Genomic DNA, 72,089 nt, shown 5'->3' with positions numbered 1-72,089 from the left:
AGAGTGATTGATATTTAGTTTACTCAGCTTTTTGTTGTTGTTGTTATTATATGTAATTTTTAGCAAATATTCTATAGCTAGTTTTTATGTCCATACAAGGATTCAATGAATGTCCAGACAAAGATTTTGAGCATTTCTTCAAGCTTCATTTAATGAGTTCCTGACTCACTTTTCATCACAATCCTTTTTTCATAATTGTTCAATTCTTTCCTAAACACATATGCCCATTGCCAAGCTACTTTTTCACTTAGAATGCAGAATCTTCAAATAGCTGCATAGACCTTTTTTGACAGTGCTGCCCTTTAAAAGCTGTTTTATAAAACCAATGTCAATGTGGCAGTGGAGGACGTTTTTACTGTGCTAAGCCTATCATGACAAAAAAGTTAGATCTATATGTTATTTTTCTTGTTTAACTTACTAAAAAAAAAAAAAAACAAATTGTGAAACATGAAATTAAGACCCAGTACAATTAAGTATACTTGTAAGGATTTCAGGAAGAGATTGTGCACTACCTAAACATATTGTCATAGAAGCATCAATGAATTTAGTCTGGCTATCTGAAGGACTGAGATCATTAATGAATTCTATCATAGCAGTCATGAAGAAATTGAGTCATACTCAATTTCCATATATATTTGGGTCAATTTCTGAATATTTTACTTCATTCTATTGTTTTTTCTATTCATCTCCCGCCACTGCATGTTATTTATTTATTTATTTATTTTTATTTTTGGCTGTGTTGGGTCTTCATTGCCGTGCACAGGCTTTCTCTAGTTAGGGTGAGCTTTCTCTAACTAGGCTTTCTCTAGTTAGGGGCTACTCTTCGCTGTGGTGCACAGACTTCTCATTGCGGTGGCTTCTCTTGTCACAGAGCACAGGCTCTAGGCATGCAGGCTCAGTAGTTGTGGCTCTTGGGCTCTAGAGCGCAGGCTCAGTAGTTGTGGCACATGGGCTTAGCTGCTCCGCGGCATATGGGGTCTTCCAGGCCAGGTATCGGACCCGTGTCCCTTGCATTGGCAGGCGGATTCTTAACCACTGTGCCATCAGGGAAGCCCACTACTGCATGTCTTAATCATTAAAACTTTAATTTTGGTTAGAGTTAGTCCCACCTGTTATTATTATGAGACTTCTTGGTGATTCTTATTTATTTTTCCAGATAGATTTTAATATTTCTATGTCTAGATCTCCAAATATAACATCAAAACCATATTGTTGCATTTATTTATATTGCATAAAATTTATTAATTTATACACATTTTATATCTTTTTGATGTTGAATCTTTATTTTTATTAATTAAACTTTATTGGAGTATGGCTGATTTACAATGTTATGTTAGCCTCCACTACACAACAAATGAATCAGCCATACACATACAGGTATCTCCTCCCTTTCGGACTTCCCTCCCTTTTAGGTTATGAGAGTACATTAGGTGGAGTTCCCTGTGCTATACAGTATGTTCCCATTGGTTGTCTCTTTTATACACAGTATAAATGTGTATTGTGTATATATGTCAAGCCCAGTCTCCCAATTCCTCCCACCCCACCCCTTTCCCCCTTGGTATCCATACATTTGCTCTCTATGTCTGTGTTGCTATTTCTGCTTTGCAAAGAAGATAATCTATATCATTTTTCTATATTGCACATATATGTGTTATTATACTATTTTTGCTTTTCTCTTTCTGACTTACTTCACTCTGTGTGACACTTTCTAGGTCCATCCACGTCTCTACAAATGACCCAATGTCATTCCTTTTAATGGCTGAGTAATATTCCATTGTATATATATACTATATCTTCTTCATCCCTTCCTCTGTTGATGGACATTAAGTTGCTTCCATGTTCTGGCTGTTGTAAATAGTGCTGCTATGAACATTGGGGTGCATGTGTTTCTTGAATTATGGTTTTCTCTGGTTATATGCCCAGTAGAGGGATTGTTGAGTCATATGGTAGTTCTATTTTTAGTTTTTAAAAGAACCTCCATACGGTTTTCCATAGTGGCTAAATCAATTTACATTCCCACCAACAATGTAGGAGGGTCCCCTTTTCTGCACACCCTCCCCAGCATTTATTGTTTGTAGATTATTTGATGATGCCCATTCCGACTTGTGAGAGGTGATACCTCATTGCAGTTTTGATTTGCATTTCTCTAATGATTAGTGATGTTGAGCATCCTTTCATGTGTTTATTGGCAATATGTATATCTTCTTTGGAGAAATGTCTATTTAGGTCTTCTGCCCGTTTTTGGATTGGGTTTTTTTTTTTTTTTTTTTTGATATTGAGCTCCATGAGCTGCTTATATATATTGGAGATTAATCCTTTGTCAGTTGCTTCATTTGAAAATATTTTCACCCATTCTGAGGGTTTTCTTTTTGTCTTGTTTATCCTTTGCTGTACAAAAGCTTTTAAGTTATTTAGGTCTCATTTGTTTATTTTTGTTTTAACTTTCATTACTCTAAGAGGTGGATCAAAAAAGATCTTGCTGCAATTTATGTCAAAGAGTGTTCTGCCTATGTTTTCCTCTGAGAGTTTTATAGTGTCTGGCCTTACATTTAGGTCTTTATTCCATTTTGAGTTTATTTTTATGTATGGTGTTAGGGAGTGTTCCACTTTCATTCTTTTACATGTAACTGTACAGTTTTCCTAGCACCACTTATTGAGGAGTCTGTTTTTTCTCCATTGTATATTTTTGCCCCCTTTGGCAGAGATTAGGTGACTATAGGTGCATTGGTTTATCTCTGGGCTTTCTATCCTGTTCCATTGATCTATACATCTGTTTTTGTGCCAGTACTATACTGTCTTCCTTACTATAGCTTTGTAGTATAGTCTGAAGGCAGAGAGCCTGATTCCTTCAGCTCTGTTTTTCTTTCTCAAGATTTCTTTAGATATTCAAGGTCTTTTGGGTTTCCATACATATTGCAATATTTTTTGTTCTGGTTCTGTGAATACTGCCAGTGGTAATTTGATAGGGATTGCATTGAATCTGTAGATTGCTTTGGGCAGTATAGACATTTTCACTGTATTGATTCTTCCAATCCATGAACATGGTATATCTCTCCATCTGTTTGTGTCATTTTTGATTCTTTTCAAGAGTGTCTTACAGTTTCCTGAATACAGGTCTTTTGCCTCCTTTGGTAGGTTTATTCCTAGGTATTTTATTCTTTTTGTTGCAATTGTAAATAGGATTGTTCCTTTAATTTCTCTTTCTGCCCTTTTGTTGTTAGCGTATACGAATGAAAGGGATTTCTGTGTACTAATTTTGTATCCTGCAACTTTACCAAAATCATTGATTAGCTCTACTAATTTTCTGGGGGCATCTTTAGGATTTTCTAGGTATAATATCGTGTCATCTGCAAATAGTGACAGTTTTATTTCTTCTTTACCAATTTGGATTCCTTTTAATTATTTTTCTTCTCTGATTGCCATGGCTAGGACTTCCAAAACTATGTTGAATAATAGTGGTGAGAGCGGACACCCTTGTCTTGTTCCTGATCTTAAAGGAAATGCTTTCACTTTTTCACCATTGAGAATGATGTTTGCTGTGGGTTTGTCATATATGGCCTTTATTATATTGAGATATGTTCCCACTAGTCCCACTTTCTGGAGAGTTTTTATCGCAAATGTCTGTTGAATTTTGTCAAAAGGTTTTTCTGCATCTATTGAGATGATCATATGGTTTTTATTCTTTAATTTATTAACATGGTGTATCACATGGATTGATTTGTGTATATTGAAGAATCCTTGCATCCCTGGAATAAATCCCACTTGAGCATGGTGTATGATCCTTTTAATGTGTTGTTGGATTCTGTTTGCTAGTATTTTGTTTAAGATTTTTGTGTCTATGTTCATCAGTCATATTGACCTGTAATTTTCTTTTTTGTAACATCTTTGCCTGGTTTTGGTATCAGGGTGATGGTAACCTCATAGAATGTGTTTGGGAGTATTCCACCATCTGCAATTTTTTGGAAGAGTTTGAGAAGCATAGGTGTTAACCTCTTCTCTAAATGTTTGACAAAATTCACCTGTGAAGGCTTCTGGTCCTGGACTTTTATTTGTTGGAATATTTTTAATCACAGTTTCAATTTCATTACTTGTGATTGGTCAGTTCATATTTTCTATTTCTTCCTGGTTCAGTCTTGGAAGTTTGTACTTTTCTATTAATTTGTCTATTTCATCCAAATTGTCTATTTTATTGGCATATAGTTGCTTTTGGTACTCTCTTATGATCCTCTGTCTTTCTATGGTATCAGTTGTTACTTCTTTTTCATTTCTAATTTTACCGATTTCAGTCCTCTCCATTTTTTCCTTGATGAGTTTGGTTAACAGTTTATCAATATTGTTTATCTTCTCAAAGAACCAGCTTTTAGTTTTATTGATCTTTGCTATTGTTTTCTTTTTTTCTATTTCATTTATTTCTGCTCTGATCTTTATGATTCCTTTCCTTCTACTAACTTTAGGTTTTGTTTATTCTTTTCTCTAATTGCTTTAGGTGTAAGGTTAGGTTCTTTATTTCAGATTTTTCATGTTTCTTGAGGTAGGATTGTATTGCTATAAACTTCCCTCTTAGAACTGCTTTTGCTGTATCCCATAGGTTTTGGATCGTTGTGTTTTCATTGTCATTTGTTTCTAGTTATTTTTTGATTTCCTCTTTGATTTCTTCTGTGATCTCTTGGTCATTTAGTAGCATATTGTTTAGCCTCCATGTGTTTGTATTTTTTACAGGTTTTTTTTTCCTGTAATTGATATCTAGTCTCATAGCATTGTTGTCAGAAAAGATGCTTAATATAATTTCAATTTTCTTAAATTTACTGAGGCTTGATTTGTGACCCAAGCTGTGATTTATCCTGGAAAATGTTCCGTGTGCTCTTGAGAAGAATGTCTATTCTGCCACTTTTTGGTGGAATGCCCTATAAACATCATTTAAGTCTTTTTGTCTATTGTGTCATTTAAAGCTTGTGTTTCCTTTTTTATTTTATGTTTGGATGATCTGTCCATTGGTGTGAGTGGGGAGTTAAAGTCCCCCACTATTATTGTGTTACTGTCATTTTCTCCTTTTATGGCTATTAGCATTTGTCATATATATTGTGGTGTTCCTTTGTTGAGTGCATAAATACTTACAATTCTTAAATTTTCTCCTTAGATTGACCCTTTGATCATTATGTAGTGTCCTTCCTGGTCTCTTGTAATAGTCTTTATTTCAAATTCTATAGTGTCTGATATGAGTATTGCCATTCCAGCTTCCTTTGTTTCCCATTTGCATGGAATATCTTTTTCCATCCCCTCAATTTCAGTCTGTATATGTCCCTAGGTCTGAAGTGGGGACTCTTCTAGATAGTATATATACAGATCTTGTTTTTGTATTCATTTAGCTAGTCTGTGTCATTTCGTCGGGGCATTTAATCCATTTACATTTAATGTAATTTTATATATATATATATATATATATATATATATATATATATATATATATATATATATATATCCTTATTACCATTTTCTTATTTTTGGGGGGTTTGTTCTTGTAAGTCTTTTTCTTTTCTTGTGCTTCCCACCCTCAGAAATTTCTTTAGTATCTGTTGTAATGCTGGTTTGCTCGTGCTGATTTGTCTTAGCTTTTGCTTATCTGTAAAGCTTTTTATTTCTCCTTAGATTCTAAATGAGATCCTCTCTGGATAGAGTAACCTTGGTTGTAGCTTTTCCCTTTCATCACTTTAAATATATCCTGCCATTACCTTCTCGTCTGCAAAGTTTCTGCTGAAAAATCAGCTGATAACCTTATGGGGATTCCCTTGTATGTTTTTTTTTTTTTTTTGCTTTTCCCTTGCTGCTTTTAATATTTTTTTCTTTGTATTTAATTTTTGTTAGTTTGATTAATTTGTGTCAGTGTGTTTCTCCTTGGGTGTATCCTATATGGAACTCTCTGCACTTCTTTGTCTTGATTGACTATTTATTTTCCCATGTTAGGGAAGTTTTCAACTATAATCTCTTCAAATATTTTCTCAGGCCCTTTCCCTTTCTCTTCTTCTGGGACCCCTATAAATCGAATGTCAGTGCATTTGATGTTGTCCCAGTTATCTCTGATATTGTCTTCAATTCTTTTCATTTTTTTTTCTTTATTCTGTTCCTCAGCAGTTATTTCCACCATTCTATCCTCCAGCTCACGTATTCATTCTTCTGCCTCAGTTATTCTGCTGTTGATTCCTTCTTGTGTATTTTTCATTTCAGTTATTGTGTTGTTCATTATTCTGATTGTTTGTTCTTTAACTCTTCTAGGTCCTTTTTAAATGTTTCTTGTATTTTCTCCATTCTATTTCCTAGATCTTGGGTCATCTTCATTATCATTACTCTGAAATCTGTTTCAGATAGCTTGCCTATTTCTTCTTCTTTTATTTTGTCTTGTGGGATTTTACCTTGCTCCCTTGTCTACAGCATATTTCTCTGTCATTTAGTTTTTCTAACCTACTGTGTTTATGGTCTTCTTTCCGCAGGTGGCATGCTCGTAGTTACTCTTGTTTCTGTTGACTGCCCCCTGCTGAGTGAGTTTGGTCCAGGGCCTTGTGCAGGCTTCCTGGTGAGAGGACCTAGTGCCTGCATTCTGTTGGGTGGATTTGAATATTTTCCCTCTGATGGGCAGGGCTGCGTAAGGTGGTGTGTTTTGGGATATCTGTGAGATTAGTATGACTTTAGGTAGCCTGTATACAGATGGGTGGGGCTCTGGTCCTGTTTTGCTGGTTATTTGCTGTGAGGTGTTTAGCACTGGAGCCAACAGGCAGTTGCGTGGGGCTGGGTCTTGGTGTTGATATGAATACCTTCAGGATGCACATCCTGATAAATATTCCCTGGGCCCGGGAAATCTCTAGTGTTCCAGCGTCCTGGACTATGTTCCCATCCCAGAGACCCAGGCCTGCCCCTTGGTTAGGGAACCAAGAGTCTGCAAGCTGCACAGTGTAACCCAATAAAATAATGGAGGGAAGAAAAGAAAGAAGCAAAAAAAGAAAAACAAAGGAAAACAAAACAAACAAACAAGAAAACAGACAAACAAATTCAGAGGAAATAGCAAGAACAGCAGTAAACAAATAGCAGCAACAGCAACACAACACACCGTTACACACACCCACACCCACACACACAAACACACAGAGAAAAGAAAAAGAAAAGAAGGGAATAGACAACCAAACAAGAGAATTTTATATGAGAACAGTTGATAGGGATTATAATAATGAAAACAAAGAATGAAATATTAAGCAGAAACAGTGACAAGAAACAACATCAACTGCAACAACAAAAAAGCTAACAGAACATAGAATATACACCTAAAAATAATTTAAAAAAAAGAAAAAAGAAAGCGAAATATAAAATGAAGAACAAAAACAAGACAAAAGCCACAAAGCAACAAAAAAGTAAAGGAAAAATATAAAAATAAAAACTTTATATATATTAAGAAAATAACAATATAAAAATTAAAAGTAGAAAATAAAAAATAAAAGATAAAAATAATAAAAGCAACAGCACCAACTGAACAAAATGAAACAAACCAACAAAGAATAATAGTAATAAGAATATTTTCCTGGGACTGCCTCCTCAAGAGGCCTTCCAGTACATCTAGGTAGGTCTCTGGACCTGCTATGGACACTGTGTGGTCAGCTCAGACTCTGATCTGGCCCAATTCCCATGTGTATTTGCCCACAAAGTCCAGTGCTGCAAAGGCTAGACTGGTCTCAGATGTTGAAACACTCGTTGTTTATTCAGGTATTCCACAAACACAGGATTTACCCAGCCAATATTGGGTATTTAATTCATGTGCTGTTGCATGGAAAGATTTGCATTTCTCTTCCCTAGTTGCACTGCCCCTTGGGCTCAGTTTTGGTTTTAACTCGACCTCAGAGTGTGTGCCACCCTCAGGCATCTGATCCTTGCCTAGGTGAGAGGGAGCAAAAGCAGTGGCTGCTTGGAGTACACCTGGGTACTCCCAGTACCTGCAGCAGCAGGAGCTGGCCTATGGGAGAAGTATCAGTCCCGCCTCACACTTGCCTCTCAACAATGGCACCTTGCTTTCCAGGAAGACACTGCTTCCTCTAGGGGCATTCCCTGCCGTGTGTCCCTTCACTCCCCTCGGCCCTTCTTTGGATCCACACAGCCAACTGTGTTTCTCTCCCCAGGTGTGTTCTTCCAACACCATACTTTAGCCTTCCAACCCTGCCAGCTTTGGCAGACTCTTGTCTCAGGCAGGGGCACCCAGGGCTTATTCCCAAGGAGGTTTTGGGGTGGGCAGTGCTCAGGCCTCTGGAGCCTACACTAGTGGAGATGACCCCACCCCAAGGGGTTGGTGGGCCTGCTCAGGTGGGAGCCCCTCCCAATGCCCACAGAGGCTGAAGAAGCTGGCAGATGGGGAAGGGGTTTATAATAGTAGCTACATCCCTTGCATGATGCTGGACAATGACGCCTTGCTATAGTGTCTCAGGCTTTTTCCATAGACTTTCCCGTTTGTGGCACCCCTTGCTCCTGTCCCTTCAGGCTGTCTTTTCACAGCCAAGAGCTCTCCTCTCCCTGGGTCTGTACTCCAAACCCCTCCTTCCAACACCCAGCGCCCCTTCGCAACAGGAGACTCACGATTCATGCTGGAATGTGCAGAGCTGTGGTGTAGATCATTGATGCAGTTCTTACTTTGTCCTGCCTTCCACAGACCGTATGCTACATTCTCCTTTGATCCCCCAAAGTTCCTTTTCTGTCCCAGCTGATTTCCCCTCTGTGAGGGAGTATTTCTTAATGTGGGGATCTCTCCTTATCTTCAGCTTCCCTCAAGGGTTGCTGGTCTCTTTTTTATTCCTCTTTTCTTTTTTCTTCTTTCTTTAGTTCTTTTATGTGTCTGAAGTCTACCGCTAATGTTTAGCAAATGCTCTGTGGGAACTGTTCCATTTGTAGATGTGTTTTTGATGAACTTGTGAGGAGTGACAAATTCTGTGTCCTCTTATTCTGCCATCTTGACCCCTCCTCTGATGGTGAATCTTTAAAATCTAATTATTTTAAAATATTTTTCATATAGATTTGCACATTTATTCTTATTCTATTCTTAGGTATTTTATCTTTATTGCTATTGCAAATAAAGTCTTTTCTTACGTTATATTTTCTAAATGAATGCTAGTGTTATATATAAAAGCTATTGACTTCTACATGTTAATTTTATACTCCATTACCCTGCTGAACTCTTACATTTATTCTTGTAGTCTACCTGTTATTTTCTCCTACATGTACCAGTTATAAAATCATATTATCTGCAAATAACAATGGATCTGTTCTTCTTTGCAATTCTGTTATGTTAATATATAATGGATTTCTCTTCTTGTTTAACATGCTGACTAATAATTAAAGACAGCGATAAATAATTCAGGTAATGATGGGCACACTTGTCCTGTATCTAACATAAATTTGAATATTTTTGTGTTAATAAAGTATTCATTTCTCTTATTTTATTTAAGGTATGATTAAAATAAGAATGGTTTGCAAAGGCCTCACTGCAGAAATAATAAAATTTTATTACACACATAGTAAATAATATTAATATATTTCCTAATGTTCATTATTGGGTTTCTGGAGTAAGCTTTATTGGCAATGTTGTGTAATCCTTTAATATATTGTTATATTTCCAGTGTTTTACTAAGAGTTTTGTGTTAATATTCATAAGGAATGTTGGTCTGCAATTTTCAATTTTTGTTCAGTCTTTGTGGTCTTTCACTAACAATGAGAAGCTTGCTTCAAAGAAAGAACTAAAAACAATCTTTCTTTATTTAACTCTGAAACATCATAAATATCACTGAGATAAACAGCTGCTTAAAGCTTTGGTTTAAATTCTCTATGATATAATTTTAGCCTGTTGGATTGTTTTGGCAAAAGATAAAATTTTCAATATTCTTATTCTACAGAAATTAATTTCTTTAGGTGTTTCACCACTTCTGGAGAAAGATTGAGCAAATATGTTCTCCTAAAGAAAGTAGATTTATGTAAGTTATTTTTCTGTGTGTATTCGGTTTCTGTATTGCTGTGGTTATTTCCCTCTTATCACTTCATGTTTGCTATATTCATGCTTTCTCTTTTAATGTTATATAAATTATTAGATTTTTCACAGAATGTGCTTTGTATTTACTTACTAGATATACAAATTTCTTTCCAATTTATTTATGTAATTTATATGTAATAATTTCCTAACTTTCTTTCCCTTCAATATGTTTTATTCCATTTCAAATTTCTAATATTGCATACTTTATGCTTTTGATTTTATTGTGAATGAATATATTTATTTGATGTTAAGTACTTTCTTCTTAACACTGTCTAGCTCTTTTATAGTTTCTCATTCTCATTATTTGTGAGATATATGCAGTTTCTGCCTTATTTCCACTTTGAGGTAAAAGGTCATTAAGAGAGAATTATTATTTAATTTCAGAAAGGGTTATTTTCAAATTTTTTTTCAAAATTTTGGTCAGTATGGAAGTTCCATGGGCGCGTGATAAGAATGCGTATTGTCTATTTTCAAAATGCAGAGATAGAAATATATGACTTAGCATAAACTTTGCAATTATATTTTTTCAATTTCCTATAACTATACTTCATCTTTCATATTTGATCTGTGAGACTCAGAAAATTGGAATGGAAGTATATTAATATTTGTGTGTTTATCTCTATTTCTCCTTGCATATCCTGTAGGATTTGCTTTATGACTGTTGATACTATGTTCTTTTATGGATAGCTATTCATATGTTTTTTTTTTTCTTTTTTAAAAAAATTATTGAAGTATAGTTGACTTACAATATCATGTAGGTTTCAGGTGTATTCATAATGTTTTATCTTCATTTTGAATTACATTTTTAACCATTCATAATTGTACTTCAGATTATTGTTTAATGATTTGGGGATTAATTATACCTTATCTTCCATTAGTTTGTGACCCCACATTTGTTTATGTTTGCATTTGACTAGTATAACTTTTCTCACACTTCTATTTTCAATCTTTCTACATCAAGTTGCTTCAGAAGTGCCCTGTGTATATTATAAAGTTGAGCTTTGAATTGTGCTCCAATTTTATTTTTGTCTTACAATTGACGAATGAGTCCCATTTATTTTCACATTGTTAAAAATAAACAGATCTATTAAAAAATTTAGTGTTTTTTGAGCAAAAATCAATTGCACTCAAGCAGCACCAAACCAGTAGTTAGGAGCACTCCACCAACAGGAGCTGGGGACAGACTTTTATATAGAAAAGGTGAAAGCAAAGTAAAGAAATTATTGATTGGCTATAGCTTAAAGCCTAGTTGTTTGTGATTTGTTGTCTTCAGGTTTTGACTTGATAAACTTAAGGCATTTACAGCCTTAGATTTTGGTTTGCTTATATAGGTTGCCATGGCATTAGATCCACCTCAGTCTAATAATTGCCTAGTTTAATTAATTTAACAACACATATGATAAAATGTTAGATATTATCTTAATTTTGTTTCAGTTTATAACTGATATTATATTTTTCAAAGTTTTACACTCTCTGATATGTTTGGCTTTTGTTTCTTTATTTTTACTTATACTCAGAAAGATTTTTGTGTAATTTTTGTAATTACCTTAATAATGATAACTCTATATAATATTATTAGGTCTCTTTATTTTTGACAAATGCTGTTTATTTGCATTCTCAAACTATGTTCTTGGTACTCCTGAAGAAGTCCTGATGGTGTTGAAATTCTGCCATTTGCAGGAACATGGCTGAATGTAGAGAATATTATGCTTAGTGAAGAAGTCAGACAGAGAAAGACAAACACTGTATGATATAATTTATATGTGGAATGTAAAAAAAGTACAAAATAATCTTACAGTAAAACAGAAACAGACTCATAGATATAGAAAACACACCAGGATACCAGAAGGGGTAGCAGAGAGGGGAGGGGCAAGTTAGGTTCATGGGATTAAAAGATACACACTACTATGTGTAAAATAGATAAGCAACAAGAATATATTGTATAGCACAGGGAATTATAGCTATTATTTTGTAGTAACTTTTAATGGAGTATAATCTGTAAATATACTGAATCTCTATGTTGTACAACTGAAAATAATATAATATTGTAAATCAAATATATTCAATTTTAAAAACATGTTCTTGACACTCTTTAGAATCCCAAGACACTCTTGAAGAGTTTGTTGTGTTAAAACTATTTGAAAGCTCTAGCCAGGACAGTCAGAGAGGAAAAAAGAAATAAAAGGAATCCAAATTGGAAAAGAGGAAGTAAAACTGTCATTGTTTGCAAATGACATGATACTATACATAGAGAATCCTAAAGATGCCACCAAAATCTACTAGAGATAATCAATGAATTTAGTAAAGTTGCAGGATACACAGAAATCTCTTGCATTCCCATACACTTACAACAAAAGATCAGAAAGAGAAATTTAGGAAACAATCCTATTCACCACTGCAACAAAAAGAATAAAATACCTAGGAAATAATCTACCTAAGGAAGCAAAAGCCCTGTATGCAGAAAACTATAAGACACTGATGAAAGAAATCAAAGATGACACAACCAGATGGAGAGATATACCATGTTCTTGGATTGGAAGAATCAATATTGTGAAAAAGACTATACTACCCAAGCAATCTAGAGATTCAATGCAATCCCTATCAAATCACGAACAAAATTTTTCACAGAACTAGAAGGAAATATTTTACAATCAGTATGGGAACACAAAATATCCCAAATAGCTAAAGCAATCTTGAGAAAGAAAAACGGAGCTGGAGGAATCAGGATCCCTGACTTCAGACTTACTACAAAGTTACAGTAATCAAGGCAGTATGGTACTGGCACAAAAAACAGAAATATAGATCAATGGAATGAGTTAGAAATCCCAGAGATAAATCCATACACCTATGGTCATCTAATCTATGACAGAGGCAAGAATATACAATGGAGCAAAGACAGTGTCTTCAATAAGTGGTGCTGGGATAAATGGATGGTTACATGTAAAGAAATGAAATTAGAACACTCTCTAACACCATACACAAAAATAAACTAAAAATGGATCAAAGACCTAAATGTAAAGCCCAACACTATAAAACTCTTAGAGGAAAACATAGGCAGAACACTCTTTGACATAAATTGCAGCAAGATCTTTTTTGATCCACCTCCTAGAGTTATGAAATTAAAATAAAAATAAACAAATGGAACCTAATTAAACTTAAAAGCTTTTGCACAACAAAGGAAACCATAAGCAAAACAAAAAGACAACATTTAGAATGGGAGAAAATGTTTGCAAATGAAGCAACTGACAAGGGATTACTCCAAAATATACAAACAGCTCATGCAGCTCAATATCCAAAACCAAATAATACAATAAAAAATAGGGGGGGGGAGATCTAAATAGACATTTCTCCATAGAAGACATGCAGATGGCCAAGAGGCACATGAAAAGGTGCTCAACATCACCAAATATTAGAGAAATACAAAGCAAAACTTCAATGAGGTATCACTTCACACTGGTCAGAATGCCCATTATCAAAAAAATCTACAAACAGGAAATGCTGCAGAGTGTGTGGAGAAAAGGGAACCCTCTTGCACTTTGGTGAATGTAAATTCATACAGCCACTATGGAGAACAGTATGGAGGTTTCTTATAAAACTGAAAATAGAACTACCATATGACTTAGGAATCCCACTCTTGGGCATATACCCTGAAAAAACCATAATTCAAAAAGACATATGCACCCCGGTGTACAATGCAGCACTATTTACAATAGCCAGGACATGGAAGCATCCTAAATGCCCAATCAACAGAGGAATGGATAAAGAAGATGTGGTACATATATACAATGGAATATTACTCAGCCATAGGAAAGATTGAAATTGGGTCATTTGTAGAGACATGGATGGACCTAGAGACTGTCTTACAGAGTGAAATCAGAAAGAGAGAAGCAAATATCGTATATTAACACATATATGTGGAATCTAAAAAAATGATATAAATGATCTTATTTGCAAAGCAGAAATAGAGGCACAGATGTAGGGAACAAACATATGGATACCAAGAGGAGAGGGTGGTGGGATGATTTGGGACATGGCGATTGACATATATACACTGTTGATACTATGTATAATATAGATAACTAATGAGAGCCTACCGTATAGCACAGGGAACTCTACTCAATGCTCTGTGGTGACCTAAATGGGAAGGAAATCCAAAAACAGAAGGGATATATATGTATAAATATAGCTGATTCACTTTGCTGTACAGTAGAAACTAACACAACATTGTAAAGCAACTATACTCCAATAAAAATTTTTAAAAACTATATTTATAAAAACTCTAATATATTGTTTACTTTTTTACTCTCATTCTATCACGCATGTTGTGTGAAGTTTTCCAAAGCCTACAGACTGTGTGATGAAGAAACAATTTAGATGCAGAAGGAGATATGAGCATCCAACTCTCTTCTCTTAAGTCAGTTATTTAGGGATTTGCAAAATGTAGAACAATACCACTACTCACTGATTGCTTTGCGTTTTTAGACATTGTAATTTTCAGAAGTTTATGTTATTTATGTTAATATGCAATGGATATTTCATGGTTATTTTAAGCAAATTAATAACAGTAATTTATCAGTTTTAAATTTTAATATAATAGCTATTCATAGATATAATCTATATACATAAAAGTTATGTGTGCTTTTTCATAATTTTAATAGTGTGAAAGTGTCCTGAAACCAAAAATTTGGGAACTATTTTCCTATTGATGTGATAAAAATCATAGCATATATACTTTTTCTTCTCTTTCCTTTTTATCTCTTCCATAACGTAGATTTATTAAATAATATTTTCTTACTGCTTACACCAGTACTGTCAATATGTTTATACATCTATATTTTGTTTTGTCAGCTTTAAATAGTAGTCTATTACTTTCAGCTAATACACACCAGTCAGCGTAAATAATCTACTTCCTACCTTCTTTCCTAGTCAGCTTCCACATTTTACAAGTTATAATATTTTTACATTGTTAATGCAACTGCATTTCATTATGTTCTGTCACCCTAACAACTAACCTTGCTTAAATTTTTATTCCATAGTTAAATAAATACATTCACTGAATACCAACAGTCATTTTTGATGGAATTCCCTGGTCATTGGCTGAAATTCAACCTTTTGAAATTTCCTTAAGAAGACTCAGAAGAATATTCCCTTAGTTCTTGCATGTTCAAAGTTGTTTGTAGCTTTGGTGCTTTTATGGGCCCGTTTGATGTTATAAAATCCTTGGGTTACATTCATTTTTCCTTAAAGTATTTTGAATTTCTGATTCAAAAATTTTTATATCTGCATATATTTGTTTATGGGTGTTTAATTTGTGTTGAATTATTACATTATATTTTTCTTTACTTTCTGTTTATTTGGAGGTAGGTTTTTATCAGCTGAAACATTTAATTTTGATATTCTCTTTTCTTCTTATAGGAGCTTTCTTAGGTTATAGACTTTTTTAAAAGCTGTATTAGCACTAACATTTGTATGACAATAAGAATGAAGGTTTGGAGTGGCTAAGTATGTTTCTTCATTTTAATGATCTTTTAGGTTAGTATAGCAATGTACAGTTTATTTAGTCAAAGTTGGTCTTTTTATTTTTTTTTTTTGGTAGGGAGAGTTTAGTGTCTTTTCTAATTTTCTGATGTCCTTTGTTTTTGTAGAACACTTACAATATTGTTCTTTCCCTTCATTGCCAAATTCCAAACAGGAATTAACTTTTTGTCTAACAGAAGTGGTGCTTTCCTGTAACTGCCTTCTTGCTTTCTGTGTCCTGTAAATCACTTCCTTTAGATTTTTTTTTTTGGTGTTGTTTTTTGTAGCCCATGCTCTGATCTATATGTTCTCATATATATATATTTTTCAGTATTTTTGCACTCAACCCAGAGCCTGCTCTTGCTGGGGTAATTTTGTCTCTTTTCCACCATTCTAAAGCTCTCTGTGTCCTTATTTATCTGCACAGGTAAGAGCTCTATAACTAAAATGGCTAGAAGGTAGTTTGATATCCCAGTTATTCTGAAGGACTTGGTAATATGTGGTTTTATTTGCTCCCTCTCTTAAACTATATGGGTCTTTTGGAGGATGTATGCAGAGATTCAGGTTTAAATATTAATCAACGCTATGGAAACTTTCCTCCTTGAGGATTTTTAAGAGTTTGTTTCTCTATTATTTGGTGTTTAAATGCTTCTATGGACCAATTTGAAGCTGTCCAGATTTTTCCTCTTTTATAAGTGACATGGTAATTTTCATAGCTTCCCAAAGATTTATGTTTTTCATTTTGAATTCCATTCCTTTTTTTAAAGGACATATGCCATTATTGGCTGTTCAGGGTTATTTTGTTCTAACACATTGTGTGCAATGTCTTATGTGGATTCAATGCTTCTTTTTGTCTGGATAGATATCTGGAATTATATTTAAACATTTTTCCTATCCCATTATCTCTATATTCTTTTTGGGGGCTGAATACAGGAATAACTCCTCTTCTTCCCTCTTCTGTGTCTCCTTTACTTTCACACTATTACCACACTCACAATACTTTACTTCTGGTCACCAAATGTATGGAGGTTTTTCTCCACCAAGCAATTTTCTGTGACACCAGCTAGGTGTCCTACAATCCATCTAAATCCTGACATTATCTACTGGAAGTAGCATCGGATTCCACAGGTTAAAGGCTCAGTCTTATAAGACTGCCCATCCCTGCCTCACTTCAAATACCAGTCTCAAATTCAAGTTATTAGCTGTACTTCTAACCAACTGACTATACATTGGAGATTTCAACAACCCCCTCCTTGGGTTTGATTAATTTGCTAGAATGGCTCACAGAACTCATGGAAACACTATTTACATTTACCAGTTTATTAAAGTATATAATAAAAAATACAGATGAACAGTAAAATAAAAAGTTACGTAAGACTAGGTCTGTAAGTGTCCGGAGTGCAGAAGGTTCTGTCCCCATGGAGTTGGGGGTGCATCAACCTCTAGTATGTATATGTTCACCAGTCTGGAAGTTTTCCAAGCCTCTGTGCTATTGGAATTTGTATGGAACCTTCTTCACATAGACATGATCAATTATTAACTTCATTTCAAGCTCCTCTTTCCTCTCTGGAGGTTAAGGGGTGGGACTGAAAATTCCAAGCTCCTAATTAATGACATGGTCTTTCTGGTGACCAGCTTCCATCCAGGAGCCATCTAGGAGTCCACCCAGAGTCACCTCATTAGAACAAAAGTTGCTTTTAGTGCTCTTATTACTTAGGAATTTACAAAATATTAGGAGCCCTGTGTCAGGGATAGGGTTAAAGACCAAATATTAAAACACGATGTGCTCATAGTGTTCTTATCACTTAGGAAATTACAAGGGTTTTAGGAGCTCTCTGACAGGAACTGGGGGCAGAGAGCAATGTATATTTTCTATTATCTCACAGCAGGGATTATTATTATGCAAGTAAAAGAATCTTGCCTTTCTTCTCTTTCATTTTCTCACCAATCCTAAATGTTTTTTCTTTATTTTTAATTTAATTTTGCTCATTTTTCACAGTTCTGTCTTCTAAGTTTCTTTTCTGGAGTACCACTTCTAAACTGCATTTTCAATTTTATTCATATTCACGTGTGAATTGTCTTTGTTTGTTTGTTTTGTTTTCTCTTCTACTTATATTTTGGTTCTGTCAGCTAAGGTTTAATCTACTTTTGGTGTCTAATTGTCTGTTCCCTGATTTGCTGCATTTATTTTTGTGTTCTTCCTTTCTAGGAGCTATAGCTTACTTTTCATTTATTTATGATAGAATTTATACTCAGATTTTTTACTGGCCTAATAACAACCTTTTTCTGATCCTGCTCATTTTCTCTATTTTTTCTTATAATATTTTAATGCTCTACTCTTTGCTTTTTCATTAACAATTTTTGAATGAATTAGGTTTTTCTGAACCAGCTATTTGAAAGAGGTTCTTCCAAGAACCTCTTGCAAATAATGAAGAACCTGTTGAAATCGTGTTCTATGTTAGTTTACACAGCACAAAAACTTTATTAATGTTTTCTGCCACAAAGATAACCTGTTTTTTGCAATTGTAGCTATTACGTGAATATTTATGTAGCCATGCCACTGCAGTTTCTCTGTACTAATCTAGATTCAGAGATGACTCTGTCACCTATAATTGAGACATTACATCTTCAATTCTGTACCTATTGTAGCAAACCAGGAATACTGCTTTAGCAATCTGGATGTGTCTCTCACCATTAGAAAGTATAATTTTACCGTAACCTTCTTATAAAAAGTCACGAGCTCCTCTCACCTTTGAGTTATCTCTCTGTGACTTTTAATCTACATTTGCTCTTGGGACTTTCTAGGTCATCTGAGGCACATCTGGTTTACTTAAATATAGCTTTAACTCTGGGAAATGTACTTGTCTTAATTTTACCCAGGGTATTTTTCCTGTTTCTTTTTTTCATTTTCCTTTTGACTTTTAAAGATTTTCCAGGAAAAGCAAAAATTGATAACTATTCACAACCATCTACACACCCTAGGCCCTAGCATACGTGTTATTCCTGATGAAGACACATGATTGGATTTATTTGTAGTCATTCTTTTGTAAATAAATTTACTTTTTGTTCTTATAACTTTCAGGATGTACCATAATCTATGATGTTCTGTGATTTGTTTTGGTTGTTTAGGTTTCTTGTTTGTTTGTTGTATACCTTTGCAGTGGAGGTTTTCTTCAATTTACATGACAAATAATAAAATGTTTATTTATGACAAATTGTCAGTAATTCTAACTCTTAATTTGAACTCTCCCATATTTTTTCCCTTGTATAACTTTATAAAAATTTCTAGGGCTTCCCTGGTGGCGCAGTGGTTGAGAATCTGCCTGCCAATGCAGGGGACATGGGTTTGAGCCCTAGTCTGGGAGGATCCCACATGCCGCGGAGCGACTAGGCCCGTGAGCCACAATTGCTGAGCCTGCGCGTCTGGAGCCTGTGCTCCGCACCAAGAGAGGCCACGATAGTGAGAGGCCCGCGCACCGCGATGAATAGTGGCCCCCACTTGCCACAACTAGAGAAGAGCCCTCGCACAGAAACGAAGACCCAACACAGCCATAAAAAAAAAAAAAAAATTTCTATTACAAGAATGATAGATGTTCCCATTCTCTTTTTCTGTTTCAATCTTAATTTACACATTATCCTATTTAAACCTCTGAACTTCATTCTGTAAGATTTTATGAGTATAGTTTTTATTTCACTATTTATGTCTTCATGTGTTTCTAGTTTATTATTTAACATGTCCATTGAGACTTATTTGTAATTCAATTGCTTGACTTTAGATATTTATTTATTTTTATTTTTTCTTCAGGTTTTCTCACATTTATTCTTTATTTTTTAATAAATCATAGCCACAAGTTAATTTATTTAATCTTCTATGACTATTTACATAAGATCAATAATTTTGAAAGATTTATGAGGAGAGAAATGGGACTTTTTTGTTTTCTTTCCGACCTTAAAACTTGAAATATGTTATCCAATGACAGTGAGCTCTTCTAAATTTTATCATTTGATTTAATTTTCTAGATTTCACTTTTCCTTCTTAGAAAAACATCCCAGGTGCCATTTCAATACAACATGCAATATAGTCTGAAAATTGTACAAATTCATTTAAAATGACACAAAGACTGAAGCAATTTAAAACCCTGTGTTATCTTGCAAGTTTCATAACATATCTCTTAGGGATTCATCGCCACCTATAAAAGGCCATGATAATGAATCAAAGGATCAAAAGCCTAGTTCCTTAAATTTGAAAACTGCCCAAAATAATTTAAATGACTTATAGGCAGTAGCAAGTTAACCTTTCCTTTTTTTTTTTGTTTATTTTTTTTTTTACATATTTATTGGAGTATAACTGCTTCACAATGTTGTGTCAGTTCTGCTGTACAACACAGTGAATCAGCCATATGTATACATATATCCCCAAATCCCCTCCCCCTTAAGCCTCCCTCCCACCATCCTTATCTCATCCCTCTAGGTAGTCACAAAGCATCGAGTTGATCTCCCTGTTCTATGCAGCAGCTTCCCACTAGCCATCCATTTTACATTTGGTACTGTATATATGTCAATGTTAATCTCTCACTTCATCCCAGCTTCCCCTTCCCCCACTGTGTCCTCAAGTCTGTTCTATAAGTCTGCATTTTTATTCCTACCTTGCAACTAGGTTCATAAGTACTGCTTTTTTAGTTTCCATATATATGGATTAGCATATGGTTTTTGTTTTTCTCCTTCTGACTTATTTCACTCTGTGTGACAGACTCTAGGTCCATCCACCTCATGACAAATAACTCAATTTCATTCTTTTTTATGGCTGAGTAATATTCCATTGCATATATGTGCCATATCTTCTTTATCCATTCATCTGTTGATGGATATTTAGGTTGTTTCCATATCTTGGCTATTGTAAATAGTGCTGCAATGAACACTGTGGTACATGTTTCTTTTTGAATTATGGTTTTCTATGCCCAGGATTGGGATTGCTGGGTATATGGTAGTTCTATTTTTAGTTTTTAAGAAACCTCCATACTGTTCTCCATAGTGTCTGTATCAATTTACATTCCCACCAACAGTGCAAGAGGGTTCCCTTTTCTCCACACTCTCTCCAGCATTTATTGTTTGTAGATTTTTTGATGATGGCCATTCTGACTGATGTGAGGTGATACCTCAATGTAGTTTTGATTTGCATTTCTTTAATGACTAGTGATGTTGAGCATCCTTTCATGTGTTTGTTGGCAGTCTGTATATCTTCTTTGGAGAAATGTCTATTTAGGTCTTCTGCCCATTTTTGGATTAGGTTGTTTGTTTTTTTGATATTGAACTGCATGAGCTGCTTGTGAATTTTGGAGATTAACATTTTGTCAGGTGCTTAATTTGCAAATACTTTCTCCCATTCTGAGGGTTTTCAATGTCTTTTTATCTTGTTTATGGTTTCTTTTACTGTGTAAAATCTTTTAGGTTTCATTAGGTCTCATTTGTTTATTTTTATTTCCATTTCTCTAGGAGGTGGGTCAAAAAGGATCTTGCTGTGATTTATGTCATAGAGTGTTCTGCCTGTTTTCCTCTGAGAGTTTTATATTGTCCTGGCTTACATTTAGGTCTTTAATCCATTTTGAGTTTATTTTTGTGTATGGTGTTAGGGAGTGTTCTAATTTCATTCTTTTCCATGTAGCTGTCCATTTTTCCCAGCACCACTTATTGAAGAGGCTGTCTTTTCTCCATTGTATATTCTTGCCTCCTTTATAAAAAATAAGGTGACCATATGTGTGTGGGTTTATCTCTGGACTTTCTATCCTGCTCCATTGATCAATATTTCTGTTTTTGTGCCAGTACCATACTGTCTTGATAAGTGTAACTTTGTAGTATAGTCTGAAGTCAGGGAGCCTGGTTCCTCCAGCTCTGTTTTTCTTTCTCAAGATTGCTTTGTTTATTTGGTTCTTTTGTGTTTCCATACAAATTGTGAAATTTTTTGTTTTAGTTCTGTGAAAAATGCCTTCGTAGTTTGATAGGGATTGCACTGAATGTGTAGATTGCTTTGGGTAGTATAGTCATTTTCACAAGGTCGATTCTTCCAATCCAAGAACATGGTATATCTCTCTCTTTGTATTATCTTTAATTTCTTTCATCAGTGTCTTATATTTTTCTGCATACAGGTCTTTTGTCTCCTTAGGTAGGTTTATTCCTAGGTATTTTATTCTTTTTGTTGCAATGGTAAACGGGAGTGTTTTCTTAATTTCACTTTCAGATTTTTCATCATTAGTGTATAGGAATGCAAGGGATTTTTGTGCATTAATTTTGTATCCTGCTACTTTACTTAATTCATTGATTAGCTCTAGTAGTTTTCTGGTAGCATCTTTAGGATTTTCTATGTATAGTATCATGCCATCTGCAAACAGTGACAGCTTTATTTTTCTCTTCTGATTTGGATTCCTTTTATTTCTTTTTCTTCTCATTGCTGTGGCTAAAACTTCCAAAATTATGTTGAATAATATTGGTGAGAGTGGACAACCTTGTCTTGTTCTTGATCTTAGAGGAAATGGTTTCAGTGTTTCACCATTGAGAATGATGTTGGCTGTAGGTTTGTCATATATGACTATTATGTTGAGGTAAGTTCCCTCTATGCCTAGTTTCTGGAGGTTTTTTATCATAAATCGGTTTTGAATTTTTTTGAAAGCTTTTACTACATCTTTTGAGATGATCATATTGTTTTTATCCTTCAATTTGTTAATATGGTTTATCACATTGATTGATTTGCATATATGGAAGAATCCTTGCATTCGTGGGATAAACCCCACTTGTTCATGGTGTATGATCCTTTTAATGTGCTGTTGGATTGTGTTTGCTAGTATTTTGTTGAGGATTTTGCGTCTGAGTTTATCAGTAATATTGGCCTATAGTTTTCTCTCTTTGTGATATCTTTTTCTGGTTTTGGTATCAGGGTGATGGTGGTCTCATAGAAAGAGTTTCGGAGTGTTCCTCCCTCTGTTATATTTTGGAAAAGTTTGAGAAGGATAGGTGTTAGCTCTTCTCTAAATGTTTGATAGAATTCACCTGTGAAGCCATCTGGTCCTGGGCTTTTGTTTGTTGGAAGATTTTTAATCACAGTCTCAGTTTCAGTGCTTGTGATTTGTCTGTTTATATTTTCTATTTCTTCCTGGTTCAGTCTCAATAGGTTGTGCTTTTCTAAGAATTTGTCCATTTCTTCCAGGTTGTCCAATTTATTGGCATATTGTTGCTTGTAGTAATCTCTCACGATCCTTTGTATTTGTGCAATGTCAGTTGTTACTTCTCCTTTTTCATATCTAATTCTATTAATTTGAGTATTCTCCTTTTTTTTTTTGATAGTCTGGCTAATGGTTTATCAATTTTGTTTATCTTTTCAATGAACCAGCTTTTAGTTTTACTGATCTTTTCTATTGTTTTCTTAATTTCTTTTTTCATTTATTTCTGATCTGGTCTTTATGATTTCTTTCCCTCTGCTAAATTTGGGGTTTATTCCTTTTTCTTTCTCTAATTGCTTTAATTGTAAGGTTAGGTTTTTTATTTGAGATGTTTCTTGTTTCTTGTGGTAGAATTGTATTGCTATAAACTTCCCTCTTAGAACTGCTTTTGTTGCATCCCATAGGTTTTGGGATGTCGTGTTTTCACTGTCATTTGTTTCTAGGTTTTTTTTGATTTCCTCCTTGATTTCTTAGTGATCTCTTGGTTATTTAGTAGTGTATTGTTTAGCCTCCATGTGTTTGTGGTTTTTACAGATTTTTTCCTCTAATTCTATTGATTTTTTTTTTTTTTTTTTTTTTTTTTTTTTTTTCTATTGATTTTTTAACTGTGCTTTGAGTTACTTTTTTAATGCTTCCTGTAAATATTAAAATATGCATCTAAATTTATCCCAATCTAGTAAAGGTAGATATACTGAATTTTGTTGCTATATGGTTCTACTTTACCTCTTCTCCTTGTTGCTATTTTTACCATATATATTACATCTTATGTTGCAAATCTGACAATACAGTATTACAGATATTGCTTTATAAAATTTTATGTTTATAAGGAAATTAAGAGAAAAATATGTTCACACAAATCCATTTGCTCTTAAACTCTTCCTGCTGATTCAAGTTACCATTAGTGTCATTTACTTTCACCTAAATGCCTTATTTTTGTATTTGTTGAAGGCAGTTATTTAACTAATGAAATATTTAACTTTTTGTTTATCCTGAAATTCATTATTTCACCTTCTTTTTTGAAGAATAATTTTGCTGAATATAGCATTCTTTTTTAAAAAATTACTCTATTAGCTTTTCCCCAGTTTTATTGAGATATAATTGAAATAAAATGTTATATGAATCTAAGGTGTATAACTAAATGAATTGATGTATGCATATATTGAGAAATGATTATCACAATAGTTAACAGCCATCACCTCAAATAGTTACAATTTTCTTCTTTTAATGAGAACTTTTAAGATTTACTCTCTTAGCATCTTTCAAATATAAAACACAGTATTATTAATTATAGTTACCATGCTGTATATTACATCCCCAGGTCTTACAATTTAACAGGAAATTTGTACCTTTTGATCACCTTCAACCATTTCTGTTAACCCTCATCCCTTGCCTATGTCAGCCACCAATCTGTTCTCTGTTTTTATGAGTTCAGACTTTTTTTAGATCCCACATATAAGCAAGATCATACAGTATTGTTTTTCTCTGTCTGACTTATTTCACTTAGCAAAAAGTCCTCAAGATCCATGTTGTTGCAAATGGCAGAATTTCCTTCCTTTTGTGGTGAATAATATTCTGTTTTGTGTGTGTTTGTGTGTTGTGTATCTCACAGTTTCTTTACCCATTCATTGATTGATGGACACAATTTATTTTTTCATGTCTTGGCTGTTGTAAGTAATGCTTCAATAAATATGGGGTGCATATATCTGTTTGAGATTGTGATTTTATTTCCTTCAGATATACAGTTGACCCTTGAACAACACAGAAGTTAATCTGCATATAACTTATAGTCAGCCCTCTGTGTCCTCTCCTTTCGTGGGTTTAAACAACCATGGGCCCTGTGGTACTGTAGTATTTACTACTGAAAAATACCCACATATAAGTAGATCTGGGCAGTTTATCCCCATGTTGTGCAAGGGTCAACTGTATATCCAGAATTGGAGTTCCTGGATCATATGGCAGTTATACTTTTTAATTTTTTGAGGAAACATCATACTGTTTCTATAATGGCTGCACCACTTACATTTCCATAAATAGTTCACAAGGGTTCCCTTTTCTCCACATCCTTACTGGCATTCATTTCTTGTCTTTTGGATGATACTCATTCTAACAGATGTAAAGTGATATCTCATTTTGGTTTTGATTTGCATTACACTGATGATTAATGATGTCAAACATACTTTCATGTACCTGTTGAACATTTGTATGTCTTCTTTGGAAACATGGCTATTCAGCTTCTCTGCACCATTTTCAATTCGATTTTTTTAAACTATTGAGTTGTGTGAGATCTTTATATATTTTGGATATCAACTCCTTATCATATATATATACAATTTTCAAATACTTTCTGCCATTCTGTAGGGTACCTCTTCATTCTGCTGATTTTTAAAAAAATATATTTATGTGCTCCCAAGTTTGGTGCATAAATGTAAACCTATGGACACCAAGGGGGGAAAGTGGTGGGGGTGGGTGGTGGTCAGATGAATTGGGAGATTGGTATTGACATATATACCCTAATATGTATAAAATAGATAACTACAAAGAAAAAAATAAAATAAAATTCAGAAATTCAAAAATAAAATATATTTACAAATGTTATATCCTCTTGTTGGATTGACCCCTTTATCATTATATAATGATCTTTTGTCTCTTACTACAATCTTTGAAAGTCTATTTTGTCTGATATAAGTATAGTTACTGCTGCATTATTTTGGTTTTCAATTGCATGGAATATCTTTTTATCCCTTCACTTTCAGTCTGCGTGTGTCCTTAAACCTGAATTAAGTCTCTTGCAGCATATAGTCTAGTCTTACACTTTTATCCATTCAATCATTCTATGTCTTTTGATTGGAGAATTTAGTCTATTTACATTCAAAGTAATTATTGAAAGTTAGGCATTTACTGTTGCCATTTTTAAAATCATTTTCTCCCTGTTTTTTAATCCCCTTTTTCCTTTCTGCTTTTCCTGCTCTCTTCCTTGTAATATAATTTTATGAAATGGTATTCTTAGATTCCTTTCTCTTTATCTTTTGAGACTGTATTATAGGTTTTTGCTTTGTGGTTATGATGAGGCTTATATAAAATATAACAGTCTATTTTAAGCTGATAATATCTTAACTTCAAATGCATAGTAAAGCTCTACCTTTTTGCTCCCCCTAGATTTGTTTTTGATGTCACAATTTACATCTTTTCACCTTGAATATCCATTAACAAATTATTGTATTTATAGTTATTTTTAATACTTGTCTTTTAACCTCCATACTAGATTTATAAGTGTTCTACCCACCAGCATTACACCATTACAGTATTCTGAATTTAACTACCTATTTACCTCTATCATTGAGATCCACACTTTCATGTTATTTCTTGTTACTAAATAATTTATTTTTGTTTTGGCTTGAAAAATTCCCTTTAACATTTCTCATAAGTTGGTCTATTGGTAATGCAATTCTTCAGCTTTTGGTTGTCTGGAAAACTCTTTATCTCTCCTTCAATTCTGCAGGACAGTTTTGCTGGGTAGAGTATTATTGTTTGGCTTTTTAAAATTTTCTTTCAGCACTTTGAATATATTATGTCATTCCCTTCTTGCCTGCCTAGTTTCTGCTGAAAAATGTGCATAAAGTCTTGGGGGTGGGTTCCCTTGTACATAAAATGTTGTTTTTCTCTTGCTGCTTTTAAATTCTTTACTTGTCTTTAACTTTTTCAATTTCTTTGTGTCTTAGTGTGGGTCTCTGTGTTCATCTCATTTGGAATTCTATGGACTTCATGTATCTGGTTGTCTGTTTCTTTCTCTAAGTTAGGGAAATTTTCAGCCATCATTTCTTTGAATAAACTTTCTGCCTCTTTCTCTCTATATTCCCCTTCTGAGACCCTTATAGGGTAAATATTGGTCTGCTTGATGGTGTCCCATAAGCCACTTGAGCTATCATCACTCTTTCAGTCTTCTTGCTCTTCTGATTGGATACATTCTATTGCCCTGTGTTTGAGTTCACTGACACTTTCTTCCACACCATCTAGTCTTCTGTTGAATCCTTCTATTGAATTTTTTAGTTCAGTTATTGTATTCTTCAGCTTTGTGATTTTTGTTTAGTACTATCTTTTTCTTTTTTCTCTTTATTGAAATTCTCACTTTGTTCAAGTATTGTTCTCTTGACATTGGGGAACATCTTTATAACCATTATTTTGAGCTTTTTAAGAGGTAAATCACTATTTCCACTTAATTAACGTCTGTTTCTGGAGTTTTATCTTGTTCTTTTGTTTAGAATATACCCCTCTGTTTCTTCATTTTTCTTGACCCTCTGTGTTTTTCTCTGCACCTTTGATAAAACAGGCACTTCTTCCAGTCTTTATGGAGTGGTCTTGTGTAGGAGATGAACCTCATCTTTCAGTGTGGCCCAAGCTCTGGATATCTCTCAAACCTTTATGATTATCCAAGTTGTCTTCATTTTTGTGTCTCCCAGTCCTTGAGGGTGTGCCAAGACCTGTCAGTGTCACAAAGGGAATAACCTTACTCAGCATCTAGATGCAGGCTAATTGGAGGCTGGACCCTTGGGCAGCTTTTAAAGTATAAAACTAGACCTCTTTCAGGGAAAGACTGGAAGATGGGTGTTTCTGTCTGCTCTCTCTGTGCTGAGCTCCAGGGGGATAGCCAATTAAGAACTGTTTCTTTGTTTCCTACAGTCCCACCGGACTAGGAAATTCAAGCCCCATGGATCACCAGAGCCAAGAGATTAAGAGTTAAATTGCTTGGGTGGCAGTTGCAAAAGCCAGGGCATCAGACATAAGCACAATGTCCTTCCAGGGAGATCCTAGCAAGCTGGAGTGGACCAGAGGGAGAATGTGAAGTTGATGCTCCCTCGCCTCCCTGGTCTTCTGGAAGTATCACAGCCAGCCCCAAGATGTATGCTAAATATATCTGACCCTCAGGAAGCAGTTTTTGAATTATGTAAATAGGCATCTTTCAGGGAAAGACTGGGAGATGGGCATTTCTGACTGCTCCCTCTGGGCTGAAATTTAGGGGATAGCCAGAGTACAGACTTGGGAGCCTGTTAAGAATTTTTGCTTTGTTTTCTAGTCTTTCAGGTCCCTTGGTAGCTGCTTTGAAGTATATTTCTCTGCTAAACCCAATATCTGGCCATTCAGTGTCAATTTCTATTAACTTTTCTTCTCCTTGTATATGTCCCACTTGCTTCTTCCTTTGCATGTTCATGTAAGTGTTGCTGTTGTTACTGAAAAATGAATCCGTTCAATAATGTATTTAGTTTTTCTAGAGAGTGATTATTTTTCCTATGATTTTTTTTTCTTTTAGTTTTTTTTTTTTTAACTTGACTGGAAAAAATATAAAACACACACACACACACACACACACACACACACACACACACACACACAAATATCTATTTAAATCCTGGCTTCTTGAGAGTTGTTCCAGAGTCTGTATTAGTTAACATTCAGACAATGATTTTTAAGGGGTGATGTTAATTATTCAAGCCCATAAACTTCTACCCTCTGCCTATAGTTATTTTGTTAGTTGGAAAAACTTTCAAAGTTCAGACTGTACTCAAATCTACCATAGTTTTCATTATATGATGGACTTTCTCAGGTTTCCCCTGTGCATCAGCATAGTTTCCCAGTAAAGTAGTGCTATGTGGTAAATTTTTTAGCTATTTCCATGACTCTCTCACTTCCAGTTAAATTTGTGGCTAGGCTTTTCCCTCAGTTGTGAATGAAACATCAGAGTAGACAAACTGCTGGTTTTCTCCAATTGTTTCCTACCAGGTTTAGTATTTTACTGACAAAAAAAACTTACATAAGTTTTTGCTTTGTACCTGAAATCAAGTTTGCTCTCTCCAGCATCAAAGCTACTTTTTTTCTTAGCCAGCTCTGCTCTGGTAAGACTATAGGTCTTGTCCCCGCCCACTTTTCTTATTTGAATGTCCGGGAAGTTTCCATGAATACATATTTCTCGATTTATTATTTACTTTAGCACACTTGTGAACTTATTTTTAATTTTTCCCATTTTACATTTGTTTTCTGGGGAGAGAATTAACAAACCTTTTCATAATACTATAGCCAGATTCCTACCTATCACTAGATATTTTGGTATATTTTTGTTTTTTAATATTTTGAGTGGGGTATGTGTTCATATTTTCAATTAAGAAATTGAAATAGTGGGGAGTATATGAAAAATACCATTGTAATGATCTGACCAAATCAATATGAACAGCTCCCCTAATAGGAACATTCTGAAAGCAAAATTTATCTATCTCCTTTGAGAGCTTTTACTGCATTGTATTTTCACTGTGTGACATTCACTTGCCCAGCATACTAAATTATATTTGAATACATAACACAAAGTTTTCTCTTTCTTTAATGTTATTATGTGCCTTATGGAAGAATCTGTGTGAGTTTGGATTTTCTTAAGTTGAATTATGAGCAGTACAGGAGTATCAGTAATAATTGATTGAACAAAGTGAGGTCAAGCATTTCACATTTATCTGGTTGTCCCACACTGACTTTTAAAAGTTGACTGATTTTAATCAAATATGGTACTCTGCTAAAGGTAACAAGGTTTCACCTTGAGTTTGATTCTATATTCTGAAATCTTGAAAGAGAATTGTAGCTAATAAAGGTTTATAAGTAAGCAAACCCTCTGTAATTTCAAATGGATTTCAAAACATTTTGCATGAAGGTAGAGCAACATTATTTCAATAAAAGAAGCTTACATCACACAGAGCTGTGAATGTTTTTCCTTTTATGATATCAAGAGGTTAGTACAGTGTTAAAACCTGTGATTTATCCTTTTCTAATTAAACTTCATGTTTAATTTACATGAATATATATTGTGGCCTTTCATATAGCTAGGTGTCAGCTCTGTTTCTCCCGCACTTCTAAATAATGTCATTTGTATTGTCTATAATTGCTAACATTCTAACATAAACTTATATGATGGAGAAGTACAGTGAATAATTTTCTTTTTTAAAATCCGCAATGACTTGTCAATTGTAACTGTGTTTTAACTGTTATGGCTTGTTAGTGTGTTTGTCTAACATTTTTTCAAGCCTCAAGGCTACAGAGGTACATATATAAGGTCATTTTTGATAGTGGCATTTAGTTATTTACTAGGCCTCAAGAATGTTTCTTCCCCCTCTAGTCTCAATGAATGCCCAAAGATAAGGTAGCAGAATCCAGGATTGTTGTATCATTTAATGCGGCACATCAACTAGAGAATAATAATGTTATATGCTGTCAGAACATTCTTGCTGCATTAAGTGCTAAAGTTATCAGTACACCATAAAGCACAATGATGATTTATTTAGGAGATTCTACCTGAAGTTAAATACAGGAAGTAAAATCAAACATTTAAAGATACAGAATTTACAAAACTAGAGATAGAGCTATCAATGATGTTATTAAAAAGTAAGGAACCAATAATATGACTTTTAATTGCAGATATTTTTCATGGAAATTTATTGCACGGGTCAAGGTTATTGATAAGAAAATTCATAATTTTTTACATAATCTCTAAAGAGACATAATAACAAAATAGGTTTTAGAATATAAAAATTATACACTAGATATAGTATAAATTGTGTTCTTTCTATCACTGATGTGTATATGCATTTTTAAAAGACTCATACACATTTAATATCTATATGGTTGCTCAGATAATTCTTTATAAATCAAGCTTCATGTAAGATGGCTACCTTGCTAACAGTATCTGAGTGTATCAAGAATACTAGTACATAAACAATCTGGGATACAAAGAAATTTGTGCACTGTATGACAAATGACAAAAGAGCAGTGTAGTCAACTTGGTATATCTTTGTTCATGAGATGGAGGAAAGTCTGTCTGGCAAGTAAGTTTAAAAAGCAAAAGTGTCTCTGAGTCAGATATAAGCTTCATGGCTAAAAGAGAGAGAGAGAGAGAAGAGAGAGAGAGAGAGGGAGGGAGAGAGAGGGGGAGAGAGAGAGAGAGAGAGAGAGAAAGAGAGAGAGAGAGAGAGAGAGAGAGAGAGAGAAAGAAAGGGAAAGGGAAGGGAAAGAAATAAAGCCTGGAATGAGACTGTGGTGCTTGATGGGAGACTGAAGTGACTCTGGAAGCTCGGAGGTGTGCTGCACAGTTCTCCATTCAAGACACAACGTATTGTCCAGTTATGCGGAGTGTGATTAGCTCACAACTTCTAGCTGTTAACTCCTTCAGGCTCTGCCAAGCAATGACTGGTACAAAGGCTTAGCCATTGCTGTCTAAATGGTAAAGACTGTATGTATTGAGAATCTTTGCTGTGGAGCTCCACGTTGGGCTGGCAGATATTTTTGTCAGGACTGGATTGCCTTTTTGTGGCTTTACCTGCATAATCCTGCTTCCTCACTTTACTTTCATAAATTTTATGCCCCAAGGATATTTTTCACTTTTAACACTATCTCAGTGTCTACTTTGTGGGGAACACAACTTGTTATAGTGTCCCTAAAGAGATGGTATTGTTGTTGGAAGAAATGATATACCACTATAGATGCAGCACGAGGCTTAAGGAAAAGTATACCTAATAGTTCCATTGTTCCAGTGAATATGACAGTTGTATCATATCTTAGCCGGCAATGTCCAGCAGTGAATAATAGAAGTGGAAGTGTGGCCTTATGAGATCAACTCATGAGAATATGTAAAATAACATCTGAAAACTCCCACAAATAATAATTTAAATGGAATTAATAGTAGATGTTTTTGTTGTTGTTCTTGTGCTTTTGTTTTTGTCTTTTTAATTTTAAACAATTTTTAAATTTTATTTTATTATTTTATTTTTCTAACAAAAATTTGCTTACATAGAAAATTCGCTAAAATATGAGTTATAATGGAAGAGACACGAAAACTAATAAATAAATAAATAAATACATAAACACATAAATTTTATTGTTAGTTTGTCACTTAAGTGTTGATGTAATCAGAAGTTATTTACATTCTCTAAGGATTTGTTCTCAAACATGTAGCTTGAGGGGTATGCACTACTATAGACCACTAAAGTGTATTGTGGCTAAATTTTTTTCATATACATTTTCTCTATTTGAATATATAATATACATAAATGTAGCAAATTCAAGATTTGCACATTTCAAATAATCTTATCTTACGTTCAAATTGCCATTCATCTTAATAGTAATGGAAAAATGACTTAAAATTGCTAAAGGTAGCATTGTAAAAGAGTTTAAAATTATCTCCTTCAGAAAATAAGTCAGTGCAAATTTTAAATTTCTTCTTGTTCTACTTGCTATGGCTGTATAACAATTCACCTCAAAATTAGTGGCTAAAACAACCATTTTATTAAGCTCACAGATTCTGTGGGTCAAAAATTTGAAAAAAAGTCGTAGTATGGGCATCTCTACAATAACTAGGGCCTCAGTTGGGAAGACTTAGAGGCTCCAAGTGCTTTGACAGCTGTGGGCTAGAATCATTTGAAGACTTATTTACTCACATTTCTGGTGCCAGAGCTGGGCCTCTCAAAGGCAGCACTTAGATGCGTCTTCTCCATGTAACCCAAACTTTATCAAAGCATAGTTGTCTCAGGGTAGTCAGATTTCTTACATGTCCACTCAGGGCTCCAAAACTGAGTGGACAATGTCTTCCACCTACATTACCTTTTATAACCTAGCTACAGGAGTGCACAGTATCATTTCTATTTCTTTCTATTAGTTACAGTGAAGCCAAAAGCCTACTCAGGTTCAAACAGAAGGGACGTAAATACCATTTTTCAATTGGAGAGGTCAAGTACAAATTATGGAAGAACATGTAAGATGGAGATATTTTTGTATTCATCTTTAGAATGTATAGTCTTCTAAATCTAATAGGGCTGTATTCACCCTCAATAGTCACCCCCATCCCTTCCTTCTCTGGATAACATCTGTCTGTGTCATTTAGTGTGGATAAATGAATCTGTAAGTTCTCCTCTGGTCTGTTTTAACTTGGGTTCCTGGTAAAAGCTTAGTCTGAGAAAACAAAGTTTATGTGTAAATAGTGTATTTGATAATGTGATTCCAGGTCGCAGGAACACAAGATCGGAGGAATAAAACAAGGATGGAGGAAAAGCCAATACAAATTAGATTGTTATAATTGTCTAAGGATTAATATACACACATTTTGAGGTTGCATAAGGTGAATGCAGTTTTCCCATGAGTGTCATAGAAAATACAAAGCAAGAAATGAGAAGTCAACAGTGTGGGCCCTAGAAAAGGTACTGTTAGGTTGTAGCTGTGTAGAACCGGTGGAAGCCTGAACAAAAAATATCACCTGGTAGTGGCTGAAGTAAAAGGTGGGACCTAGATATTTGAAATGGCATACAAGAGGTTATAGATAAAGATACTTGACTGGTCTCTGATACTGTAAAGCTAGTCTGATACAATCATAGGACATTCTGTTCTGGTGTCTACCAAAATACGTCCGGTTCTACCTGAGACCATTTATTGATACCCATTTCAGAAGTCTATAGTATTTATAAGCCTTTGATTGTAAGTAATCTGATATGTGTGGTCTCCTTGTCACAAGCTCAGGTTTCTTCTAACACTCTTCTCAGCATCTCTATGCTTCTCAACTATGCCAAATGTTCAGGGAAAATTCAGCTGTCTTATACCACAATATTCAGGACACTGTGAAGCTACTTTTAATTAATGCCTTCAACCATTGCCACTCTACTTCTCTAATGACATATTGGCTATGTTATTATTATTATGGTGCTTACAATATTTACAGGCTGTGCCTTGAGAAACAAGGAGTCCCTTCCTCTCATCCCTTAATGGGGATCTTCTAAACATCCTGGCTCTTTCTCCAATACTTCTGTCTATCTCCTACTCATGAGTTTTGAGTTCAAAAGGGATGCCATAGCAATTTAATTGTATATTTTGATTATTTGAGTCAGTTTAGTAGTTTTAATAGCATAGACTCTGAAGCTGGATTGCCTGGATCCGAAGCCTGGTTTTTTAACTCTGTGACATTTGTCTTGTATCAGCTGTATGATATCTGGTATGTTGCCTAACCTCTCTTTGCTTCAGTTTCCTCATTAGTAAAATGAGAACAATGATAGTACATACCTCTTGGGATTATTGTATTAAAGAAGGTAATACAAAAAAGCCCTTAGAATGTTCCTTGCACATAAAAAGTGCTCTTTCACTGATATATATATATAAATATATACACATATATATATGTGTATATATATATATATAATTATATGATGAAGATGATGATGATGATGTCCTTATATCCTTTCACCTCATCACGGTACGCAGGCTTTTCCCCCCATTTTATGTCTAGTGGTATCTTTGCTTATATCAATATCATATATTTATTTTTAAAATAACAGCTTTATTGAAATATAATTTATGTGCCATAAGATAATCATTTTAAATTGTACAATTCAGTGATTTTTTTATATATAAAAAATTGTACAATGACAAAACCAATTTAATATTAGGATATTTTCATTAATCTCAAAATAACAGACACCCTTCCCCATCCATTAGCAGTCACTCTCCATTTTTTTCTCCCCACAGTCCTTGACAAGCACTAATCTACTTTTTGTCTCTATGTATTTACATATTCTGGACATTTCATATAAATGGAATCAAAAAGTATGAGGTCTTCTGTGTTTGGCTTTTTTTACTTAGCATAACATTTTTAATGTTCATCCACCTTAAGACATGTAAGAGTACTTTATTCCTTTTTAATTTTGAACTATGTTCTATTGTATGAATATATTACAAAGAAGTAATTCATCCATCAGTTGATGGATATTTGGGCTTTCATCTATAAGTATTTTTGTGAACATATGTTTTGGGTTTTTTTTTGGATATATATCTAGGAACTGTATCATGTGGTAACTCTATTTTTAACTATGTGAGGAACTGCCAAACAGCTTTCCAAATTGGATGCACCATTTTGTAATGCCACCAGTAATGTATAATGTATGAGGATTTCAATTTAACATATCTTCACCAATACTATTTATTGTTTGTATTTTTGATCATAGATGTGAAGTGGTATCTCTGTGGTTTTGATTTGCATTCCCTAAGGAAAGACACATATTTTAGTGTTCTTTTTAAAATTTTGTATTATACACACACACACATTGGAGAATATCTACTCAAATATTTGCCCATTTATAATTGATATTTTCTTTTTATTATAATTTCCCATATTCTTTTCCTTAAAGGTATATACTGGTTTATAAAGTTATATGATCTGATTAGACCAGTTTTGATTCCTGATAAGCAAAGAATGATCTCAGAACTTAGATAAATGCTCCTTAAAACAGCATGGTCATTGAGGTTATTGTCTATTATGAATTTTAAAAATCTAGGTTGAATTCCAAGATGAAAAATTCCATAGCTTTTTTCTATTTTTTAATGAACAATGTTGATTCAAATGATGGAGTATTAGCTGACAAAAAATAATAATAATAAAAAGTAAATCAGTGTTAATTTCAAAAATATTATCCATTAGAAATATATGTATATATATAATATATAGATATAATATATATAACATATGTAATCTTTTGAACATGGTATATGCTAGTTAGGTAAAGCAATAAACAACAGATTCAAAATCTAATCCATAATTCTCACAGAAGGATAATAAAAAAAGAAAAAAGACAAATATCAATAAGATTAACAATTTCACTAACTAAATAATGGCTGCATGGTGGGGAATTAAACAAACTCAGCTGCTCTGAGTCAATCCAGAAAGCAAAAACAGTTTTCTTTCATCCAAGCCTTTGGTCAGTTGTCACTTGGATCTGTCATGTATTTAAGACTTACAGACTTAAAACTTATATGCAATTTCAGCTATAAAAATATCTCCCTCTGAAGAGTCTTGCAGGGTTCATTTCATTAGACTTTACCTGTGTTAGTGTGTGTATGTGTGTGTGTGTGTGTGTGTGTGTGTGTGTATGTGCATGTGTGCATTTTGGCTGATGTTTTCTTTTTATTGATTTTTATTGGAATATACTTGCTTCACAATGTCGTGTTAGTTTCTGCTGTACAACAAAGTGGATCCATTCTACATATACATATATCCCCTCTTTTTTAGATTTCCTTCCCATTTAGGTCACCAGAGAGCACTGAGTAGAGTTCCCTGTGCTATACAGTAGGTCCTTAATAGTTACCTATTTTATACATAGTAGCATATATCTGTCAATCCCAATAGCCCAATTCATCCCACCCCCTCTTCTCCCCTTGGTATCCATAAGTTTGTTCTACACATCTGTGTCTCTACTTAGCCTTTGCAAATAAGTTCATCCATATCATTTTTCTAGATTCCACATATAAGTGATATTATACAATATTTGTTTTTCTCTTTCTGACTTACTTCACTCTGTATGACAGTTTCTAGGTCTATCCACATCTCTGCAAAAGGCACAATTTCATTCCTTTTTATGGCTGAGAAATATTCCATTGTATATATGTACTATATCTTCTTTATCCATTCCTCTGTTGATGGATGTTTAGGTTTCTTCCATGTCCTGGCTATTGTAAACAGTGCTGAAATGAACATTGAGGTACATGTATTTTTTTTTGAATTATCTGTTCTCCAGGTATATGCCCAGGAGTGGGACTGCTGGGCCATAGGGTAGTTCTATATTTAGTTTTTTAAGGAACCTGCATACTATTCTCCATAGTGGCTGTATCAGTTTACATTCCCACCAACAGTGTAAGAGGGTCCCCTTTTCTTCACACCCCCTCCAGCATTTATTGTTTGTAGATTTTTTGATGATGGCCATTCTGACCAGTGTGAGGTGATACTTTATTGTGGTTTTGATTTGCATTTCTCTAATAATTAGTGATGTTGAGCATCTTTTCATGTGCCTCGTGGCCATCTGTATGTCTTCTTTGGAAAAATGTCTATTTAAGTCTTCTGACCATTTTTTGATTGTGTTGTTTGTTTGTTTGTATGTTTTGATATTGAGCTACACAGGCTGTTTGTATATTTTGGAGATTAATCCCTGTCAGCTGCTTCATTTGAAAATATTGTCTCCAATTCTGAGGGTTGTCTTTTCATTTTGTTTATGGTTTCCTTTGTTGTTCGAAAGCTTTTAAGTTTCATTAGGTCTCATTTGTTTGTTTTTGTTTTAATTTTCATTACTCTAGGAGGTGGATCCAAAAGATCTTGCTGCAATTAATGTCTAAGACTGTTCTGCCTATGTTTTCCTCTAAGACTTTTATAGTGTCCAGTGTACATTTAGGTCTTTAATATATTTTGAGTTTATCTTTGTGTATGGTGTTAGGAAGTGTTCTAGTTTCATTTTTTACATGTAGCTGTCCAGTTTTACCAGCACCACTTATTGAAGAGGCTGCCTTTTCTCTATTTTATATTCTTGCTTCTTTTAACAAAAATAAGGTGACCATATGTGTGTGGGTTTTTCTCTTGGCTTTCTATCCTGTTCCATTGATCGATATTTCTGTTTTTGTTCCAGTACCATACTGTCTTGATTACTGTAGCTTTGTAGTATAGTCTGATGTCAGGGAGCCTGATTCCTCCTGCTCTGTTTTTCTTTCTCAAGTTTGCTTTGGCTATTCTGGGTCTTTTGTGTTTCCATACAAATTGTAAAATTTCTTGCTCTAGTTCTGTGAAAAATGCCACTGGTAATATGATAGAGATTGCATTGCAATACTTTACAAAATATTTATTCAGTGTCTGATATGTATAAGACATTGCACGAAGTGAGTAGTTTAAATATATATTAAAAAGACGCTATATCCAAAAAAACAATATTATAGGACATATTTAAATTCATATTTTATATTTTGAGTTGATTAAGCAATTGATAAAAAGAGACATCTTCATAAATAATACTTCTCTGTGATAAAGACATGTCCATTGAGATGCGTACATTTACACACCAGAGATATCCAAGCTCAATCTAAATGGGAAAGCAATGCATGCATTTAAGAAAAAGACTTCTAAAAATCCAACTGTTATTATGTAAAGCAACACAAAGTATTAAGCCAAGTAAATATTGGCAATAAAAAGAAATTAAGACAGGCAAAATGTGTCCCTATCTCTCTTTAAGCAGGAAAAGACACAGTAGTTTTAATGTATCTGAGGATTGGTGTCTCTTTTAGAATGGCCATGAACAGTGTATAACATAGTTGCCTGATACCTGCTTCAAGATGAGATAATTAGGAAATTATGAAATTATCTCCAAGTTTAACCAATAATTGTAAGCACTAATATGGATCAAAGTTACAATAAATTCTCTTTTAGCAAGTATGGTCACAAAAAGAGCTTTCTAACAAATCATATATTGAGTTAGCAGAGATTTACCATATAGTCTACACAAGAAATACCAATTTCCAGAGACTTAAAAGACAAAACTCACATAAAACTGAAATTATACTGAAAGTAATTTAATTTTTGATGATTCAGAAGGCATTTGAGTGTCTTTTAAGGTCTCAGGCTCACCAGCTATCTATCACAGTTGCACAGATGTATGCCTATTCTGTGCTGGGTAAAAGATTCCAGAAAAAAAAAGACATTTTTTATATTAGTATGTACACATTATTTGTATATAAGTGTTTATTTAATATGGAATATTGTGCATCAAGAATACTGAGGATGATTTGGAACTAGAATAAATATTTGAATATGTTGTCAGTTTATTGAGACTGCATTTTGAGTCCTGTGGTGTTAGAACAAAGATATGTTTTCATCTGTGTCTTGAGTAAAAAAACATAGTTTTTCATTTGATGAATCACTGAAACCTGAAGAAGCTTTGATGAAAAGTTTCTGATAAATGAGAAGTGAAGCAGCTAACTACATAAATAGAATAAATTGCAAATAGGCATCTGTCAGATTCCTCTTTGACATTTTTGTTTATGGCCCTATTACTTTTCAGAGAACCATGATGCTGTCTGTATCAGAAAAAAAGTTTTGAGAAAAATTGTATAACTATATATTCTAGACAAACTATGACAGGCAGCAATGGAATTTTGAGCTATTTCTTTCGTTACTATTTGAATAAGTAACATTAACAGTTTGCTGTATGTATTTTGCTTTATTTTCATTATAATACACAAAATTAATACATTCCTGTAACCAGTAAGAGTTAATATTTGGCTTCAAAGTGTTATGCTCATAATTGAATTTTTCTTTCATGCTTTATATTACATGAATCAGACATTTAAAAGAGTTCAGAAATATATATTGACAATGTTACTAAGTCAATTTTTTTTTTTTACTAAGTCAATTTTTATAGGAGGTCATTTTCAAAAGATCCAAACACATCTCAATATATGTCTACTTATCATTATCTTTTGTTTAGAATTCACATTCCAGATATATACTTATTTTCTTATTGAACTTTATATTTTCAGCCTTTAAATATTTCATGTAATGAGTTCTGTATATTTAGTATTGTTGTACAATGTTAAACTGTGCAAAATCTAGTATTGCTTTTCTTCAAAACACAAATTCTTATTTTAATGTTTGGGGATTTGGTGATAATATCTGCACTTTTAGTCAATATTTTTCTCAAGAAAACTGATTACTCTTAAAATGTATAAATGTTACTTGAACAATTTATTGATTATGGTGATTTTTTTAAATGCTGTATCTAACATCAAATAAACTTTTATAACAAGGAAAATAATACTTCATAAATATTCCCTTAACTATACTGTAATCAAATTTCTATATATTTTTAAAGTGAACCACCATGAATACTCTAAGCAGAATCTCAGTCTTTGCAATGTCACATTTAATTAAGGAAAATGATAAACTTAATGAAGAATATGTTGTTTACTAAACCTGTGCCATCATCTTTGAAGACTTTTACAGAAAAAAAATAACCCAGTGTGGCCAAAATTCTAAACAATGAAATAAAAATACTCAGTTATTAAAGGGGATATTCTAATTGTTTACTTTGACAATACTATATTTTCTTAACTGTAGTGGGGAGTATATAGCTCAGAAGTAATTTTTTATCATTTCCTCTGACAGTTGAGCATTATATAAATATGCAAAATCTATAGTTAACAGTGAATGGAGATCTACTTGATTTGTTATCTCTATTTTTTTTAAAAAGTACTAATTCTTGTTTATAACTTAATAAACTTTTTGAATTATAGACTTGTCAAGGGAAAATCTGAGTCTTTACTGGTATTTTCTTAAGTGTGCAGGGCTTACAGACTGCAAACTCGTTGTTTCTGGAAATGAGAAATATCACATCTCAAGTTTAAAAGGAATTACACCCATGCCAGTTGTCAATTTACTGCCTCCCAGTTGCAAATTTATCTTTCTTTGTCCTGCTTTGTGATACTGGAAGTATACTCTATAAATATTTCTACTTTGCCACTTGCCATGATGTTAAACTTTTTCAATAAAGAAAGAAGAGTTTTCTTTTTCTGGTTCTAATTGTCCCTTCACTGTTTGTTTCTGTGGTATGTGGTTTGCAGCATTTGGATCTTTAGTGACACTCACCTTCCCAGCTATTTTCAGTAGCGTTCCCAAGAGTAGCTTCCCAGAGAGTCTTGCAAGCAGTCTAGTTTTGTTGTCATATCAGTGGGTGGTTTCATGATTCCCAGCCTCAGCCTAAAGCACACCAGTGAGCTTCCCTACCATTCAGGAATCCACAGCCAAACCCATCCCAAAGATGTCTGACTCTGTTTTAGGCGGGTGATGGTGGTGGTGGTGCAAATCTTCCAAACTATTTCCTTCTTTGGATGCTCTTCCTCACTCTCGAAGTAATGGCTCCTACCTATATCTGCTGTTCTTACATAATTTTGAGTTCGTTTTATCCTTTAGTATTTACTTCCTTGTTACTACTTAATAATTTTTTTACATTAAAAATTCCTTACTCAAATTGGAGTGTGGTTTCTGTTTCCTAACTGAATCCTTATGATATAAATTCCTTTGTTCAATATTATAAAAATCTGATTTTTTCTCTTTCTGTATCTATATTTTAGTTGCAACAAAAATGGATTTTTAATATCCTTGAATAGAAGAAGACCATGGCAGATAATTTAAAAAAAATAGAATCCTTATAGATACTGCTATAACAACTCTCTTCCATCTAGGACTTTGTTTTTCTGATTTTAATGTAACTTTCTTGCCATTTTCCCTTCTAATCTAGTGTTTCCTGATAGTACTATTTTTCTAATGTTGCTGTAACAAATTACCACAAACTAATTTGCCCAAAACAACAGAAATTTATTCTCTTACTGTTCTGGAGGCAGTTTAAAATTGACATATTGGCAAGATTGGTTACTTCCAGAAGCTCTAAGGAAGAATCTGTCCATGCCTCTCTCATACTTTCTGGTGGTTATCAACAATCCTTGGCATTCCTTAGCGTGTAGAAGCATTACTTCAATCTCTGCTTCTGTCATCACATAGAGTTTGCTCTGTGTGTGTCTCTGTATCTAAATTTCCCTCTTTTTTAAGAATAAAAGTCATCAAACTATGGGCCTCCCCAATCCAATATGACCTCATCTTAATTTGATTATATCTGCAGAGACCCTATTTTCAAATGAGGTCATGTTCACAGGTACCTGAGGTTAAGACTTTGACATTGCTTTTTAGGGAGCACAATTCAACCCACAACACTGTCCTCTTCCTCCTTCAAATTTATGTTCTTCCCATTTGCAAAATACATTCACCTTTCCTAAATTCCCCAAAGTCTTAAATCATGCCAGAATTAACACCAGGACTAAAACCTTATACAAATATAAGATTCCATATCTTCAAAATCATCTAAGTCAGTCATGAGTGAGACTCCAGGAATGATTCACTGTGAAGAAAAATATCCCTTCATCTGTGGACATGTGAAACAAGGAAACAAGTTACTTGCCTCCAAATACAATGGTGGGACAGGTGTAGATAGATATTCCATTCTAAAAGATAAAAGATAAAAAGGAAAAAAGGGGTCATATGTTCTAAGCAAGTATGAAGACCAACAGGGAAAATTCCATTAGGTTTTAATGGAATGAATGATTCTCTGTGGTTTGATCCACCCTCTGGACCCATGGAGGCTCAATAAGCCCCAAGCACTGGACCTTCAGAGGACCTGTTGGCCCTGGCTTCTGTGCCAGTAAAGGGTCCAAAAGCCCCACAATTTAGCTCTTAGCAGTAGTCCTGCCCACTGGGCAGCCTGTTTCCTGATTGTAGAATCCAAGAAGTCTGACAGATGTCCTTCTTTCCCTCCTTCAGTCCAAGCTGGCAGTATTTCTCCTGAGATGTTTGATTGGATCTATAAGTCACTCAGCTCATCTCTCCAGGAAGCTCATCCAGCCACACAGTGTTCTCTCTAAAGCACACTTTCTTACTTTTTGTAATATGAATAGACAGAATTTTCCAAATCATCAAGTTCTGGTTCCTGTTTGTTTAACAGTTCCTTCCTAATTCATCTGTACCCTCTCACAGTTTACTATAAGCAACAAGGAGAAATCAGGCTGCATCTTTTATACTTTGCTTGGAAATCTCCTTAGCTTACAAATTCAAAGTTCTGTTACACAGTAGAATATAACTCAACCAGATTTTCTCCTACTTTTTAAAATGGATCACCCTTTTCTCTAGTGTCCAATATCATGTTACTCATTTTGGTCTGAGACCTTACTAGAAGCACCTTTGACATTTATATTTCTAACAACATTCTGTACATGATATATGCAACCTCTAAAACAGTAGAAGTTTAAAGCTCTCCTGTCTTCTTTCTGAGCCCTCTACATAATTTTGCTTAATGTCCACATTTCTACAAACAGTCTCTTCAAGGCAATCTAGGTTTTATTTTCTAATATGCACATCAAATTTTTTCAGCCTCTTCCTATTACCCAATTCCAAAGCAACTTCTATAATTTCAGGTATTTGTTACAACAGTACTCCACTTCCAATATCAAAATCTGTGTTAGTTTCCTAAGGCTGCCATAACAAGTCACCACAAATTGGGTGGCTTAAAACAATAAGAACTAATTTTCTCACAGTTCTAGAGGTCAAATTTTGAAATTAAAATGTCAATGTTGTTGGTCCTTTCCAGAGGTTCTGAGGGAGGCTGTTCCATGCTTCTTTCCTAGCTTCTGGTGGTTTCTGGAAATTATTGGTGTCCTTGGCTTGCAGCTGCATCACTCTAACTCTGCCTTCATCGTCATATGGCCTTCTTCCCTGTGCATTTCTCTGTCTCTCTATGTCCTCTCTTCTTCTTATAGAGACATAAATCATATCAGATTTACGGCTCACTGTAATACAACATGATTTCATCTGAACTTGATGACATCTGAAAAGAAGACCCTATTTTCAAATAAGGACACATTCACAGATACCTGGATGTTGTAGTCAGTTTGGATGCTATAGCAAAAATACGATAATCTTATAAAAAATAAAAAATTATTTCTCAAGTTCTGGATGCTGGGAAGTCCAAGTTCCAGGCAGATGCAGTATATGTTGAGAGCTTATTTCCTAGGTCATAGGCAGCTGACTTTTCTGTATGTCCTCACATAGCATAAGGGGAGGGAAATCTCTCTGGGGTCTCCTTCAACAGGGCACCAATTTCACTCATGAGGTCTCCAGCTTCATGACCTAATCATGTCTGAAAGACCCCAAATCCAAATACCAACACATTTGGGATTAGGCAAAGGAAAAAATATTAAAAGCAGCAAAGGAAAAGCAACAAATAACATACAAGGGAATCCCCATAAGGTTAACAGCTGATTTCTCAGCAGAAAATCTGCAAGCCAGAAGGAAGTGGCAGGACATACTTAAAGTGATGAATGGGAAAAACCTACAACCAAATTACTCTAGCCAGCAAGGATCTCATTCAGATTTGAAGGAGAAATTAAAAACTTTACAGACAAGCAAAAGTTAATAGAATTCAGCACCACCAATCCAGCTTTACAACAAATGCTAAAGGAACTTCTTTCAGCAAGAAACACAAGAGAAGGAAAACACCTACAATAACAAACCCAAAACATTTAAGAAAATCGGAATAGGAACATACATATTGATAATTACCTTAAATATAAATGGATTAAATGCTCCAATCAAAAAACATAGACTGGCTGAATGAATACAAAAACAAGACCTGTATATATTCTGTCTACAAGAGACCTACTTCAGACCCAGAGACACATACAGACAGAAAATGAGGGGATGGAAAAAGATATTCCGCACAAATGGAAATCAAAAGAAAGCTGGAGTAGCAATTCTCATATCAGACAAAATAGAATTAAAATAAAGACTATTACAAGAGACAAAGAAGGACACTACATAATGATCAAGGAATCAATCCAAGAAGAAGATATAACAATTGAAAATATTTATACATGCAACATAGGAGAACTTCAATACAAAGACAAATGCTAACAGCCATAAAAGGGGAAATCGACAGTAACACAATCATAGTAGGGTACTTTAACACCTCATTTTCACCAACGGACAGATCATCTAAAATGAAAATAAATAAGGAAACACAAGCATTAAATGATACATTAAACAAGATGGACTTAATTGATATTTATAGGACATTCCATCCAAACACAACAGAATACACTTTTTTCTCAAGTGCTCATGGAACATTCTCTAGGAGAAATCATATCCTGGGTCACAAATCAGGCCTCAGTAAATTTAAGAAAACTGAAATTGTATCAAGTATTTTTTCTGACCACAAAGCTATGAGACTAGATATCAATTACAGGAAAATAATCTGTAAAAAATAAAAGCACATGGAGCCTAAACAATACACTACTAAATAACCAAGAGATCACTGAAGAAATCAAAGCAGAAATCAAAAAAATACCTAGAAGCAAATGACAATGAAAAAATGATGACCCAAAACCTATGGGATGCAGCAAAAGGAGTTCTAATAGGGAAGCTTATAGCAATACAATCCTACCTCAAGAAACAAGAAACATTTCAAATAAACAACCTAAACTTACACCTAAAGCAATTAGAGAAAGAAGAACAAAACAAGCCCAAAGCTAGCAGAAGGAAAGAATTCATAAATATCAAATCAGAAATAAATAAAAAAGAAAAGACAGAAAGAATAAAATAGATCAATAAAATTAAAGCTGGTTGTTTGAGAAGATAAACACAATTGATAAAGCATTAGCCAGACTCATCAAGGAAACAAGGGAGAAGAGTCAAATCAATAGAATTAGAAATGAAAAAGGAGAAGTAACAACTGACACTGCAGAAATACAAAGGATCATGAGAGATTACTACAAGCAACTATATGCCGATAAAATGGAAGAAATGGACAAATTCTTAGAAAAGCACAACCTTCTAAGACTGAACCAGGAAGAAATAGAAAATATAAACAGACCAATCACAAGCACTGAAAGTGAAACTGTGATTTAAAATCTTCCAACAAACAAAAGTCCAGGATCAGATTGCTTCACAGGCGAATTCTATCAAACAGAGAAGAGCTAACACCTATCCTTCTCAAACTCTTCCAAAATATAGCAGAGGAAGGAACACTCCCAAACTCATTCTATGGCATCACCATTACCCTGATACCAAAACCAGACAAAGATGTCACACAAAAAAAGAAAACTCCAGGCCAATATCACTGATGAACACTGATGCAAAAATTCTCAACAAAATACTAGCAAACAGAATCCAACAGCACATTAAAAGGATCATACACCATGATCAAGTGGGGTTTACCCCAGAAATGCAAGGATTCTTCAGTATACACAAATCTGTCAATGTGATACACCATATTAACAAACTGAAGGAGGAAAACAATATCTCAATAGATGCAGAAAAAGCTTTGAACAAAATTCAACACGCATTTATGATAAAAACCCTCCAGAAAGGAGGCATAGAGGGAACTTACCTCAACATAATAAAGGACATATATGACAAACCCACAGCCAACATCATTCTCAATGGTGAAAACTGAAACCATTTCCAATAAGTTCAGGAACAAGACAAGGTTGCCAACTCTCACCACTATTATTTAACATAGTTTTGGAAGTTTTAGCCATAGCAATCACAGAAGAAAAAGAAATAAAAGGAATACAAATGGGAAAAGAAGAAATAAAACGGTCACTGTTTGCAGAGGACATGATAATATACATAGAGAACCCTAAGGATGCTACCAGAAAACTACTAGGACAAGTCAATGAATTAGGTAAAGTAGCAGGATACAAAATTAGTACACAGAAATCTCTTGCATTCCTATACAATAATGATGAAAAATCTGAAAGCGAAATTAAGGAAACACTCATTTACCATTGCATTTACCATTGCAACAAAAAGAATAAAATACCTAGGAATAAACCTATCGGAGGAGACAAAAGACCTGTATGCAGAAAATTATAAGACACTGATGAAAGAAATTAAAGATGATACAAACAGATGGAGAGATATACCATGTTCTTGGATTGGAAGAATCAACATTGTGAAAATGAGTATACTAACCAAAGCAATCTACAGATTCAATGCAATCCCTATTAAATGACTAATGGCATTTTTCACAGAACTACAACAAAAAATATCACAATTTGTATGGAAACACAAAAGACCTAGAATAGCCAAAGCAATCTTGAGAAAGAAAAACGGAGCTGGAGGAATCACACTCCCTGACTTCAGACTATATGACAAAGCTACAGTAATGAAGACAGTATGGTACTGGCACAAAAGCAGAAATATAGATCAATGGAACAGGATGGAAAGCCCAGAGATAAACACACGCACATATGTACAATTTTTCTCTGATAAAGAAGGCAAGAATATAAAATGGAGAAAAGACAGCCTCTTCAATATGTGGTGCTTCAAAAACTGGACAGCTATATATAAAAGAATGAAATTGGAACACTCCCTAACACCATACACAAAAATAAACTCAAAATCTATTAAAGACTTAAATGTAAGGCTGGACACTATAAAACTCTTAGAGGAAAACTTAGGCAGAACACTCTATAACATAAATCACAGCAAGATCCTTTTTGACCCACCTCCTAGAGAAATGAAAATAAAAACAAAAATAAATGAATGGGACCTAATGAAACTTAAAAGCTTTTGCACAGCAAAGGAAACCATAAACAAAATGAAAAGACAACCCTCAGAATGAGAGGAAATATTTGCAAACAAATCAACTGACAAAGGATTAATCTCCAAAATATACAAACAGCTCATGCAGCTCCATATCAAAAAAACAAACAGCCCAATCCAAAAAATGGGCAGAAGATCTAAATAGACATTTCTCCAAAGAAGATATACAGATTGCCATGAGACACATGACAGGATGCTCAACATCAGTAATCATTAGAGAAATTCAGATCAAAACTACAATGAGGTATCACCTCACATCTGTCAGAATGGCCATCATCAAAAAATCTACAAACAATAAATGCTGGAGAGGGTGTGGAGTAAAGGGAACCCTCTTGCACTGTTGATGGGAATGTAAATTGCTAAAGCCACTATGGAGAACAGTATGGAGGTTCCTTTGAAATCTAAGAAAAGAACTACCTTATGACCCATCAATCCCAGTACTGGGCATATACCCTGAGAAAACCATAATTCAAATAGAGTCATGTACCACAATGTTCATTGCAGCACTATTTACAATAGCCAGGACATGGAAGCAACCTAAGTGTCCATTGACAGATGAATGGATAAAGAAAGTGTGGCACATATATACAATGAAATATTACTCAGCCATAAAAAGAAACGAAACTGAGTTATTTGTAGTGAGGTGGATGGATGTAGAGATTGTCATACTGAGTGAAGTAAGTCAGAAAGAGAAAAACAAATACCATATGGTAAAACATATTTATGGAATCTAGAAAAAAATAAATGGTTCTGAAGAACCTAGGGGCAAGAAAGGAATAAAAATGCAGTTGTAGAGAATGGACTTCAGGAAACGGGGAGGGGGACGGGTAAGCTGGGATGAAGTGAGAGAGTGGCCTGGACATACATACTCTACCATACGTAAAACAGATAGCTAGTGGGAAGCAGCTGCATAGCATAGGGAGACTAGCTCAGTGCTTTGTGACCACCTAGAGAGGTGGGATAGGGAGGGTGGGAAGGAGGAGTGGGAGATATGTGGATATATGTATACGTATAGCTGATTCACTTTGTTATAAAGCAGAAACTAACACACCATTGTAAAGCAATTATACCTCAATAATGATGTTAACAAAAATAAATGAATTTTGGAGAAACTCAAACTTTTGACCTATAGCCCTGGAGTCAGAACTTAGGTGTAAATTTTGGGGAGACAAAATTCAACATACAACACTGTTTAAACAAGTTGTTGAACTGGACCAACATATCTTTGCCCAACTCTTCAAGAGGTCTTGAAGAGATTTAGAATCTCTTTGCCTATATGATTTTTCAAGTTTTCCTATTCAGAAGTTACCTAAATGTCCATTGAGAGAGGAATGGATAAAGAAGATGTGGTACCTTATATACAATGTAATATTACTCAGCCATAAAAAAGAATAAAAAAATGCCACTTGCAGCAACATGGATGAACCTAGGGATCGTTATACCGAGTGAAGTAAGTCAGACAGAAAAAGACAAATATATGACATCACTTATATGTGGAATCTAAGAAATGGTACTAATGAACTTATGTACAAAACAGAAAGAGAGTCACAAATGTAAAAAAAACAAACTTATGGTTACTAAGGGGAAAGGGGGAGAGAGGGATAAACTGGGAGACTGGGACTGACATATAGACACTACTATATATAAAATAGATAACTAATAAGGACTTACTGTATAGCACAGGGAACTCTACTCAATATTCTGTAATGACCTATATGGGAAAAGAATCTAAAAAGGAGTGGATATATGTGTATGTATAACTGATTAACTTTGCTGTTCAGCAGATACTAACACAACATTGTAAATCAACTATATTCCAATTAAAATTTAAAAATAAAGTGAAACAAAGAAATATGAAAAAAAGAGACTATTAAAAAGAGTCCCTTAATTTTTCATCTTTTTAATTCACTAATCAGCTGGTCAATTTCTATGTCTTCATGCAATTAACATGTGCCTGGAAAATAGGACTGTGCTAAGGTATGGAAACAAGGGCTGTTTAAGACTGGAATGAGGGAAATTCCCTGGCAGTGAGGGTTCAATCCCTGGTTGGGGAACTATGATTCTGCAAGCTGTGTGCCGTGGCCAAAAAAAAAAAAAAAAGAGTCATGTTATTTTATACAGATATGTTTGCAGGTACCAAAATTATACCAGAGCCTGCACCTTAAATTATTCTGTCCTTCCAAATAAAAGCTTATTTTGTAAGAGAAAAAAACCAGTTATCTTAGCCAAATTATAATACCTACTTTCACTGCTTTTTAATCACCTAAGGAATCTGGCTGGTCAAAGTTAGAGCTCAGAGACAGAGAGAGAGGAAAAAATACGGGAAGGTGCAGCAAAAGGATACAGGTCAGTAGAATAGCTTTATTTATTTATTTATTTTGGAACATCCAGTACATCTTAGATTTGCATTAATTTAGTCCCAGAGTAGAAGTATATCAGTATAAAGAACTGACTTTATATATTAAATGAAATTCACAACTCAAAAGAAGCAAAAGAAAATTTCCTGCCTTTGCTAAAAGCAACTAGAATAATTTGCACAGATTGCATTTTCAAAACTGAAAATCCTCTGTATATGGTATAGTATAGAATCAGCTTTCATAGAAACATATTAATAAATATTAAATTCTATTTATAAATTGCTTCATTCAAAATATATTTGTTTCTTTTTATAAAATAGAGTGAGATATTATAAAGATAATATTTCTCACTCTAGCCTCCTCTGTGTGTGTTCTCTTCAGGATCAAGGGAGCCATTCAGCTCCTTTGTAACCAAGATCAATTATTTATAGCAAAGACAAACCCACTTATCTTTTTGCATTCAGTACAGAAAAGGCATTCAGTGGTATACATGCATTTATTCTAAAGAAAGGTGGTAAATATATTCTATGACTTTTCAAATTAATTCATGGTTAAAAAATATCATGCCCCTATTGCTGGGAAAAAAAAGGAAATTAAGTGCCAACATAAGGAGAAATCAGAAGGCATCCTTAAGGAAGTCTATCTAAAGGAAAAACAAACTTATAATGTTAAAACGTATTTTGTCTCATATAGGGTTGAGAGGTCCCAGAAAGGGAGGGGCTGGTATGTGGAAGTGCTTTCAGTGATAACGATAAATGTTATGTATGAGGTAGTTTTTCCTCTCGAGGGTCAAGTTAGGAAGAAAAATGTTTATGGATCTTTCAATAAATTTATAATCAAAATAGCTTTCTGGAGACCCATTTGAAGTTAGATATGAGCATTTAACAGGAGGCTAAGCAAGGGGCATGTGATTGATTCTTATTGATGTACAAAAGTCAAATAATCTCTCCATGGAGGCTGCTTGGATCCATTATGCTTAAGGCTTTTGGCACCGTATAAGGCAAAGAGTGTTTTAAACAGATGACAAAGAATGCCTCCAATTATATAATGTATGAGAAAAAATTTAACAAAATGATTCCTTAAAATGGTATTAAGTCTATAAAGAAATAAATTCTCAATTGCATATGGCTGAGCCAAGGTAAATGTTTGATAACATACTTATTACCTTGAATCATACAGTTAATGAGTGCTTTACAGGTATCATACAATATGCACTAAATATACATACTCCTGTAATTGTCTGCTGCCTACTTTCTGCTACATTCTGACATGTGGTACATGTGGAGTTTCATTCAGAAATTAACCACCCTGGGATAATTTGTTTGATCTCCACACTGTATTACTGACCAACATCTGAGAAAAACTTTCCAAGTGATTAGAAGGGTAAATTCTGAATTGTTGATCTAGGCCAAAATAGCTTTGCATAGTGACCCATTCTTCCTGGGATGTTAGAACATGAGATTTTTCTGTAGTATTGCTGGGATAGCTAAAAAATGGGTTGAAACTAATTAGGATATTCTGGAGATAGAGAGGGCTGCAGAAGCACACTTATAGATGTTTGAAAAACCTAATCAATTGTTCCTTTGAAGAGGATCAGCAAATGAGAGTTTATAAGGAAGTTGGAACCTGAGATAAAAATCAGTTTAACTGAAGGTTCTGAGAATCTATGAACTATGAATCTATGAATCTATGAACAAAAGAACAAAAATTCATTTGTCTATGCCACCTCAGTAAGTACATTTTTTCAATTCCAATTTTACATTTAAAAATAATGACAATTGGGCTTTCTGAGCAACAAATTTTTCTTATCTTTTATCTGAATACCTCCAGGATACATAAAATTGACATGATTTATCTACCTCTCCATGTGCATACACGAATGGATGCAAGAGAAATCTAGTCATTCCTGCTAACTCTCTGTCATTAACCCCTCATTTTATGTTCAAGTTTATACTTTATGAACCATAAGACTAATTTTATGTGCTTACTAGTGAAATTAAAATTAAGAAAAATATTAAAAATATGTCCTACACCGTATAAAGCTTACTATGATACAAATTATTTGCTTGTTCCCCACTGTAGATGTCTGTTCCACGTTGTGTCCCACACTTGATTCTGACAAGTTACCATACTTTAGTCAATCATTGGCAAAATTTCACACACATAGAGTCTCTCCTGTCTTCTGTCTCTGATCCATTACCAATTTTCAGTTCATTTTGTTTTGTTTTTATTCTGTTACTTTGAATTCTAATATTTTAAGCTATTAACCGGCCACTACCAAGAAAATTCACTATTATTATACTGAGAGGTGCATATAAGAGAACTACTAAAATCAGCAGACATCCACTGTTATCAGGGAAAATTAGAAAGTCCTCACATGCACAAAGTATTTTATTGTCCAATAATTCTTAAATGATAGGGTGGTAAATATGTCTGGTCCATAACTCCAGCAGAACCCTCACAGGAAACTCATGTGTTACAGAAATATTTAAGCCTGCCATATATATTTTTGTTCACTAGCCTAGTATAACCCGGACACATCAGCTTCGTATTAATAACTATTGAAAGGCAGTTTGGGATTGGGGAATTGACTGAAATTTCCTTTGATGACTAAACCCTTCCCCTAGTTAGGTTTGTTATTTGTCTGTTCACAGAAAGAGTCCAGTCGTTGGAGTTTCCAGATATGCTCCCTATACTTATTGAAATGAATCGTTTGAAGTGGAGAGAATAAGGAGATTGAATTCATTGCACTGAAAAGAGTGACAATCCAATTCAATAGCTCAAAAGAGGCTCACATTTTATATGTGCTAAATATGCCTCACCACTCTTATCATGCCACTTCATAGCTCATGCCACTTCACAGTTCCTTTAAAGCTCTCCATGGTTATTTTGAGAGTGAAAACATTCTCTACAAACATCTCTCAAACTGCTTTAGAGCATTTATGAGGATATGGAAACTTTCATGACTACTTTTTTTTTAAAGCTTTGAAATACTCAGAAAAAGCAAACACTTTGAGCAAAGTTTGCCTGCCTGTTTCTCATTTTACTGTGGATGAAGAGAACATATTATGGTTAGGATTTTTGAATGTTTATCTGTTTATTTAAATCAGATTTTTTGTTACAATATTACCAAAATTATAAGTGTTAGAAAAGTGACAAGATATAGTATTTATGGGTGGGTAAACTTTTGCTGATTATTTGGTATACTCTCTCTAATTGGATATCAAATGCAGCATACTATGTATTATATAGCATTTTACTGACTTCACAGTTACATTGTGAAGATTTTTACTACTCATAATGATGATTTTTAGATAAGGATTCAGGTGCAAGTGATTTATTAAGGGAGTACTCCTAGGAAAATTGTAAAAGGGAAGTGGCAGGAAAAAGAAGGATCCAAAAAGGATGCAATTTCAGGTGAAATCAGAGATTCTACACCTCTGAAGCATAAAATATACTTCAAAACAGGGTCAGCTTCATGGACATGAGGCCTAACTGCACAGCGCCCCCACCCACTTGGAAGGGCTCCTCTTAATTTTTGAACAAGGATCCTCCCGTTTTTATTTTGTACTGAGCCCTATAAATTATATAGTCAGCCCAGTCTCAGAGTTTTTTTCCTGTATCTAGAAAAAGATGCTGAAGTCCTTGTATTCCTACTTTTCTCAGTATTTGGCTACAAGTGGTTAAGGGGCAGGGGAGTAAACCTCCAGATATCCCTGTACAGGGCAGTAGATCCAGTAGCTAAGGGCAAGCTCTCAAGTTTGTTGGTCCAAATCTTTAGCACAAAACTTGCAGAAGCTGAGGTGACACATGGATCTAGATGTGGCACCAACAGTATTAGCTACATACAGTTAGCACGTAGGGGCATATCCTTACAGACATGTTTTCTGTGCTTACACAAACCTGTGTATGTGTGTCTTTTTCACAATAAATAGAGAGGTAGGTCAGCAGACTGATAGATCAACTAATAATAGGTCAAATTTCACATATTTATAAATGTTCAGTTCTTTATTTTTATTAATCTCTTATCTAGATGCATTTGTTTAATAGGTAGTATCTCCCCATCACCACCACTACCAGACATGGCTTATTTGTGTTCTATTTCTTCTCATTCATTTATTCAGCAAATATTATTATCTTACTACATGCTCCAGCACTACTCAATATAGGACTGACACATAAATTTCATGAAACTTGCATTGTAGTTAAAGGATATAGACAATGTAAACACATGCATGAGTATATATATACAAGATGTCAGATATTAATAGGTGCTATGGAGAAAAATAAAGCAGGATGTGAAGAATAAGTAGTGTCAGGCTAGAGGGTGCTATTTTTATGAGGTAGTTAGGAAAGGTTCCTCTAAATCAATGACATTTGAACAGAGTCTTTAAAGTGAGGAAGACATGTACATTTATGAGGTAAAAGCATTCAAGGCAGAAAGAACAATGAATGCAAAGACTCAGAAACAGTAGCATACTGAGTGTGACTGTGAAACAACAAGGAGGAAGACATGTACATTTATGAGGTAAAAGCATTCAAGGCAGAAAGAACAATGAATGCAAAGACTCAGAAACAGTAGCATACTGAGTGTGACTGTGAAACAACAAGGAGGCCAGTGTGCCCTAGGCAGAGTGAGTCCCAGGGAGGGTGATAAAATATAAGGCCAGAGAGGTACGCAGAGGCCAAATCACCTATGACAGTAGGCAATTATAAAGGTCTGTGAATCCCTGAAGAATGTCATGATTTCACTTATGTTTTAAATGGACGACTTTGGATTTTCTAGTGAATAGGTCATGGGATGTGAGAAAAATTGAGATTTCAAGTATGTTGCCAAAAATTAGGGACTCTTGTGCTGAGGTACTGTTTCTTGACTCAGATGGTGGTTGCTTGAATGAACTTACACATGTGATATTGTATAGAACTAAATACAGGCACATTCACACACACACACACATACATACACATGAATATAAATAAAACTGGGGAAATCTGAATAACATGGTTGAGTTGAACAGTGTCAGTATTCTGATTGTGATATTGTACTATAGTTTTAAGATATTGCCATTGGAGGGAACTGGGTAAAGGGTACTTGGAATCCCTGTGTTATTTCTTATAACTACATATAAGTCTACAACTACCTCAAAAATAAATTTAATTTAAAATCATGTTGCCAAGATTTCCTGTCTGAACAACTGAAATTGAACTGAGAGTACCTGTTTTCCCACAGCCTTCCCAACAGAATCTGTTGTTGTTTTCATTTTTTGTCAGTCTGATAGGTGAGGAATGGTGTCTTATTATTTTTTTTTTTTAATTTACATTTCTCTATTTATGATTGAGAATTTTTTAATATTTTTGAAAGTCATTTTTACATTTTTGGTTAATTATATTTTTGTGTATCATTCTCATTTTTTCCAGTGAGTTTTTGGCCTTTTGTCCCTAAATATTTAATAGTTACTTATATATTAGAGAAAACAACTCTGTCTATAGTATATGCTGCAAATATTTTCTCTGTCATTTGCCTTTTGGCTTTGCTTATGGTAACTTTGGTCATACAAACTTTTTAAAAGAAAAGTCAAATTTATCAATCATTTTTATTGTCTCTGGATTTTGAGTCAGAGAAAATCTTTCACTATACTAAGGTTAAAGATAAATTTACCTATAATATACAGAATAGTGACTACACTTAATAATATTGTATTGCATATTTGAAGGTTGCTAAGAAGGTAAGTCTTCAAAGTCTTCACCATATGAAAAAAAAGAAAAAAATTCTGTAACTATGTAGAGTGACAAATGATAACTAGACTTATTATGATGATTATTTTACAATGTATACAAATATGAAATCATTATGCTGTAGAGCTAACACTAATATAATGTTATATGTCAATTATACCACAATTTAAAAAGGTATAAAATTAGATTTTTATTAATTTTTCTTCTGGTATTTTAAAGGTTCATATTGTACATTTAGATCCCTAATTAATTTGAAGTTTATTCTTTAGTATAGTGTGAGACATGAGATTTATCTTTTCTCCAAATGGTTAAACAATTTTCCAATGGTTTCTCCAATGGTTAAACAATTATAATTTATTAAAAAGTCCATTTTTACACTGTGAGTTGAGATACCAACTTTGTCATACACTAAATGTCCATATGTTTTTGTATGTAATTCTAGACATCAAATTCTATTCCACTGATCTATTTTTTCTACTCATGTACTGTACTATACTGTTCTAATTACAGAGACTCTAAAGTATGTTTCAATGACTGGTAAAGCTAGTTCTCCCTTATAGTTTATCTTTTTCAGTATTTTCCTAGCTATTCTTTCATATTTTTTTGATTAGGGGAACTTCAGTATCAATGCATCTAACTGCATAAAATTGTTTTTTAAAATATTTTTACTGGAATTGCAATGAATTTATAAATTAACTTAAGGATAATTGACCTCCTGCTAATACTTGCTTTGTGCCATCCAAGATTAAGGGATATTTTCTGTTTCAAGTCTTCTTAAGTGTTGCTCAGGAAGGTTTTAAAATTTTTAGAACATAGGTTTTGCACATTCCTTGTTAAACTTCTTCCTAAATACTTAATCTTCTTTATTGTTATTGTAACTTGAATGTTTTTTTTTACCATTATGTACTTTAACTCTTTATTATTTATGTGTATGAAGTCTATTGATTATTGTACATTAATTTAGTATCCTGCTACTCACTGGATTCTTTTTTTTTTCTTAATTTAGTCTTATCATTGATTCTTTGGGGTTTTCCAGTTAGACTATTGTATAGAAAATAATTAACATAGCAAGCTCCAGACTATTATCTTTAGAAAGACCTTCTTGCAAGCTTGGCCTTTCATAGGCATGTGGGAACTTGGATCTGAGAAGGTTTACATCGTTACCAGAACTGATAAGAGAGGCTCACTGTGCCTAATTGTTGTACAAACAATGTGGTTTATGGTGAACACTTGTTTTTCTTCTGAGAGACTGGAATTTTTATGTGTTAGGCAGAAGATACTTCCAGGATCAGCCTCCAATAAAAAGCTTGGGGACTGAGTCTCTAATGAGATTCAATCTATCCTTGGTACATATTTCATACCTGTTGTTACAGTTTGGTGCTGGAAGAACTAAGTACATGCTATCTAACTCCACTGGGAGAGGACTCTTGAAACATAGCACTTGGTTTGTCCATGTTTTCCCCAATGTACCTTTTTTTCTTTGCTTATTTTCCTTTGTATACTTTTATTGAAATAAAAAATATCCATGAATAAAACTATAAGCTGAGTCTTGTGAGTCCTAGGAAATCATTGACCCTGGTGGTAGTCTTGGGCAACACTTTTGCCAACACAACTATCCCATATTCTACAAATAGAGATAATTTTACTTTTTTGAATCTATTAGAATGCCTCATTGATATTTCTTGTCTAATTGTACTGACTAATATTAAATATTGAATAAAACATGTAATAATGTTGAATAGAAGTGAATAGTAGCATTAAATAGAAGCAGGGATAATAAATACTCCTGCATTGTCCATGAACTTGATAGAAATGTCTCTAATGTTTCTCCATTAAAAAAGATATTGGTATTTGAAGTAAGAGATGTATACATTATCATTTTGAGAGTGTTCCTCAATTACTACTTCCTTGAGTCTTTTTATCATGAATAGGTTTTAAATTTGTCAAAGCAATTCTCAATGTCTAAATATATAGTCATATATTTCCTTTAAATTTATTAATATAAGACACTAATATTGAACCACACAGAATACTTTGAATAAATACCACTTAATCATGGTATATTCTTTTCTCATTGTGGAGTTGGATTCTGTTAGCTAATATTTATTTAGATTTTTTGCTTTGCTATTTATGGCCCATTTCCTTTCCTTGTACTACCTTTACTTGACATATTAGTGTTATATTGGTTTCATAAAAAATTCTCATTTTTTTCAATGCTCTGGGATAATTTATAGAGTACTGATACTATTTAATCTCTGAATGTGTGATATTGTTCCCCTGTGAAATCATATGGGACTGGTGCAGTTCCATGGAATGATTTCTTAATAACTTTATATCTTCTTTGGAAATTGGTCTCTTTAGGTTTCTAACTCTAACAGAATCAATTTTGGTAATCTGTATTTGCCTAGGAAACTATTTCATCCAGATTTTCATATTTGTGTACTTAAATGTGTGCACAGTTTTCTTTCATGTATTTAAAATTTCTTTTATTTTAATTGTTATTCCTTGTTATCATTTCTTACTTTATATATTTGTGCTCACTCTTTTTATTAGAAAATAACATGTATATTTATATATTTTACTATTTAAAAAAATTAATCAGGTCATTCACTTTACTATTATATTCCTTATTAATTTCTACTCTTATATTATTATTTCCTCCCTTGTGAGTTCTTCTATTTACTTTGTCCCATACACTTTTGTCCATCCCTTTTTTTTTTTTTTAATTTTTATTGGGGTATTGTTGATTTACAATATTGTGCTTGTTTCAGGTGTACAGCTAAGTGAATCTGTAATACATATACATATATCCACTCTTTTTTAGATTCTTTTCCCATATAGGCCATTACAGAGTACTGAGTAGTGTTCCCTGTGCTATACAGTAGGCCCTTAATAGTTTTCAATTTTATACATAGTAGTATGTATGTGTAAATCCCAATCTTCCAATTTATCCCTCTCTCCCTTAACCCCAGGTAATCGTAAGTTTATATTTTATATCTGTAACTTTATTTCTGTTTTGTAGATAATTTCACTTGAAACCTTTTGTTAGATTCCACATATAAGCAATATCATATGATATTTGTCTTTCTCTGACTTACTTCACTCAGTATGAGAATCTCTAGGTCTATCCATGTTGCTGCAAATGGCATTATTTTGTTCGTTTTCATGGCTGAATAATATCCCATTGTATATATGAACCACATCTTCTTTATCCATTCCTCTGTTGGTGGACTTTTAGGTTGCTTCCATGTCTTGGCTATTGTAAACAGCACTGCAGTGAATACTGGTGTGCACGTATCCTTTCAAACCATGATTTTCTCTGGATATATGCCCAGCAGTGGGATTGCTAGATCATATGATAGCTCTATTTTTAGTTTTTTAGGGAACCTCCATACTGTTCTCCATAGTGGCTGAACCTGTATACATTCCCACCAACACAATCCAAGAACATGGTATATCTCTCCATCCGTTTGCATCATCTTTTATTTCTTTCATCAGTATCTTACAGTTTTTGGAGTATACGTTTTGGCGTTCTTAGGTACATTTATTCCTAGGTATTTTATTCTTATTGATGCAATGGTAAATGGGATCTTTTCCATGATTTTCTTTCTGATATTTCATTGTTAGTGTATAGGAATGCAAGAGATTTCTGTGTATTAGTTTTGTATCCTGCAATCTTACCAAATTCATTGCTGAGCTCTAAAATTTTTCTGGTAGCATCTTGAGGATTTTCTATGTATATTATCATGTTATCTGCAACAGTGACAGTTTTGTTTCTCCTTCTACAATTTAGATTTCTTTTATTTGTTTTTCTTCTCTGATTGCAGTGGCTAGGACTTCCAAACTTCTATTGAATAATAGTGGTGAAAGTGGGTATGCCTGCCTTGTTCCTGACCTTAGAGGAAATGTTTTCAGTTTTTCACCATTGAGAATGATGCTTGCTGTAGGTTTGTTGTATATGGCCTTTATTATGTTGAGGTACATTCCCTCTGTGTCCACTTTCTGCAGAGTTTTTATGATAAATGGGTGTTGAATTTTGTCAGAAAGCTTTTTCTGCATCTATTGAGATGATCATATGGTTTTTATTCTTCAATTTGTTAATATGGCGTATCACATTGTTTGATTTGTGTATATTGAAGAAGCCTTGCATCCCTGGGATAAATCCCACTTGATCATGGTGTATGATCCTTTTAATGTGTTGTTGGATTCGGTTTGCTAGTATTTAGTTGAGGATTTTTGCATCTTTGTTCATTAGTGATATTGGCCTGTAATTTTCTTTTTGTGATATCTTTGGTTTTGGTATCAGGGTGATGGTGGCCACATAGAATGAGCTTGTGAGATTTCCTTCCTCTGTAAATTTTGGAAGAGTTTCAGAAGTGTACTTGCCAACTCTTCTCTAAATGTTTGATAGAATTTGGCTGTGAAGCCACCTGGTCCTGGACTTTTGTTTGTTTGAAAATTTTTTATTACAGTTTCAATTTCATTACTTGTGATTGATCTGTTCATATTTTCTATTTCTTTCTTGTTCAGTCTTGGAAGGTTGTTTCTTTCTAAGAATTTGTCCATTTCTTTTAGGTTGTCCATTTTATTTGCATATAGTTGCTTGTAATAATGTTCTGTGATGTTTTGTATTTCTGTGGTGTCCATTTTAACTTCTCCTTTTTCATTCCTAATTTTATTGATTTGAGTCTTCTCCCTTTTTTTTCTTGATGAGTCTGGCTAAAGGTTTATCAATTTTGTTTATCCTCTCAAAGAACCACTTTTTAGTTTCATTAATCTTTGCTATATTTTTTTCTCTCTATTTCATTTATTTCTGCTCTGATATTTATTATTGATTTCTTTCCTTCTAATAACATTGAGTTTTGTTTGTTCTTCTTTCTCTAGTTCTTTAAGTGTAAGGTTAGGTTGTTTATTTGAGATTTTTCTTGTTTCTTGAAGTAAGATTGTATTGCTATAATCTTCCTTCTTAGAACTGCTTTTGCTGTGTCCCATAGGCTTTGGTTCATCACATTTTCATTTTCATATGTCTCTAGGTGTTTTTTGACTTCCTCTTTGTTTTCTTCAGTGATCCATTGATTATTTAGTAACACAGTGTTTAGCTTCCATGTGTTTGTGTTTTCCACAGTTTTTTTTTATCCTGTAATTGATTTCTAATCTCATATCGTTGTGGGTGGAAAAGATGCTTGATATGATTTCTATTTTCTTAAATTTACCGAGGCTTGATTTGTGTCCCAAGATGTGATCTATCTTGGAGAATGTTCTGTGTGGACTTGAGAAGAAAGTTTATTCTGCTGCTTTTGGGTGGAATGTCTTATAAACATCACTTAAGTCTATCTAGTCTAGTGTGTCATTTAAGGCTTGTTTTCCCTTATTAATATTGTGTCTGGATGATCTATCCATTGGTGTAAGTGTAGTGTTAAAGTCCCCCACTATTTCTGTGTTACTGTTAATTTCCCCTTTTATGGCTGTTAGCATTTGCCTTATATGTTGTGGTGCTCCTAGTTTGGGGTGCATATATATTTACAATTTTTATATCTTCTTCTTAGATTGATCCCTTGATCATTATATAGTGTCTTTCCTTGTCTCTTGTAACAGTATTTATTTTAAAGTCTATTTTGTCTGATATGAGTATTGCTATTCTAGCTTTCTTTTGATTTCAATTTGTGTGGAAAACTTTTTTCCATTCCTTCACTTTCAGTCTGTATGTATCCCTAGGTCTGAAGTGGTTCTCTTGTAGACAGCATATATATGGGTCTTATTTTTGTATCCATTCAGCCAGTCTGTGTCTTTTGGTTGGTGCATTTGATCCATTTACATTTAAGGTAATTTTTGATATGTATGTTCCTATTGCCATTTTCTTAATTGTTTTGGGTTTGTTTTTGTATGTCTGTTTTCTTCCTTTCTGCTTTTCTTCTCTTCTCTTGTGTTTCCTGACTAGAGAAGTTCCTTCAGAATTTGTTGTAAAGCTGGTTTGGTTTTGTTGAATCTCCTGTCTTTTGCTTGTCTATAAAGCTTTTTATTTCTCCATCAAAAGTGAATGAGGGACTTGCTGGGTAGACTTTTCTTGGTTGTAGGTTTTTCCCTTGCATTACTTTAAAATTATCCTGCCACTCCCTTCTGGCCTGTAGAGTCTCTGCTGAAAAATCAGCTGATAACCTTATGGGGATTCACTTGTATGTTGTTTGTTGCTTTTCTCTTGTTGCTTTTAATATTTTTTCTTTGTATTTAATTTTTGTTAGTTTGATTAATATATGTCTCAGCATGTTCCTCCTTGGGTTTATCCTGTATGGGACTCTCTGTGCTTCCTGACCTTGGGTGACTGTTTCCTTTCCTATGTTAGGGAAGTTTTAAACTATAATAACTTCAAATATTTTCTCAGGTAGTTTCTCTTTTGCTTTTCTTCTGGGACCCCTATATTTTGAATGTGGTGTGTTTAATGCTGTCCCAGACGTCTCTGAGACTGTCCTCATTTCTTTTCTTTTTTTTTTCTTTATATTGTTCCATAACAGAGATTTCCAACATTCTCTCTTCCAGGTCACTTATCCATTCTTCTGTCTCAGTTATTCTGCTATTGATTCCTTCTAGTGTGTTTTTCACTTCAGTTATTTTATTGTTCATCTGTGTTGTTTGTTCTTAATTTTTCTATTTCTTTGTTAAACATTTCTTGTATCTTCTCAGTCTGTGCCTCCATTCTTTTTCAAGAATCTTGGATCATCTTTACCATCATTACTCTGAATTCTTTTCAGGTAGATTGCCTGTCTCCTTTCATTTATTTGTTCTTGTAGGTTTTTATTGTGCTCCTTCATCTGCAACATATCTCTTTGTTGTCTCATTTTTATAACTTACTGTGCTTGTGGTTTCCTTTCTGCAGGCTGCAGGATAATCATATTTCCTCTTGCTTCTGGTGTCCACCACCCCCTGGTGGGTGAGATTGGTCCAGAGGCTTGTGCCATTATCAACTTGATAGGGGGTTTGGTGTTTTGGTGACCAGAGCCTGCCCTCAATATTGAGTGGGGTCTCCCCTTGCTCTGTGGTTGTCACTGCCCTGTCAGGGGTGAGGTCTACTCCCTAGTTGTTGGAGTAGAGGTCTCCAGATATGTTTCTTAGCTGTGTCTATGATCTGCAGTGTGAGGTAAGCAGTATTGGAGCACTCCCACTGGGAGAGAAGCCACTGAGTACTACTCTTCTGGAGCTGTTCATCTGTCAATGTGCTCTCTTTTATCCTCTTTCGCTCATTGTGCAAGTTCACAACATACACTGTTGTTGACACTGGTCTTGGTCCCACCTTAATTGTGGGTATGATGGCAATTGGCCCTGGTGACTCTGAGGCACTGTTTTCACCAGGCCGCTGGCATAGATGCAGTGAGGTCAGTTCCAAGGCCTGTGGTAGTCATGAGCCTGCACCCGCTGTGGGAGCCACGGTGGCTGCTGAGACTCTGGCCTGGCCCAAACCCTGGGTGTATATTCCCCCTAAGTCCACAGCTACTAAAGCCAGACCCATGCCAGCTACAGGTGCTCTTGTCCTTTCAGATGTTTTGCAAGCTTTGAATTTAAGAAGCTGTCAGAGAAAGTGTAACTTAGTGGTTTGCACAGCCACGAGGTGAGATTTCAGCTCTTCTTCCTTAGTCACATGACCCTTGAGGCTCAGGTGTGGTTTCAGCCCCACCTCTGCATGTGTTCCTCCCACTGGAGTCTGTTCCAGAGGTTGCTAGAGTACACAAGCTCATCAGGTAGGAAGGAGCCGAGGCCATGATTGGGGTGAGCAGTCCATCCAGGTGGGAGAGTGCCAGGGTAGCAATTGAATACACAAGCCCATCAGGCAAATGATAGAGGCCAGCAGGTCACACAGGCCGGGGGGAGGGGGCAGAGGAGGTGATGGCAGGTGCACACAAGCTGGTTCCAGCAGGAGGCCTCCCTTGTGCCTGTGGAGGCAGGGGCTGGTGCATGAGCAGAAGGGTCACTGTGCTTTGAATTCATAAACAATAACAATGAATAAACCTATGTAGAATTTTGAAAAAAATTCAAGATATGTGATATTTTGATTATGAACTCAGGCTAGTCTGCTAATAATTTAATAAAAAGGTCCAGAAATATTTTTCTCCCCAACACATACAGGAATATATAGATAGATAGATACATGTACCCTAATATTCATTGCAGTGCTGTTTACAATAGCCAAGATATGGAAGCAACCTAAATGTCCATTGAGAGACAAATGGATAAAGAAAGTGTTGAACATATATACAATGGACCATTACTCAGAGCATAGAAAGAGTAAAATAAAGCCATTTCCAGCAACATGGATGTACCTGGAGATTATCATACTAAGTGAAGTAAGTCAGACAAAGATAGATATCATATGATATCATTTATATGTAGAATCTAAAAAAAAATAATGCAAATGAACTTATTTACAAAACAGAAACAGACTCACCAACTTAGAGAATGAACTGATGGTTACTAGGGTGAAGGCTGTAGGGGAGGAATAATTTGGGAGTTTGGGATGGACATGTACATACTGCTATATTTAAAATAGGTAACCAACAAGGGCCTACTGTATAGCACAGGGAACTCTGCTCAGTACTCTGTAATAACCTAAATGGGAAAATAATTTTAAAATAATAAAAATAAATAAATAATAATAAAAAAAAGAAATACCTAGGAATACATCTAACTAATGAGAAAGAGAACCTGTCCTCAGAATGTATGAAACACTAATGAAAGCAATTGAAGGTGACACAAACTAACTGAGAGATATACCAGGCTCATGGATTGGAAGAATTAATATCTTTTAAATGAGCACACTACCCAAGGCAATCTACAGATTTAATGCTATCCCTACCAATATATCAATGGCCTATTTTACCAAACTGAAAAAGTAACTTTAAATTTGTATGGAAATAAAAAAGACCTCAAACATCCAAAACAATTTTGAGGAAGAAGAACAATACTGGATGTATCACACTCCTTGGTTTCAGATTATGCTACAAAATTACAGTAATTAAAACAGTGTGATACTGGCACAAAAACAAACACATAGTTCAATGGAACAGCATAGAAAACCCCTAAATAAACCCACACTAATATGGTAAATTAATTCACAACAAAGAAGCAAGTATATACGACGTGGGAAAAGACAGCCTCTTCAATAAATATTGTTGTGAAAACTCGACAGCTATGTGCAAAAGAATCAAACTGGACTACTTTCTCATACCATACACAAAAATAAATTAAAAATTATTAAGATTAAAGACTTAAATGTAATACCTAAAACCTTAAAACTCCTACAAGGCAGTGTGCTCTTTGACATTGGTCTTAGCAATATTTTTTTTGTATGTGTCTCCTCAGGAAAGGAAAACAAAAGGAAGACTAAACAGATAGGACTACATTAAACTAAAACGATTTTGCAGAGTAATGGAAACTACTAAGAATCAGAAAGACTGCTACTGAATGGGAGAAGATATCTGCAAACAGTATATGTGATAAGGGGTTAATATCCAAAATATACAAATACTCATGCAACTCAACATCAGAAAAACAACAAAAAGAATAATTAAAAAATGGACACAGAATCTGAATAAATTTTTTCAAAGAAGACATACAGATGGTCAACAGGCATGTGAAAATATGCTCATCATCACTAATCATGAGGGAAATGCACATCAAAACCAATGAGATATCACCTCATACCTGTCAGAATAGCTTTCATCCAAAACCCAGAAAATAACAAGTATTGGACTGGATGTGGAGAAAAGCAACCTTCATGCACTGTTGGTTGGAATGTAAATTTGTTCAGCTACTATGGAATACAGTATGGAGGTCTTCAAAATTAAAAATAAAACTACATAAGATCCAGCAATTCCACTCCTGGGTATCTATCCAAAAAAAATGAAAATACTAATTGGAAAGATATATGCACTCCTGTGTTCACTGCAGCATTATTCACAATAGCCAAGATATGGAAACAAGTGTCCATTGATACATGAATGGATAAAGAAGATGTGGTATGTATATATACATACATACATATATACATATTAGTCATAAAAATAATGACATCTTGCCATTTGCAACAACATGGTTTGGCCTAGAGGGAATTATGCTAAGTGAAATAAGTCAGAGAAAGAGAAATACTATATTATATCACTTATATGTGAGATCTAAAAAACAAAACAAATTGACAACAATAACAAAACAGAAACAGACTCATAGATACAGTGAACATACAGGTGGTTTCTAGAGGGGGGAGGGATGGGAGAATAAGTGAAATTGGTGATAGAGATTAAAAGATAAAAAACTTCAGTGGTTGCCAGGGCTTGTGGGGGTGGGGATAAGAGACAAACAGGCAGAGAACAGAGGATTTTTAGGGCAGTGAAAATACTCTGTATGATGCCATAATGAGGCGTACATGTTATTATATTTGTTGTTATATTATACAACATATTATACAACATATCATAGAATGTACAACACCATGAGTGACATTACGTTTAGTCATCATATCTCCTTAAGCTCTGTCCCAAAAGCTTGAAGATGGAGGACAAATAACTTTGGTGAGATTTTGTTAAGGTATTTGGCCCATTTTAAAATGAGTTGTTTGCTTTCTTATTGTTGAGCTTTAAGAGTTCATTGTATTTTGAATGAGTACTTTATCAGATGTGCCTTTTGTAAATATTTTCTCCAAGTCTATATAACCTGTCTTCACATTCTCTTGAGATTGCCTTTCATAGAGCAGAAGTTTTTAATTTTAATGAATCCATCTTTTCAATTATTTCTTTCATGAATCATAACTTTGTTTCCCATCCCAAAGATATGATAGAAAATAAGGATATGAAAATAAGCTCTATATCTATGTCATCAGGGGAATGCAAATTAAAATACTAATTAGATACTACTACATAACTATTAAAATGGCCAAAATTCAGAACACTGAGAACCCTAAACGCTGTCAAGAATATGTGGCAACAGGAACTCTCATTCATGACTGGTGGGAATGCAAAATGGTACAGCCACTTTAGAAGATAGTTTGGTGCTTTATTACAAAGTTAAACATACTCTTACCATATGATCCAGTATTTATGCTCCTTTGTATTTATCCAAAAGATCTGAAAACTTATGTCCACACAAAAGGTTGCACATGGATGATTATGAAAGTTGGTATCCTAGAACAGAAAAGAAAAACAAGTTAAATGCTAAGGAAATCTAATGAAGTATGGACTTTAGTTAATAATCATGCATCAATATTGGTTAATTAGTTGTGACAAAGGTATTATACAAATGTAAGGTGTTAGCAATAGGAGAAAGTGGGTGTGGGGTTTAAAGGAACTCTCTGTACTGTCCTTGCAACTTTTCTGTGTATCTAAACCATTTTAAAGTTAAAATTTTATTTAAAGTATATACTTTGAAACAATAAGGCAGCTCTTAGGAAATTCCAGAAAATGAAATGTGTTAGATTGACTAATCTTCTTTCTTTTCCCAAGAATATTCCAGTTTTAACACTGAAAATTCTTCCTCTTGGTGAAGTCTTAAGTCTCAAGCAAACCATTTTAATTGTTCAACTTAAATGTGACTAAGTAAATAATATTTGAGGTAGCCCTGTGGAGTTTTTAATCCTAAACCTGAATATATTCATGATTTTCATATGATCTGAGCTCTTTTATGTCTTGACACATTGATGGTTGCTAGACTTTGTCTAATCGTAAAACATTTTTATATTATTATCCCATGGCCCATGATGACAACGTTGTCACCATATCTGCCTTATTTAAACTCACTTAATCCAAGCAAAAGTTTTAAGTATATTTGCAGAGAAAAGAGTTAGAGGTGTATAGCTAATACCATACTAAAAAACCTATTGTCGGTTACTACTGTCTTCTGAATCTTTTCAGGGTTGGTTGCTTGTTTAGGGACTGCCAAAGCACATGTACTGTTGGCAGTATGTCTATGTCTGTGGCCAATAGGTGAAGAAAAAACACTCCTTGAGTTTGTATTTTATAGGTTTAAACTATTCTTGCTTATAACCCAGCATTTCTTAATATGATTATCTATTTAATATTTTATTAAAAGAGTGAAGTCTCATATAGCTCTTAAAGCAGCAAATGATTCTTGAGGCTTTATTAGTCATTACATTAGCTATGCCACTATATTCATGTGGTTTAGCAAAATGAGGAGGTTTTCTCTGTTGTCAAAATATTTTTCAGAATGTGTGTGCGTGTATTTCATTAGTATTAAAAAAAAAAAGTAGCTATGCCTAGTAGGTGAACTTAATCAGCAAGTATTTAGCTACTGCTTCGTTTCCTAATTTTGAAACTGTAACAATGAACCTGGACTTCTGTAATTACTTCTAATTTACATCAGTTTTACCCAATCTTGTCTACACAATTGAATCACATGGGTATATTTCAAAAATTTCTAACACCAGGAAAAATCACAGATGAATTATGTTTCATTCTCTTGGGGTGTGACATAATGATCAATAATTTTGAAGGTCTCCAGATGACTCCAGTGTGCAAATCAATTTGAAAACCACCAAGTTACATCCTAAAATACTTTTTTACTTTTTAGGACTATTTATTTATTTATTTATTTTAAAATTAATTTTTATTGAAGTATAGTTGATTTACAATGTTGTGTTAGTTTTTGCTGTACAGCAAAGTGAACAGTTATGTGTATACATATATCCACTCTTTTTTCGATTCTTTTCCCATATAGGTCATCACAGTCTATTGAGTAGAGTTCCCTGTGCTATACAGTAGGTTCTTATTAGTTATCTATCTTATATATAGTAGTGTGTATAAGTAAATATTTCCAAATATGTATAAAAAGGTGTGTGGAAAAGGTTAACACTCTTCTAAAAATTCTATTAACAGCCAGAAATATCTTAACATTATTAGCCTCTAATATATTTACTATGTTATTTATTGTCAAATGTTAGAATATATATTCCATACTACAGAAGGCTTTCTCTACTAAAGTGAAAATTTTATTATATTTTTAATGAAAAATCATGCCCTTTCTACATTCTTATTTTTCTTTCTTTTGTAATTACAGAATTGTGTGCATATCAGTAAGGCAATTGTTTCCTAAAACAAGCTCTTACAAGTTAAGCAATGATCTATTTAACTACTCTTGATCGTCTCATTATCTCAGAGTTTAGGAACCATACCAGAGAAACAGCTATGAAATGACAGTATACAATTTTGTGTTCTACACTGAGGGAACCTGTTAGTTACAGGAAAAGGAATTAACCATTGAGTCATTTAGAAGTTTTTATAATTAAAATTTTATTCCTGGAAGAACTACTAGACAATTAAATGAAATGCTAACAACAAATTAAATGCTTTATAGGTCAGTCATCCCATTTGGTCTCTTTAGGGAAGCTGTTCTCATATAAAGCATGCCATAACCTACTTGCATAATGATTCTATTTTAACTGTGCCTTCTGCTCTTTTATGGCATGTCGTTTATACTGATGCATGGCTGATATAAATGAGATGTAAAGGCTGTAAAAGCTGCTATTTATGGCAGATACAATTTGCACAATCTAAGCATAGTAAACTGAGCATATTAAACCTGACAGTGAGTCTTTACAAGTCATAGATGTGATTTGATATAAAATACATTAAGGCTATGCCTTCACAGGTAAAGAAAAGCAGAGGGTTGAAGTAACAATATAGGTAATTTGTATTAAAAAAAAATAAAAAAAACTCTCTTATGGAAGAAATTAACATTTGGTTGCCTGATTATTCAACATTGTTCATCTACAGAGCCTGAATGAATTTTGGATTGTTCAGCCTTTCATTTCATTTTGCTTATGTGTGCAAAAGCAAATGTGACATTTATAGATTTAACAAATTATTTTGGTCATGCAATGTATAATGTATTTTATGGTGAAAAGAAAATACACATATTACTTTTACTTATATAACTGGCCTCTCCTGTTAAATTTACTCTAAAATGAAGGAATAAATGATTATCATAATATTTAGGTATATTCCCTGTGCCTACCTTAACAGCCTTCATTTACCTTTGTTCTTCTATTTTCTCATTTCCTAGTTGATATATAAAATGCTGATCAGAAGACTGAATAATAAAAATATACATCTTTTCTATTGATTTCCACAGGCTTTATATATATTTCAGAAAGGAAATTCTTTTAATGCAGACATATTTTGCTTTATTTTTCAGGTTCACTCATTTAATAGAACTTCATAAAATTATGTCATCTAATGTAATTTTTGCTGTAAATTCCATTATTAATTTTGCTAAGGTGATTTCAGCAATAAATATTTCAAGGAAACTTTTTTACTGTACAGATTTTAAGATGTACAAATTGATGATTTTATATAGAAATATTGTAAGATAACCATTAATTAACATATTCATTACCTCACAAAGTTATCTTTGTGTGTGTGTATGTGTTTGTGTGTGTGTGTGGTAGAAACACTTAGGATCTAACCATTTAACAAATTTGAAGTATATAGCATAGTATTATCTACAGTCACCACACTACACAGCAAGTCACCAGAACTTATTCCTCTTCCATAACTGAAAACCCTTGACCAAAATCTCCCCATATACTCCTCCCCCTAGTCTCTGGTAACAACCATTCTACTCTCTACTTCTATGAGCTTGACTATTTTAGCTTCCACTTATAAGTGAATATATACAGTATTTGTGTTTCTGACTCTGACTTATTTCACTTAACATGTCTTTCAGGTCCACATAGTTTGTTGCAAATCGCAGGATTTTCTACCTTTATAAGGTTGTTTAATATTCCATTGTATGTATGTACAACATTTTCTTTTTTTAATTTAATTTTTTTGGAACATAGTTGATTTACAATGTTGTGTTAGTTTTAGGTGTACAGCAAAGTGATTCAGTTATACATATACACATATCCATTCTTTCTCAGATTCTTTTCCCATGTAGGTGATTACATGGATAGTAGAGTTCCCTGTGCCATACAGTAGGTTCTTGATAATTATCATTTTTATATATAGTAGTGTGTAAGTGTTAATCCTAAACTCCTAGTTTATCCCTCCCCTCTACCTTTCCCCTTTTGTAACCACAAGTTTTTTTTTCTAAGTCTGTAAGTCTGTTTCTGTTCTGTAAATAAGTTCATTTCTATCATCTTTTTAGATTCCACATATAAGTGACATCATATGATATTTGTCTTTCTCTGTCTGACTTACTTCACTTAGTATGATAATCTCTAGGTGCATCCATGTTGCTGCAAATGGCATTATTTCATTCTTTTTTATGGCTGAGTAATATCCCATTGTATATATGTACCACATCTTCTTTATCCATTCATGTCTCAATGGACATTTAGGTTGCTTCAAGTCTTGGCTATTGTAAACAGCACTGCAATGAATATTGGGGTGCATGTGATCTTGGGTGACCTAAGCCTGCAGCAGCTTGAAGCAGTGTTTCAGTTCCCAGCCAGAGATTGAGGTTGGGTTGAGGCAGTTAGAGCACCGAATCCTAGCCACTAGACCAGTGGTCAATGACAAGGCCTTGGCCCATATGGCTTTCCAGAAAAGAATTCCCACAAAGATGGAAAGTAGTAAAACAAGTAAAGTGTTAATTAGGAGAAAAAAGAGTACAGTATGTGTGGATAGACACACGGGCGGACTCAGAGAGAGAGTCGCACCCTCGTGGTAGTTTAAATCACTTATATGGGGAATTTCTTCCAGGTTTCCTTTGGCCAATCATTTTGATTTGCCTGGTTCAGAGTCCATATTTGGTATATCTCAGGATCCTCCCATATGTGCAGGTGCATCTCACAGACAAGATGGATTCCACCAAAGAGACCTATGGGTAGACTTGACATCACTGCCCTTTTGACCTGTAAGGAGATTTCTAGTTGGGAAGGTCTCCTTGACTTTGAGAATGAGAAATATGTGGTCTCTTATCTTCTATGTGGGCAGGGCCCAGCCTCCTCTCTCAATTGTCCTGCTATTCTCATCTTGGAGTATCAGTCCACAGGGAACGAATCTCCAATTGCTTACGCTGGGAGATGGGGGGTGGGAGCTATGTACCTCCTGCCTCACATGTTTCCTTTCAAACCGTGGTTTTCTCTGGATATATGCCCAGGAGTGGGATTGCTGGGTCATATGGTAGTTCTAGTTTTAGTATTTTAAGGAACTGCCATACTGTTCTCCATAGTGGCTGTACCAGTTTACATTCCCAGCAACAGTGTAGGAGGGTTCCCTTTTCTCCACTCCCTCTCCAGCAGTTATTGTTTGCAGATATTTTGATGACGGCCATTCTGACTAGTATAAGGTGATATCTCATTGTAGTCTTGATTTGCATTTCTCTAATAATTAGTAATGTTGAGCAACTTTTCATGTGCTTTTTGGCCATCTGTATGTCTTCTTTGGAGAAATGTCTATTTAGATCTTCTGCCCATTTTTTGATTGGATTCTTTCTTTTTTTGATATTGAGACACACGAGTTGTTCATATATTTTGGAGTTTAATCCTTTGTCGGTCTCGTCTTTTGCAAATATTTTCTCCCATTCTGTGGGTTGTCTTTTCATTTTGTTTATGGTTTCCTTTGTTGCACAAAAGGTTTTGAGTTTAATTAGGTCCCATTTGTTTATTTATTTATTTTTTTAAATTTCCATTAGTCTAGGAGGCAGATCGTAAAAGATATTGCTGCAATTTATTTCAAAGAGTGTTCTTCCTATGGTTTCCTCGAAGAGTTTTATAGTGTCTGGTCTTACATTTAGGTCTTTAATCCATTTTGAGTTTATTTTTGCGTACGGTGTTAAAGAATGTTCTAATTTCATGTTTTTTACATGTAGCTGTTCAGTTTTCCCCACAACATTTCTCAAAGGGTCTGTCTTTTCTTCATTATGTATCTTGGATCCTTTGTCATAAATTACCATAAGTACATGAGTTTTAAAAAAAGCAATGGACCCAAGAGAAGATGTGATATTGTGTTATGTACATGTATATATATATATATATGCAGCATTTAGCTTGGCATTGTGAACACACAGTTATGTGACTTGTTCTTAGTCCACACCTAACAGCGCAGCCTATAATTAAATTTATCTCTACTTGTCCACTTTCTAAGAACTATAAAAAAGATCAATAACCTCAATAACATACTTTCACTGAAATAATCTACAACTGTGATCTGTTTCCTTCCCTCCCTCCCTCCCTCCTTTCCTCCCTCCATCCA

The sequence above is a fragment of the Balaenoptera physalus genome (assembly GCF_965194825.1).
Source record: "Balaenoptera physalus genome assembly, chromosome: X".
Taxonomy (NCBI): domain Eukaryota; kingdom Metazoa; phylum Chordata; class Mammalia; order Artiodactyla; family Balaenopteridae; genus Balaenoptera; species Balaenoptera physalus.
The sequence above is the reverse complement of the archived record's forward strand: the minus strand, read 5'-3'. Positions refer to the sequence as shown.